At 40.7% G+C, this 72089-nt stretch overlaps 3 protein-coding genes and 1 long non-coding RNA gene across 7 annotated transcripts; 2 read left to right on the top strand and 2 right to left on the bottom strand.

Moving 5' to 3' along the window:
- Positions 1-4270: 4270 nt before the first annotated feature.
- On the top strand, positions 4271-8164 carry cyp7a1 (cytochrome P450, family 7, subfamily A, polypeptide 1). The gene is made up of 8 exons (XM_077535751.1): positions 4271-4486; positions 5039-5279; positions 6173-6382; positions 6452-6646; positions 6758-6957; positions 7244-7374; positions 7490-7668; positions 7761-8164. The coding sequence occupies exons 1-8, from the start codon at positions 4404-4406 to the stop codon at positions 8061-8063; spliced, it is 1542 nt and encodes a 513-aa protein (XP_077391877.1). The 5' UTR covers positions 4271-4403; the 3' UTR covers positions 8064-8164.
- A 6124-nt stretch (positions 8165-14288) lies between these two features.
- On the top strand, positions 14289-16771 carry tmem70 (transmembrane protein 70). The gene is made up of 3 exons (XM_077535753.1): positions 14289-14581; positions 15128-15224; positions 15434-16771. Exons 1-3 carry the CDS (start codon positions 14369-14371, stop codon positions 15868-15870), a joined length of 747 nt encoding a protein of 248 aa, XP_077391879.1. The 5' UTR covers positions 14289-14368; the 3' UTR covers positions 15871-16771.
- A 2064-nt stretch (positions 16772-18835) lies between these two features.
- Positions 18836-44589, bottom strand: LOC144029825 (junctophilin-1-like). Of its 4 annotated transcripts, none has more exons than XM_077535755.1 (7): positions 43987-44589; positions 30831-31590; positions 27917-28035; positions 24407-24685; positions 22302-22720; positions 21744-21840; positions 18836-19348 (listed from the first exon to the last, which is right to left on the bottom strand). In XM_077535755.1, the coding sequence occupies exons 1-6, from the start codon at positions 44363-44365 to the stop codon at positions 21760-21762; spliced, it is 2037 nt and encodes a 678-aa protein (XP_077391881.1). In that variant the 5' UTR covers positions 44366-44589; the 3' UTR covers positions 18836-19348; positions 21744-21759. The 4 variants fall into 4 exon arrangements, with proteins under 4 accessions (XP_077391881.1, XP_077391882.1, XP_077391880.1 ...); XM_077535756.1 differs by lacking the exon at positions 18836-19348 and adding an exon at positions 19355-21550; XM_077535754.1 differs by lacking the exon at positions 18836-19348 and adding an exon at positions 19355-21588.
- A 2204-nt stretch (positions 44590-46793) lies between these two features.
- On the bottom strand, positions 46794-48155 carry LOC144028705 (uncharacterized). Its single transcript, XR_013286481.1, has 2 exons — positions 47193-48155; positions 46794-46918 (listed from the first exon to the last, which is right to left on the bottom strand). It is a non-coding gene; the product is annotated as an uncharacterized LOC144028705 (long non-coding RNA).
- Between the last annotated feature and the right edge of the window lie 23934 nt (positions 48156-72089).

Raw genomic sequence — 72089 nt, forward strand, 5'->3', positions numbered from 1 at the left:
TATTTTATTATGTGATGAGAGTGTTTTAATGTTTTTATTTGCCGTATTGATGTATGGATAAAGCACCTTATAAGAACAACATTCCGATTTTGCAATGACAAAAAAAAGTCGGAATGATTCTAATTCTGGAGAGCAACCTTCAACCTTTGGTTTGGTGCATGACTAGATGACTACACCACCACGAGATGCAAAGAAAGAAGGAGAGAGGGACAGCAAACTTGTGGCCGTGCAGGACACAGAAAAATCCCCTTGCCTTTGAAAACAACATTTCAGTCTTGTCTTGTTTAAGAAAACACAATTGGAACGTTTATTTGTACTTCCTTGACACCTCCACATTTGCAGAGGTGCATGTGTCATGTGTCAACAATCCAGAGATCCATGAAAGCCAGATTTCATTTAGCCGGTAGTGACCTAAAAGGGGAGGGGCAGTCCAGGTTACAAGAGTGTGAACTCATGTGAACTACAGCAGATGACTGGAGTGAGGTCAGCATGGATGAATTAGCTGAGAGCATTTCTTGTTCACTAAAGCGTTATTCCGTGAAACATACTACAGGTTGAACAATTTGGAAGTCATTTTTCATTAACACCAGTGTTTAAGACAGCCAAATGTTTAAACTCATTTTACAGTGACAGATATTTAACAGCTTTCAAGTCTCACTGTGTTTTAGTGGCAGTGCAGATTGCTGTTTCTTTTTGTTTTGTTTTGATTGTTTGTTTAGTTTTAAAACAGTATATATCGTGGTCAAGCCATCCACTCCTCAATGCTGCAATGGCTTTGGTAACATAGGTACAAAGGTCACATGACTGTGAATGACAAGAGAATAATACAACTCGCCTTCAGTCTCTGCAGCCTTGACCTTGACAAGTCAACTAGCTGAATTCAGAAGGATAATGCATATCATTCTTTATCAGCGTTTACAGCGCTGCAGTTCAATTCTAATCAGGTTTTTCTAGTACTAAAATGAAGATGTGTACATTTCAAGTGATCTTTCATTAGAATGGCAGGTTTTTGCAGCAACATTTTAAATATTGATTTCTGTCCCAAAACACTCAATATTATTTTATTTTTGTACAGGTACTGCAATTGTGTAAAACTATACTGTCCTTAGCATACTCAGTGACAACAGTATGTCACCTGTATGCAGCATTGTAGAAACACATTTTTTCCTCTACTTTTTCCTTGCTAGAATAAACTTTTGCTATATTTTGCTACATTTTTTTTCGTTAGGTTTTTTTTTTTTTTTTTTTTTTACCTACACTTGTATTGCAAGAGCTTGGCTTGGTCACAAAGGCCAGAAGCCAAGATGTTTCCGGCAGATAAGTTAACTCAGATGCCAAGGTCAACAGTTCCAACTTTGACACTCCTTTACAATGTATTCGCACATTTAGACTACTTGTGATATCTTTCTATTTATAAGTTCACTTCTCACTCTCTGTCTTGCATGTGCAGTATGTCAACAAATGTGGAGCAGAGTGAAAGATAATTGAATAAAATTATTGAAATTCAGATTTTAAAAAAAAGTTGTTAGCTTATTTAGAATGTCGTCAAAAGCAAATATTTCAAAATGTTAATTTGGAATACTTATTAATGCATACAGTTTCAACTACAATACATTTTTGCCCTTTTTCACTGCTGAATGTTTGTTGTCACTATCAGGATTGTTTTCTGTAGTGGCTTAAAAAGATTGTACACGGTTAAAACTAGTAGATAGACCAAGTGTGGGAAAGGAGTAAAATTATTGATTTAAAAAAAAACAAAAAAAAACAACAAACACAGTTCGTGGAAAATCAAAATCCTAAATTCACCAACTCTCAAAAGCTAAAAATTCTTCAATTATTCTTCTTGTTGCAAATGTTAGCTCATTGTGAAATTCATGCCTGCAATCGATTCCAATAAGGGACCACAAAAGAATGGGAAACGTGAGGAATGCTAAACGACAACAACAAATACCTTTTTGGCACATTCCACAGCGGAATATGATTGTGTAAGGAGTACCATATATCCAAAAGGCTCAGTTGTTCACACACAAGGATGGGGCGGGGTTCACCGCTTGGTGAACGACTGCGTGATCAAATAGTGCAACAGTTCGAGAAAATTTTTCAACCTACAAATGCAAGGAATTTAGGGCCAGCTTCTCCGGGTTGGTGCAAAGAGGAAAAGTATGCTGTGGTCTGACGAGTCCACATTCCAAATAGTTTTTGGATATCATGGCTGTCATGTTCTCAGTGCCAAAGAGGAAAAGGAGGACCATCAAGATTGTTTTCAGTTATCAGTTCAAAAGCCAACATCTCGGATGTCGTTGCTTATTTTAGCAATACCAAGCCACATTCTGTACGTGTCACAACAGATCGACTAGACCCTGGACTGTTCATTCATTCTCTTCACCATCTATTCTACAGTATCTAAACCAGCAGTGACCTTTTATGTTAGCACCCATTATTGACAGAAAGATGATACTGCAACCAGACAGTCAGTTTGGATTGACTCCAAACACACCTGCGACCTTGGATGGTAGGATGCGTCACCACAGAGATGATATATTCCCTCGCTGATGCGTCCCACTCGGTTGCATACGTGTTTGGGACCCATAGGGGCTGGAAATCAAATCAACGTATAGTGTAACGAGTCCTGCCTATGGACCCACTCTTGTGTCAAAAGTCAGCAGTGCTTGGACACAAGGTAATAAGTTATAAACTACCATTACTAGTTAGACCATACTGTGAGGGTTAGTGTTTAAAGTGGAAATGGAAAATATTGTTTGTTAAAATGTTAGACATTTAGTTTAATGGGGTATATGCCACGGAAGAGGCGGGACGTGATTTTGCACATCAGTTTATTTCCGGTCCGGGTTGCGAACAAGCAACCGAGGGGCACAAAATCGGAAGCACAAGTATTTTTGACGCAGCCCACACGTCGCAAACCGAACTGGAAACAAACTGTTGTGCAAAAACAGTCCCGCCTCTTCCGTGGCATATATCCCATTCAATCTGCGAAAATCACTGAGCAGAGATCAAGTGGGCGTGTAAAAAACTGTGTAAACGTGTACAAAAAATAAATAAAATAAAATGGTTCCATCAATGAGACACTTGTGCGTACAGGCCTGTCAAAATGCCTTCTAAACAGTATTGTTGAACCTTGGATAATCCAAGTTGGATTCAACGGATTGGCAACCAACAGACTCCGGATTGAAAATAGTGTTCAATCCACTCAGAAGGCCCCTTTGTACAATATCTGTCAAAGTCTGTTAGTTCCAAAATTGGCCGTAATTGCCCAATTGGCTATAACGCCAGTAAACAAAGACAAGAGACTACTGATCCATGTGTTTCTGGGTTGTATTGCTGTTACAGATCACCGCTATACAGTAGAGCAAGTTCACAGACATCCTAGAGGCAGCCATGTTGGAAGGGACAATTGTCTCATCAGAGGTAACGGAAAAAATGTCCATGCTTTCCGCTTAGCTTAGCATCACCATAGGCACACAACTCAAAGGGAGCGGGCCGTATCTACCTATTCATATTGATGGATGATGTTGAACATGCTATTTTTATTATAGTATACAGTTTTGCCCTGATCTATGAAATCGTAACGGAGGTGAAAAAAGGAAATGCTCTAATATTACGGCTTGAGTGAGCCACACATCATTAGTCTAAGGCTACAAGGCGACCAGTGAGGTCAGTTTGTATTAACTTTAAAACTTTTCTAACCGTTTCAAGTTTATTCATATTTATTTACAATGAATTTGTATTGGGCTGGGCATTTTCAGGTCATAAAAAGTGCTTCAATTTCACAAACAATCGGTTCTAATGGACGAATCACACATGCCTCATCTGCCTCGTTACACATCCAGTTACACTGACAACAAAGCAGCGACCTTGAATCTATTTGCCAACCCTTATGTATTTCAGGTAGCACTGTCCATGGACTCTGGTCAAGGCCATCATACACACAAACACAATCAGTCCACTGCATTCCATGGAACTGGGTTTCCTAGAGAAGCTTCACATCATGGTGGATGTGGATGAATTGGTTCAAATCAATCGCAAGATCGAACAAAGTTACACATAGTGGGAATCTCATTTTAAGAGAGAGAAAAAACAAGGCTTTATTCAAAGTCAATGCAATAGTGACAAATCATCATCCAGCTCAATTGTCAGTGATGACATAATTCAACTTTTTTTTTTAAATTTGGTCCGCCTTTGGACCCACCCCAAGACACAATGCTCTTATAAAAACCTCCCACATGGCAATGTGTCATCATTCTCACTTGGGCTCATGCTGCTGATTGACATACACACACGCACATTTCCACACGTACGCTGGTTGATTACACAATTTTCTTCTTTGTCAAACACCTGAGCCTTTTATTCTCTTGGACCTTGCCCTCATTACTATTGTCGCCAATATGATCATAAGCATCGCTCTAATATGGGCAGTGTTGGTGGGCTTCTGCTGCATCCTTTGGCTGGCTGTGGGGATACGACGCAGGTAAGACCGCAATTTAAGGGCACCATTTTTGACAGCACAAACATTTGTATGCCACCTAAACAATGTTGAGAAAACGAATTCTTTCACGAGTAAAAATAAAATATTTTTATTTTTATATCTGTGCTTGATATATGGCTGCTTTAAAACAATACCGATGCACCATCGAGTACAATAAACTCATGGGCCAATTATTTCTTACAGAAGCATTCACGAGCTAGCAGTGCATTGCTTTAATCTTGTAATTATCACAAAAATTTTAATCATACAGTAAGTAAACAGTAAATATCACAATACTTCTTGATCTATGCAATTGTATGAAAAAAATTGATAGAGTAAGATTACCTGTAAATGCGTATTCATGTAAAAACGTCTAACCGGTGATGACAATCTAAGAAACACAGCAGGGAACATTCACAAATGGATATATGACAGAGCAAAAGTTTGTAGCCTATTTGTAATTGAACAGAAAAGATGCAAGTCTCGTGAAATAAACAGATTTTCAACTTGTGGTATTTGTGGGAAATAATGTCTTCGTCCCCGCAATGTCCGCAGGCAACCCGGGGAGCCTGCGGTTGAAAATGGTTGGATCCCCTTTCTTGGTTGCGCTCTTCAATTTGGGGCCAACCCTCTCCAGTTCCTCCACAGCCGTCAGAAGAAGCACGGCCACATTTTCACCTGCAAGATTGCGGGCCAGTACATTCACTTCCTGTGTGACCCCTTCTCTTACCATTCAGTCATCAGACAAGGTCGACACCTGGACTGGAGGAAATTCCATTTCGCGACCTCACAAAAGGTATGTTTAGAGAACTCTAGCAGGGTTATAGTTTTGGAATTTTTCATTTTAGTTAGTTTTTATTTCGTTTTGTGTGTTTTTTTTTTTTTTTTTTTTTTTTTTTAATGTAGTCAGTTTTAATTAGTTTTTTTTTTAGGTGTTTTGTCTTTCTTTTTTGTAATATTATTATTATTATTATTATTATTATTATTATTATTATTATTATTATTTAGTTTGAGTTATTTAATAAATGCTTAGTTTTAATTTAGTTATAATCAGTTTCAGTATTAGTTTTATTTTATTTATTTTTAGATGTGTATGACTTGTGTGCAATATTCAAAAACACCATGGGAGTGACATCATCTGAAGGTGCTTTTCTATTGGCTGCTGCTAGATGATGTCACTTCTGTGTGACACACTTTCAAACTTCCTTGTACCGGGGTTCGCTCCTCCGCCTGGGAGACCCATGTGGCTTGCATGATGTGAGCTTGTGTGTGAACAAGTGATTATATATTTAAAAAAAAAAAAAAAAAAACTTCCTTATTCCGGTTAATATCAAAATAAATCTACTTAAAATAACATTTAAAATCATCTCCAAAGGCTCCTGCATTAAATTAATTACCAAAGACCAAAACAAAGGACGTTTTTGCTATAATTAGAATTAGTTTTAGTTAGTTTTGTAAACATGAAATGTAGTTTCAGTTATATTTCTTTCTTTTTTTTCTTCGTTTTTATTTTATTTAGTTAACAAAATAGTTTTTTGAATTTTAGTTTTAGTTTTTGGTGAGTTGTAGTTAACTAAAATAACCTTGAACTCCAGGTTGTGTAACGTGTTTTTTTTAACAGCCTCGTTTAGATTTTTTTTTCCCATTTGCCTGTTATTGTACATCATTTATTGTAGACCTTTTCTTTAGGCATTTGGCCACGACAGCTTCGACCCTCGTCACGGTCACACCACAGAAAATCTCCACCAGACTTTTCTGAAGACTTTGCAAGGCGAAGCATTGCCCTCCCTGATTGACAGCATGATGGAGCATCTCCAGGATGTCATGTTGAAGTCCAACACACTCAGTCCCAGCAAGGATCACTGGGAAGTGGATGGCATTTTTGCTTTTTGCTACAAGGTAAACCAACAGAACAGCGTACTGCTTGTAGTCCAGACTTTCTGAAACTCTTCCAATTGTGCTGTCCAGGTGATGTTTGAGTCGGGCTATCTGACATTGTTCGGTAAAGACCTTGGTGAGGATAAGTGCCAGGCCCGACAGGCAGCTCAGAAAGCCTTGGTGCTCAACGCGTTGGAGAATTTCAAAGAGTTTGACAAGATCTTCCCAGCTTTGGTGGCTGGCCTGCCCATCCATGTCTTTAAGAGTGCCTACAGCGCCAGAGAGGTCAGTGGCAAACTGGACAAGACGAAACCATTCATTAACTCTAACACGTCAAACTTGACATTTGATTTCAATGTTGGTCTTTCTGTGTTTTTTTTTCTTGTAAATGTGTAGAATCTCGCAAAAACGATGCATGCTGAAAACTTGTCCAAGAGGGAGAATGTTTCGGATCTGATCTTGATGAGGATGATCCTCAATGATTCCTTATCCACCTTCAATGACGTCAGCAAGGCCAGGACTCACGTTGCACTGCTGTGGGCTTCACAGGCTAATACTTTGCCGGCAACCTTTTGGAGTCTTTTTTACATGATAAGGTATGATCATTTCATTTCATTTCTTTTTTTTGGCTGACAAAGCATTCTATATTGTATTTGATCTAATTTAGCCATCTATCTGGTAGTATGCAAACATCATAATCATGTCCCTAGTGTTGATTTTATTTAAAAAACAAACAAAAAAAATGCTATGAAAATACAACATAACCTGCATTAAAAAGAGTGACAATAAGAAAACCGACAGGAAAATACAGTACATCTCGTTGAAGAGAAATGATAATACGAGACATGTAAATGATCTGATTGCTCCTGTCTGTGATTGCAGAAGTCCAGACGCGATGAAAGCAGCTCGTGAGGAGGTGAGAAGAATACTGGAGGCTTCGGGTCAGACCGTAAACCCGAATGGCCCCATGCTGAATCTGAAACGGGACCATTTGGACAATATGCCTGTTTTGGGTGAGTTTTTTTGTCGTACAAAAGTCATAGTGCATTTTTACCCTTTTATTCAAGGAAACTGTTGCAAGTCCATTTGATGTTTTTATGTTTATAATGACGTATCTTTCAATCACAGACAGTATCATCAAGGAAGCCATGCGTCTATCCAGTGCTTCCATGAATGTGCGTGTTGCCAAAGAGGACTTTTTGCTTCACCTCGACAACCAGGAGGCATACCATATAAGGAAAGATGATGTCATTGCACTGTACCCGCCCATGCTGCACTACGATCCAGAGATCTATGAAGACCCCTATGTAAGAAGCATTCAAATTTCGTATAGGAACATGATCAGCATCAAGTACAGAAAATGTGTTCATTGTTCATTTTTGTCCTCTTGAACTTTCAGGAATATAAATTTGACCGATTTTTGGATGAATCTGGTCAGGAGAAAAGCACGTTCTTTCGCAACGGCAGGAGATTACGTTACTTCTACATGCCCTTTGGGTCGGGGGTCACCAAATGCCCTGGCAGATTTTTTGCCATCTATGAAATTAAGCAGTTCTTGGCTTTGGTTCTGTCTTACTTCGACATGGAACTTCTGGACCCTGCCATCAAAGTTCCACCTCTTGACCAGTCACGTGCCGGTTTAGGAATCCTTCAACCAACATATGATATTGATTTTAGATACAAATTGAAATCTAACTTTTAATTACATGTTTCAAAATGTACATAGTGTATATTTAAATGTTAATGTAAAAGTCCTGCTACATATGTAAATAGTTGTATATTAAAAGCATTTGTTGCTCTGGACCACTGTTACCTTTACGCCTCCACATTTTCTCCAGTTCTTCCTTCAGTCTTTGGTATTTCTGCAGCTTTTCATGTCCTTTTTGTTGCTGGATTGTTACATCTGTCACCACTGCTGTCGTTTGATGTTTATCCACCACCACTATATCAAGCTGCTTGTCAATCTGGATCTGGAAGTCCCACAAGTTGTTGTCAACTTGTCTGCCATCTTGAGTCTGTGTTTTCTAGTGCATATTTGGTACAGATGTTCCTGTACACTATTCAAGTGATGAAAAAAAAAGTCTCTATTTTTCACAACACAAAGTTGGAAACTGGTTAGAATTTCATTGCAGCCAAATTGTATAATGGCAATAAAATCCAGAATATATCTAAATAATAACTAACAGCATATCACACAAACCTGCTAAAAATGTGCCCTTGTACATTATGGGAAAAAGTGAACTTTGTGCCGTCGGGGAAACAGAACTGTGTACTGTGCTACCTGCTTCACTGCTTTCATCATAACTTGATGTGCGCCATACATCTTGCGGGTGTGACAAGTTGGCAACTAACTACTTGTACAACAACTAACCACACCTGACAAACGGGTTATCTCCTCTATCACTGCACATTCATTGTGACTTGTTTTATTGTCATTGTTATGCTGTACGTACAAAAAAAAAAACACACAAGGAGAAAACCCTTTAAGTTGAAAGACGCCCTTTTTTTTTCGACTCTTTGAGAAATACAGCTATTATTCATCCATCAATTCATTTTCATAACTGCTTACTCCTCACAAGGGTTGCGGGGGTGCTGGAGCCTATCTCAGCCAGCTTCTGGCAGTAGGCGGGGTGCACCCTGAACTGGTTGCCAGCCAATCATAGAAATACACCTATTAGTTTTGCTGAAAATATTAATGAACAAATAGTACCATAAACTTAACTTCATAAAGCACTTTAAAACAGCCATTGCTGCATACAAAGTGATGTGCATGGAGTAAAAAAAAATCAGTCATACAATAAAGACAGGGAAAACAAATAAATAATAAGACAAAAAATAATAATTCTGAATTATTTGATAGTTTGCATCAACGAAGTGGGCAGACAACAAATGTACAATATTGACGTGATGTGTTGTAGTATGATACTTACCACATGATCAAAATACGGTAAGCAGGCCGCTATTACACAGACCGCAAACTTACACTTGCAGTGTGCACACATCCCAAAAATACAATGACATGAAAACCAACATGCAATTACCACAACTATGTACAACATGCCGCAAAGTCGGCATCCACTTCTTCGGCATCGCTCAAGTCCATTATTCAAGTGGGATCTTTTATCCTACATGTGTTTTGCGGATATAACCCAGTTTGCATCCACCTGACGTGAGGCAATCACAACCAAGAAATAATTGCTTGGAACAATAAAGGTCAGACTTCTTGGTAAGATATGTTGCGGGCCAACTTTATGACTCATACAGTAATAGCAGCTGTCAGTCCGACTAATGTCAGCTTAAGTTGTTTGCGTATTGCTAGGCAGTGTTGTACCTGAACAAGTTGAATGAAAAAGTTCACGAACTCGTTTTTATTTTGAGCAAACTGTGTTGAGCGAACTCAACATGGTGTGTTTTTGCCTGACCGTTTTCGTGAATGTCATTCTGGTGATGCTGAACAGTTTTTGAATGATGGTTCAGTTTCGTTCAAAAGTGCCAAGTTTTGTTAGACTTTCAGGACATGTTTTTCCAAAGTAGTGACTTTTTACTTTTTTTTTTGGAAACATATTTGAAAACCTTGCACTATTTTTCTTCCACCTCATATTCATAGCCACTTCTATCACAGGAAATTTCATAAATAGCTGTAAATGTAAGTTTCGGGTTGCGACATGACAAAATTTGGATTTTGTAAATAACATTGCCTTGATCGTTTTATAAGCATGTGCAACTGTAATAACCCCATTTGCCAGCAGTAACCCTTAGGATGAACCGAAATACCCCCAACTATAATGACTCTGAAAAGGCTGATGTGCCTTGGGGATCAAAAGGCACACCAGTTCAGTTGATTTTGTTTTTTTTTATTAATTTAGGTTTTTAACTCATTATTTCAGCTGTTGGGTTATTTATTCCACAAACGTTTTTGTCTTACTGTCTAGACTCAAAAATTATTTTGATTCTCATTCATTTAACTTTCATGAACATGATATCAGATTTCAATAAAAAAAAAAAAAAAAGTGTCTAGTGCACTTTTATTTTAGTACTTTTTAAAAATATATTTCTGGCAGAGGCAACCACATTAATTCATGCATCTGTTGAAATTGAAGTGTTCAAAGTTCAAGACTGTTAAATATAAAAGTCTCCAAATTATGGTTTGAGTAGTTTTTTTTTTTACACATTACCTTGGCTTGTAGTATCCAGAAGCTGTTCCAACTGAAAGGAAGCAACAATACACTAAGAGGTGGGCACTTTCGTTAATACAACAGCCCATCACTGACGGCCCACCTTTTGCCAAGTGCTTCTGCATTATTGGCAAGCGTTTTATGATGCCAAGCCTCGTAAAAATGACGGGCCGTTGTATTAATGGAAGTTAGTGATGGGCATTACAGTTCTTTTAGCTGAACTGAATCACTAGAATCTGTTCATTTAAAAGAACAGTTCAAAAGATTAATTCACCGAATCGTTAATAATGATGATATTGATGATATGTTGATAAAAAAAAATGTTTATCTTAGCAACAATGTTCCCTCTAAAATGTGCGTGTGAGCATTTGCACACTTCTATTATCCTCTCAATGCACAGCACAACGTTTTAAAAAAAATTCAAACATGTAACCTACCAAAAGAACGATCGTTATATATCGTTATATATCGTTATATATCGTATATATATATATATATATATATATATATATATATATATATATATATATATATATATATATATATATATATATATATATATATTTGTATTTGTTTCCGTTTTGCAACAATTAGGCATGAGAATATAGCTTAAGTTTCAGTATTATTCACATTCCTGGCGAAAACACTGACAAAAAGAGCTTGTTGCAACATGGCCATGGCTGATCGCTTTTTATCTGCTGCCACCTGCTGGCCGTTTTTTGTAACTACCATTGCTTTAAGCCACCTCTTCATGTCAGAAGTTGCATAAAAGCTTTCTATATGCTCTCGCATAAAAACAAAACATTTTGGGGAGGGAAGGACAAAGTATTTAAAAAATGTTTTTGGTATTGAATGAGTTAAGTATTGGATTGATTGATTGATTGATTGATTGATTTATTGATTGACTGATTGATTGATTGATTGATTGATTGATTGATTGATTGATTGGAGGAGACTTGAGTTTATTATTACAATTTTTATTCTTTTGGAGCACCATGTTGTTTTTTTTAGGTATACCTTTATCAGGATAACAGATGAGGAATAATAATAATAATAATAATAATAATAATAATAATAATGATAGATTTTATTTGTAACACACTTTATATTTATAAAATAAATCTTAAAGTGCACAGCACAGGCAACAATAAAAGCAATAAAAGTACACAGTAAAAAACATTCAATAAAAAAAATCAGAGTAAAAAAAGTCAAGACTAAAATCATAAACTCAAAATAGAACTCATTCAGGAAAAGCATCAGGAAAACAGTCATTAAAGTAAATAATTTTACATTTGAATAGTTTATGAGTTTAGAGGTTAAAATAAATTGTAAACAAACACACTACTACACAATCAAGTTCAAATTTTGTTGCACGCATTTTCTAAATTACTTGGGAATTGAAAGTGGCAATGCACTAGTCAAACAACTACTGTCATAGGAATAGCAACAAGTGAGAGCTTCGAGTTTAAAATAACATTTATCCTAGAAAGTCATCTAAAAAGGAACAATCTTAATAGGCGGTGAAGGACTTTGTCCAATCAGGCAAACTTGGGTTGGTTAAGTTTAACCTGACCACATCTCAAGCTGATTTAAAGCACCAACTTGTACAATCTGGTTCATTTCTGAGAAGTTACACAACTTGTTTGGTTTGGCGTCTATCTGAGACGTTTGGAAGTTTTTGCTCTGATTTGAGTCTCGCAGGCAGACAGGCAGGTTGAAGATGAAATGGGAGAACAGTTAAGCAGAGAGAGAGAGAGAGAGAGAGAGAGTTAATCAAAACAAAAATTGTCCTCGTGGCCTTTCTTGATTCCGGTTTGGAGGATTTCACGTTCCAGAGATGGTTGATGGTCATCTGTGGAGGTGGAACAGTTCTTTTGGGGTTGACGAGATAAAAAGAGTATAATTAAATGTTTCAAAGAAGGATTTTGAATGCTTGATCTCTGGCCCACCTGTAATCCTTTTAAATAAACAATGAATGCTCCTTTTTTATTATTATTATTATGTCCATTATACACCCACCCACACTGACTTATTTTTAATGCACAAGTGATTCTCAAATTTAACCTCTGGGTGTAAATATGACTAAGTCCTTCTGTTTGACCACACGTCTCTTTATATTGAGGAAAAAATCAGAAGGAGGCGGAGGGAGAAGAGACAGAATTTGTTGAATTTATATGGGTTCGAACCTTGTTTCTGCAAACAGGACGTACCCCACAAATATTTCTCCTTTGTTGCTTTGGCGAAATCATATATTTTCAGATACACAAGGAAAGGAAATCGAGGGGCAGATTAGACCAACTGTCTCAGGAAATCGGAGAATTGAATCTACAATATTCAATGACCAAAGTATTTCGTTTTTGAGAGATCAAATAGTTATGACATTTTTAAACAAGTCTTGCACTCAAGTCACTTCCTGATGGAATTCAGAGAGATAAAATCATGTGCACAAAGATGGACAGCCATGCATTCTTTTAGAACAATTTTGTGATACCTTTACCTTAAATTTCTGCCATAAAGTTTATGTGGGTTCGTGGCTACCATTTCCATATTGTTCCATCATGTCTCACAGGTTAATTTCGATCAATAAAAGGTTCAGCTATCAGGAGTCACGTGCTTAACTGTCACCTAACAGCAGGGGTGTTTTTTGTAAAAAATAAAAAAATAAAATGGCAGTCATTGCTGTGACAGTCAATGTCCTCTGCCTGCCACTAATATTTGTCCAAGCAGTGTGAGACAGCAAACATGTTATTGAGAAAGAGCTGGATGAACTGAAAAAGCCTTTACAGATGAGCCTGAAGGTCAGAGATTTACAGTGCATTCTTAGGCAATTCATAATGCAACAATTCATAATGTCACTCTTGCTACACCCCTAAAGTTCTATATTGAAGAAAAAGCATATAGGTCTATTGTGTTATTTAAGCTATGTTTTTTTTTTTTTTTTTTTAAATAAATTGGAAGAAAAATAAGCACATGATACTGTAAGAATGTGGAAATAAAGAAGATACTTCTGGCAATTGGTACCTGTATGTAGGCCTAAGTTGTTGGCCATTTTCTAAAATATAAAAAGGTGAATGTCTCTGGTGGTGTTTAAGGTAACTTAATTAATAACCGATTTCTGCACTCAGTGATTTATTTGAACCAATATTTTTAGAACTCAACATCTTTTGATCAAAAGCAAATCAGTGAGGTCATTTCAAACTCTCCAGAGTCATTTAAATAGCGTAATAATATATAAATATAATACACATAATTAGCAGTGTAGACACACTGTTTGATTAATGATAGTCATTAATTAAAAAAAAAATGTCATTTGAATTTTTCAATAGTAAATTCTCCCAGGACAATGAAGAATGCAGAATGGTCTTTGACTGCCATCTGCTGGACATTCCTCCTCAACTGAATGAATGCGGGCAAACTTGCAAACTCAAGTAGGTCAAATAAATAAATAAATAAATAATACATTAATTAATTAATACATGTATATGCGCTGCATATGGTGTGTAAAAATAGTTTATTTTAATAATTACTATTGAAAAGCATATGTTAGATTAATTATTGCTGTAATTAATAAGAACCTAACCACTTTTTTAGTAAAATACATAAAACTGTATCACAATTGCACGATATAACACTCGACGTTGATTTGTCATCACGCTTGCATCCACTATCGGCCATCCAGTCATATATACAGATCAGTGGTCTGCACTTTAACCAGCCAAGCCAATCTTCTTAATATTACGTCATCGTCTATGTTGGAAAGGAGAAGAAGAAATTTGTCGTAGAAGAAGAAGTTAAGCGGAAGTACTTAGTTGTCGCTTCTGTTATTCAATTCATGTACGTTTTAGACATCATTTGCAAGGTAAACATGCTTTCTCTTCATAGCATGTTAAGGACGCGAGTTTGGTTTGTTTCTCACTCGATCAGTACAACGTGCATTGCTGCAACACGACGTGGAGCCCTGTGGAGCGTGTCTACTAATTTCGGCCGACCGAGGGCAAATCATCTCCATGCTGTCAGAAGGTTATCGCTTAACCTGAAACCTAAGGTACCGAGTTGGATTTAGCAAGGCTTCAATATAAACGTATAGCCGCTAGACGTGCCCCTAGAGTAAAGGGTGTAGAAGACGAATGAAGGATACAATACAGAAGAATGAAGATCTGATGACAGTCACGTTGACATACTGTATTTCAAAATGCTGTTATTCTGATCCTGTAGAGGTTCAACGAGACTCACATGAGCCATTGTTTGACAGATTTTTCCCCTTAAATTTGTGAGAGAGAAAAAATGGTGGCAGCGTGCAAACTCAACTCTGTCACAAGCAGCAATTGGATGCGTTTGTGGAGACATGATTTAGTGGAACCACAACTCCAAAGCACAAGAAACGTTTCGTTTTCATTGATAAGTTTTCAGAATATTGCTTTAGTCAGTTTAGGTCATTTCAATGACCATTGTGGGTTTTTGTTTCATTAAGAGGCGCACTACCAATTTTGGCAATGTGTAAGCCACCTCTTACTAAACAGGACATACAGTATGGAAAACAAATTTGTAGATGATGAGTAATATTTAGTAAATGTGTCTCCCCCCCGCCCAGGTACAGGCTCGCCCTCCATCGACTTGTCTCTCTACTGGGGCCCAATCTGAAGATGAGAACCTTATTTACACAGGCAGTTTGGGAACTGCAGTTCGTGGTGAGTTGCTTTATTCCCCTCATGTCATCCTGCAAGAAAGGATTGCTTGATATTCTTTTTGTTGTTAACAACCATGACAATTACTGTGGAAGCTCCGTGATCAGTTTTTGGTTTGGGTCAAGAATTTTCTTTCCTCTACATATCCCTAATTGATATGTATTAATATGTCCATCTATTTTTTCCCCCTTTGTCTTCTTGTCTGGTCTCAGGGGTGAAGTTATTCTCATATAGCACGAGTGGAGCCAGTCTCTTTCTCATGCCACAGATCCTCTTGAAAACTGGACTAGGAGTCCAGAGCCTTGCCCTGCAAGTGGCTTTCTGCGGCATTATCGGCATCTTCACCTTCTTTACCCCTGTGCTCCTCCACCTCCTTACCAAGGGTTACGTGATCCGTCTGTACCACAATCCAGACAAGGACACATACACCGCAATAACCTGCAGCGTCTTCCTTACTGAGTTAAGGACAGTTTTTCACCAGAAGGACGTTAGTGTACCAGCTGTCAGCAAGATGTTCACCACCTTCTACGCCAACAACACAGGGCTGCTGGTGAACCCGGACTTGTTCGCCCTCCCTCAGGATTACAACCACCTCATGGGCTATGACAAGCCCTTCACCTTCAGAACAGATTATATGGACAGGCCATGAGGTGGCGGGCAAGACACTGAACAGATTTCAGCAGAATCAGTCCAATTGGAGTTTTTGTTTATTTCCCAAATTACGGTATTCACAACATCTTAAAAAAATAAAGTTGTAAGAACTCTGGAACAAATGTCATATTTTTGCATTACATAGCATTTAAGTGAAAAGTAATCTGTTTTGATCTGAAAACATGTTACATGAATCCCTCTTCGCTATGATCTTAACAAGTCACCCGTTCAACTTGGTAACTCCAGCTTCAGTTTCTCACTTTATCTCACTTGAGAATGCAATTGCCTTCAATAGTTACTATTTAGAGGTATATTGCAGTCCACCCTGCCTGACGCATGGTTCTTTGTCTTGCAGGAAGGATTTTACTATGGAAGTTAGTGTTTTTTTGTTTTTACATCATGATAAAGCTGCGTATGTTGCTGAGGTCATATTACATCTTCAGGCTTTATCTCCATTTTACATAGAACCTGTGTGTTAATGATATTTGTGACTTGTATCTGTGATCTAGCAAAAAAAACAAAAAAAAACTCCGAAGATTATTATTATTATTATTTACATTAATTTGATGTACCCTTTTGGCAAACTGAAGGATACAGTTCTGTGTAGGTATAATGTAATACATTGATGAAAATGGGTAATTTTAAGGTCATGCGGTCTCATCTTGAACTCTTAAATGTGCTGTCAAAAATTAGTAAAATAAATCTCAATAATAAGTCTGACACATTGTCTTTCAATATTGGGTTATTACCATCGCAGACATTTTTTGGAAATGCATCTTGTGGAACAAATGCAGGAAACCAAAGTACTATTTAGTGGCCCACATGAAAATTTTACATCTTCACAGTATATCTTTATGTACATTGCCCCTGATTGGAATAAAGTTTGGAATGTGCCGGAAGGAGTCTGCATTGATTGCACCATGTGAGTGGCCAAGTGGCTTGTGCTACCTGAACTGGAACGCCAACAATGGATTTATACAAATGAGGGATGGATTTTTGCGCACACACGTTTAAACTATGTTAAATAATTCCTTATCAGAACATGCAAGTACGTTTACGTACTTGCAATAACTTCAAACCACCTCATGGAAGAATTGTTAACAGTTGTGGTTGTGGTTTTCGTCGCACAATCACCATTAGAGGGCAACATTTACAAAAGAATTTGACTTGTGTTGTCGTTCCCTGAAAAAACAAAAGTCGCCATGTCTAAAATTGTACTAATAATCAAACAATATTGACAATCTAGAGCAGTTGTTCTCAACCTTTTTTTTTTTTTTTTAAGTGACGTACCCCCTGTGAAATCATTGTCTGATTTGTTATTAACCTTTGGAACTCTATTTGTATTTAGGCGGTCTCTTGAACTATTTGGAAATAAAACGATACAACTAAAAAAAAAAGAATAAACAATTACTTTAATCATAAGTAATTTGTGCACGTACAGATTATTCTCAACATAAAGTGTCATGTTTTGGGATCATAGTAAAGGTCTGTTCTCAAAAAGAAATTAACTGAATTTTAAATAAAGATTTCAGGTGATTGACAGGTTATTCTTGGTGGCATTTGACAAGTTGGGTCAAACCATTCTGTTTGGAGAAATGCTGGGTTTTTGGGACACTGACGTTCAATTGTCTACTGAAGATAACATTCATTTTATGAACTTGTATTGTTATAACAAATATTTAAGTATACTTTTCAAACATATTTTAAAATGTCATGTATCCCCAGGGGTACTTGTACCCCCATTTGAGAACCACTGATCTCGAGCAGTGGTTCTTAAATGTTTTACAAGTACCACCTTTTCCTTTACAGCACCATTATTAACACTTTTTAAATATAGAAAAATAATAATTAAAAGAAAAACATTAAAATAATGATTCAATTTGTATTGCACATAAATAAATACAATATTGTATTTACACTGTACATAAAGGTTTAAAAAGAAACGTTTTTGGTTTAGTCAGTGTACTTCGGATTCGTCCCACATTCTAAAAATCACAACTTTCATTTTTTATTTTTTTGCCTGGAGTAAATTTAACACAACCATCAGCTTCTCTGCTTACATTATTGAAATCAAATACCCCCGGAAAAAAAAGAGAGTGCATGCGTGTGGATCTGTAACATAATACAGCCTAACATGAATAAAAAAAAAGGTGTGATATACTAATACTTTCACTAACAATACTTTAAACATTTCCCTTTCGTTAATACTTTGTACAATACAGACAGAATCCGAGCCATTTAAAATCAGAAAATAAAATTACAACTCGGCGATTGGCTGGCAACCAGTCCAGGGTGTCCCCCGCCTACTGCCCAAAGCCAGCTGAGATAGGCTCCAGCACCCCCCGTGACCCTTGTGAGGAATAAGCGGTCAAGAAAATGGATGGATGGAAAATTACGAATTCATAACCATGTCCCATTTGTGCTCTGTGTCTACAAAGATTCCACTCATTTGCCTTGTTGCCAGTTACTAACTGGCAGCTTTGTGGCAGGCCTCGACTGCCCCAGATACAGATGAAGCAGATCTGAACAGATCAATAGACGACAGGCTGATAGAAATAGAGCCCCCCCTCGAGGACCCGGCAGGGAGAGAATCCGAGCGCTTCACATTCCTGCTCGGGCCCTTTTCACCCACCAACGCGTCACTCTGTAAAACGGTAAGGCAGCTGTCCACATTCGTCAGCTCAAAGTGCAACTATGAGCATATCCAGTGCTCAACACACCCACGCATGCATGCAACAGAATCAGACACAAATCTAACACTAATTTGCTTCCCAAGTGCGCTTGTATTGATATTATTGTGAAATGAAATGTTTACACGTTAAAAAATATTTAGGCACTTACCAGACTGGCTTCATAAATGAGCTTGATGTGATTGTGAAGTGCCCTTTTACTTGTAATCAAGTGAATGACATAAAGGAAAAATTGCATTCAAACATCAACAAAACAAAAAAAGAAGGGCGATGGACGAGGCACAAACTTTATTGCAAATTTCAAGAGTTGCTGGGTGCAAATGGAGCTCAAACACAAGCCATTTAAAAAAAGACTGCAAAGTCCGCACGCTCTTTCGCATTCATCATCAACTTGTGCATGTGTGCTGTAGTTTTGAAACCTGAATCTAATGTTGAGTCTCAGGTGTTGTTATTTTCTTCCTTCCTATTTCCGACCGGTGACCACTTGCTTCAACTTTCAGCGTGCTCCAAGTGGAATCGCAAATCGCCCCCAGCCCAATCAGGTTGTGCCCATGCAGCACCAAAGGCAGCCGTTGAGTCCATCCGGAGACGGTGATGGTGGTGGCGGTTTCAGCTTTCTCTCTCCTCCTGCTTGCTTTCGCCTTGCGCCACTTTCTTCTTTCCTTCCTCACTCATCTATTTTCAGTCCTCCATTTTGCCCATGTCTGCCATTCTGATTGGAAACCATTTTAAAAGGCCCCTGGCTGATGGAGAGTTATCGTCTTGGGTGACAAATTTGGATAACATCTGAAAGATTGAAAAAGCTGGAGATCAACGGAGGAAGTCATCTGTTTTAACAATACTACTGGAATAATGGTGCATTTTAGATTTGTTTATTATTAAATAACAATTGTAATGGATATACAGGTAAATGCACTAGAAAACATTGTCGAAACCAAGATAAACCATATCAAAACTCTTCCCACTATTAACCTGACCACTACCCACCCCCAGTTCTGGAGTGATACCTTAATGGCCCGAGGAATTATTTTCAAAGCTCCTGGCATGTTTTGAATACCACAGTGATAAATTGCCACAGTGGAGAAACCCGCCCAAGCAGCAGAAGAATATAAGACTGTGAAAGTACATGTTCAAGCAAGTACAGAATTCGAGATCTCTTGAACTATATTAAAGTATAAACATAGTTTTACCGACTGGAATGGACGTATGCTGCTCTTCGTGTGCACAACAGAATGAGAATGTTCGATACTAAAATATTCAGAAAGATAACAAAATTTTCCTCTCTAAGTATTTCCATGTGATTTATTTAGTATGTTTTATTTGCAATCATTTTTAACACATGTTCAGCAAGGAGATGGCGTCTGAAGCATCTGTCTAACTTTGTCCTTGCAACACGACCGTTGGTGGTTTACACATTATGAAAAGTCTCAACTGCCTGCCTGCCTGTGAGTGTATATCTGGATTGGGGTATCAGTTACCTGATTGGACAATCACCAGACATGGCTGGTCAGTCTGCACCACTGTTCAAATGTTGGTGTCAAAAGAAAAAAATATCTAAGGTTAAATGTTCCTAAAGTCATACCAAAAAAGCCTAAAAAAAACAAAAAAAAAAAACCCATCCAACCAGCAGTCATCATGCACGACATCATGTCATCAGAGTTGTGTTCAAATTGTGTGTGACTTTAAAACAGTCATCATCTAAGTCTAGATTTCAACTGCAAGTAGAAGTGACACCATTCCAAGTTTGAGCTGTCGAGTGGCACAGTTGGGATGTGTCTCAAAGCAGCGCGAAGAGAAAAGAAACACATGCAACCGGATATCTTCAAATGTGGGTTACGAATCTGAGATGGTTCAGAAACTTGCCAATGTGACCAACCGATTCATCAATGAGCAGCCGTGATATAGAATAGTCCATGTAAGCTGGAGATCATCCAAATAAACTAATCAGTAGGGATTGATATTACCAACAACCTCCCAATACAATGCATATCACGACGCAGGGGTTACAATGATATCGCAATATGCGTGTACCAATATGTGGCATTTTAGGCAGTACGTATCCTGATATTTTATGATTTTACATCCTTTTTTAAAATGAAAACACTCATATGTATACCCAAATGATGTTTTTATTAAGTTGAATGGCAACAATGTTTTCTTCTTCTCATGTTAGCAGCGCTTCCGGTTTACCGCCATAGTGGTTTGGGAAGTTGTCACTTGGCGGGAAGATACTTCAAAGACAACTTCAATTCCACTGACACACCTTCCTATGAGGAAGCAGAATCCGGAGACTCTGAAGCGGACTCCTATCTCTGGTGTTACTGAGGTGGTTAAAAAGCTCCTCAGTGCCGTGGCATGGTTCCAGGGTCGGATGATATCCACCTGGAGTTCCTAAAGTCTCAGGATGTTGTGCGGCTGTCCTGGTTGCAACGTGGCATGGACGTTGGGAACGGTGCATCTTGATTTGCAGGCCAGGGTGGTGATCCCCATTTTTAAGAAGGGGGACCGGATGATGTGTTAGTGTGTTCCAATTTTGCAGCTGAGGTGCTGAGTTGAGTGGACAGTTGTGGCACAGCTATCCATTTACTGGTGGATCTATGTTCACATAAGCTATGGGTGGTGACCAAAAGAACAAGATCACAGATATAAGTGCCTACAAGTTCCCCCACCCACATTTGGCTGTCCCCTACATATTACACTTAAAAGTTTGCTATATTGTCTATATGTGCAATGGCAATACATTCAATTCAGATTCTAAGTAGCCAAAATGAGTTTTCTCCAAAGGGCTTCTTGGATCTCCTTTGAAGTTACAGTAGGATGAGAAGCCTGGCCATCCAGGAGGGGCTCAGACTCTGCATAGAGCCAGATTAGGTCATTTGGTTAGGATCCCGGGCACGTTCCGCTGGGTAGAGGATCCAGGAAAATCCAGGAAAACCTGAAGAGGACCAAGATGGTCTGGAATCCCCTCGAAAGAGCTGGATGAAGTGGCTAGGGAGAGGGAAATCTTGACTTCCCGGTTTAGGTTTCTGCCCATGCCACCCGGTGGATGGACATTAAAGTACAACAAATTTCATACGTCACAGAATCTCAGAACAATGTAATGGTAATACTAAAATTGAGCTCACTTGTCCAATTTTAGAAATGTCAGGATGAAAAAAATATGCATTTTGTTGTTACTTACCCAAGGTCAGATTTGGTCAAGTCAGGAAATGGACAAAAATAATGGCTAGACCCACATTTAATAGCATCACCAGAGCCACCAAGATCGAGTTGGGACCCTGCGGAAAAATTCAGAATTTGACTCCAGGGCAAGCTCGTGTAATATCTCGATTTAACTTTGATTTATCCAAGTAAGGTAATTGAGACCAGATTTTCATTTGCAATGCTAAACTGGATGCACATGGGTCATTTCAGTGCACTGTGAAAAATGGTGCAGGTCTCTCCCACAGCATTTTCTCACTTGTGCTGTGGTGACCCCGAATTGACAGGGACTAAGCCGAAAGTCAAACAACCATTGGTCCAAGTTTGAAATGCAGGATCGGTAGATATTGCACATCCAGTTCCCACGCACTTGTGGGTAGTTAAATCAAACTAAACATGAATGTGTTGTCTTTCTCTAATTATCAGAGCAATGGATTTGCTTTTGTAAAATCTTTCATGCCATTTTCACTAATACTTTTAAGTCGATCACTTCAAACTTCATTTTTTGCATCCAAATACATCTTATGTTAACACTTACCGACTCCTCCTCAACAATTTCAGGGCTAATTTCCACACTTGCTTTCTTGGTTTCTGCAAAACTCTTTGGTTTGTTTGATTCCAGTGCTTTTGCCTTGGAAGACTCTGGAGCTTTGGTGTTCTCTTTTGGTGGGACCGGAGAAGGACTGGGCATGGGCGAGGAGGCTTTTGGTGCTGGTGCCCAAACTTGCTTGGCGGGGGGCGGCAAGCGTGCGAGGCTTGATGGGTGAAAGTCGTCTTCAACTGGTTCTTCAGGTGGCTGCATCTTGACATCCTTGACGTAGTAACCGTGATATTGGGAGTGGATTTGTCCATTGTTAGGGTAACCACTGTTTGGCATGGCTGGTTTTGCGGATGTAGATTCTGCCTGCTGCCTCACTTCCTGTCCGAGAGAGAGTTTCGTTGCTGCCTTTGTAATGCCTGGTTCATAAAAAAATAAAAAATAGAAAGAAAAATAAAAAATAGACAAGTTATGTCTATATACCTTGCACCGGTTAGTCACCGACTACTAGGGGTGTCCCGATCCGATACTGATATCGGATCTGTGTCCGATATCAGCCAAAAAAACAGGATCGGATTTTTTCTGTCCATGTCCAAAAATATCCGATATTTGCCACACATATATAAACAGTCCATTCCACCTTCCACTCCTGATTTTCTATCCGGCAGCGTCTGCAACGAGCATCCAGCGCTCACGTGATCAAACAAACAAGCATGCATGTGAATTAGCTTTTAGCTAACCGAGGAAGAGAGAATGTCAACAGTGTGGGAGTATTTTTCATTGAAAAAAAGAAAAAGACAGCGGACAGCAACATTTGTCAAAAGCCGAAGTTCCCCGTGGTGGAAAATAAAGGGAGAAGTTTAATCTAACCAACCACATCAAGCATTTGAAAAAGTATCACAAACGAGAGCATGAGGATTTTGAGAAGAGAACCGAGGCGAATAATCAGACAGCCAACGCTGTCGGAATTTTCACACCGTAAGAAACTCCCACGGGACGGCAAAAAGGCTTCACGTAAGTATCACTGAAAAGATCGCTTAATTTATTGTGCTTGATGGCCAGCCTGTCAATCGTTAGTAATGTCGGCTTTAAATGTAATTGAGCACTCAAGCCTCGCTACGTTATTTCGAGCCGCCACTATTTCGTAGATTAAACTATACCGCAGATGCATGGTGACGTTCAAAGGTGTATAGCGGCTTATGTGGCAAATGCTAACGCTGTTAGCTTCACCACGGACATCTGGAGCTCAGAGCAACTTCATTTATCATAGAGGAGCATAGTATAGAAGCAAGCTGACGGGGCGGCATGCTGAAATGCTCATTCTTCTTAAAAAAAAGAATCTCCACATTATGCTTGGTCTGCAGAAAGGGAAGATGGAGGAATAGTGAAATTAACCAACTGTTTTTCTACTTGTATTATAGTTACATTTTCATTTTTATTTATTTTAAATTGGAGCTTGGAACACGTTGAGCAGTGAGAGAGTGGCCAATATTGTGTTGGTTATATTTTTTTTGTCCCGCCCGGTGTTCCCACCATAGTGACCATACACTGAGTGTGTGTGTGTGTGTATATATATATATATATATATATATATATATATATATATATATATATATTGAACTTCAAAGAGTACAATTTGTTTTTGTTTACTTTATTCGGGTTATTTCTCAAGGTCCTTTATTTTGTATTTATTTTATTAAAATGCACGACATACTTATTGTTGCAGTTAGGTAATCCAAATTTAGGAATAAACGGGTCATATTTTCTCATACTTAAAGTGCTGATTATTCCTTATTTAAATAATTATCACTTGATCAAGTTTCTTCAAACATTTCATACTAAAGCAAACGTATCATTCCTGCTGATATGGTATCGGACTGATATTGTTAATTTACAGTACTCTAAGCTAAAATATCAGTATTGGATCGGAAGTAGAAAGCGTTGCATCGGGACACCCCTACTGATATGGTATCGGACTGATATCGGTATCGGACAGTACTTGAGGCTGAAATATCGGTATCGGATCGAAAGTGGAAAAAGGTGTATCGGGACACCCCTACCGACTACAGCCGACAATCAAACAATAACAATCCAACACATCTTACCTTCAGTTAAAGTCTCAGCTGTTGGGGTTTTGTTTACTTTCCCAGGAGGCTTTGGTGGAGTGACAGTGGCAGATGGTTTACTGCTGAAGACCGTCTTTTTCACGGGAGTTGGTGAGGGAGTGGGGCTGGCGCCTGGGCTCTGAGATGGAGAATGTGTAGGCGTTGTGCCTTTCCGGTAGAAATGAGGGCTACTTGACGGCGTTTTCTCCATTTTACTCTCCTCGGGGACATCTTTCACCTCCACTGGTTCGTTGTATTTCTGCCGTATATAATCTGGGCCTGCAACACAGTTCCCAAAACTAAATCATAACACATGACAGCTTAATTTTTATTTTTTTTAATTTTTTTACACTTCTGTAGAGGAGCTAATATTCCTTGCACAATCTTTGACATTGAGACTGCCATTGCCACCTACTGTTGTGGATGTGCAATTTCACTTTATTGTCGTTGAATTGAACAGACTCCACAACACTGGCATTCCACACAAACCCTTCCAATGGTTCAGTTCTTCTTACCTGTCCAGTCGCACCCAGTTTGTTCAAATGAAATCATTAAAATATCATCTGTCGCCTGCTTTTTTTCTGGTGTGCCCTCAGGCTCTATCTCGGTCTTTATTACCTACATCCTACCTCTTGGCAATCTTCTCCGTCAGTTCAATTTATGCTTTCACTGTTAATGAATGAATGAATGACCGCCAGCTCTTCTTCTCCACCAAACCTTTTGCTGCTCTTCCTTCTCTATTGGCTGCTTCTCTATACTCCAACATTGGTTCTCATCCAATTTGCTATAACTCAACAGTGATAAAACTGAAATCCTCCTGATACTGTAGGTGCCAAGTCCACTCTAGCCAAAATTGACAGTTTTTCCATTACACTGAATAATTCATCTGTAGCCCTGGGTGTCATCCTCAACAGCACACATATCAACGGCTTCATCCAGTCAGCATACTTTCACTTTACGTAACATCATGTGGCTCAGGCCATTCCTCACTCCCCACGCTGCTGCTGTCGTTGTTTATAGCCACGTCACTGCAACTCTCTTCTGTATGTTCTCCCTCCGAAATCACTACAAAAACAACTTCTCCAGAACTCTGCTGCCGGTATTATAAAAACGATCACCTCCACCCACTGTTTCACTCTAGTCCAGCAACAACTTCACTGGCTCCCCGTGTATACACCATCCAATATAAAATTATTATAAAATTATTATTATTATAAAATCTGCACCTTCAAGGCCATAAAAAAAACAAAAGAACAAAAAAAACGTATCCCACCATATCCCTCCTGCTCCCTGAGTTATTCGTCCTCTCACCATCCCTTCTGCCTATGATCTATCCTATGTGTGGGACAGAACCTTCAGCCACTCCGCTTCCCTTCTTTCTAGACTCAAAACACACCTATTCTCGACTGCTTATTCACTTTAATGTCACCCATATGACATTTGAATTGATGTTCAATGTTCTATCCTTCAGGTGCCTTTACTCCAGGTAGGTTGCCATGTGTGTGTGTTTCTAATTAAAGGACTTGCTTTCTTCTGTGAGATACAGGTTAGCTGCCTATTTTTTAGGGGTGTGAATTGCCTAGTACCTGACGATTCGATTCGTATCACGATTCACAGGTCACGATTCGATTCGATACCGATTAATCCCGATACGAATTTATAAGTCGATTGTTGCGATTTTTTTTCATTCAAATTTAGAAAATACTAATCAGTAAGCTTGTAGAGTGTAAGATTTATATGAAAATGTATTATTTATTTATCTGAAATTTCAGTCTTATGGAGGTTGTAATCTGTTTCATGTTTGAACAGCATTAAAATAAAATATTAAGGCTTAATGTTCCGTTCATATAACATTCTTCCATGCTCAAGGTGTGATTCCTAACCCGAAGTCAGACGTTTTGTTGAATATTTTTCCATTAAAAATGGAAGTTTAAAAATCGATTCACACACACACACAAAAAAAAAGGCAATGATGATAAGACGTTGAATCGGTAAGACTACCGAATGAACAATTCTGAGCTCTTTAAAAAAATAAAATAAAAAATAAAATAAAAAATAAAAAAAATAAAAAAATCGATTCAGCCGATTATTGAATCGATTCGAGAATTGCGCGATGTAGTATCGCGATCTATCGCCGAATCGATTTTTTTTAACACCCCTACTATTTTTAATAGAATTTTTTAATAGAACTCGTTTATTTTTATTTTTTAAAGAATGAAATAAAAACTTTGAATTGAATTGAACGTTCAGAAAACATGGAATGTAAATAATGTATGATTATGAGGGAATGTAAAATAAGTAAGTAAATAAATAAATGAATAAATAAAATTCATTAAGAAATTAATATTTAGATTTGAAAATCTGAATTCTATCCATCCATACATTTTCTTAACCGCCTATTCCTCACAAGGGTGCTGGAGCCTATCCCAACCGGCTTCGGGCAGTAGGCGGGGTACACCCTGGACTGGTTGCCAGCCAATCGCAGGGCACACAGAGAGAAATAACCACCCACACTCACAAGCACACCAAGGGCCAATTCAGAGCACCCAATTAACCTGCCATGCATGTCTTTGGAATGTGGGAGGAGACTGGAGTACCCGGGAAATACCCACACAAGCACGGGAAGAACAAGCAATGTCCACCCAGGAAGGCCGGAGCCTGGACTCGATCTTGCTTCCTCAGCACTGGGAGGCGGACATGCTAACCAGTCAACCACCATGCAACCCATCTGAATTCTAAATGAAGATATTTAATCACTACATTTGCATTATATTTAAAAAAAAAATATAATAATAAATCTGTTATTTTTACATGGAAAAACCGGCAGTTGTGGTTACCAGGGAAACTCTGCAAAAATTACAGTGGGGAAATGTAAACAACTTTACAGAACAACTTGTTTATTTTAATTATATTGAATTTAGAATAAACAGTAACCACAGCTGAATTTCACTAGGATTCAATATCCAATAAACAGAATCTGCATGTAAATTTTACAGAACGAAATAGTATAATAATATGGCAGCATGTGCTTGGAAAATGGTAGTTGATTTGTATAGGGCTTTACTACCTTACAAGGTCCTCAAAGTGCTTTTCACAGCATCAGAAATAACTGGACTTAAGATTACCTTGCTCATGAATCTTTAACACCATCACACTGTGCTGGGATCGAACCAACAACCTCAGGCATGGAAGCCGACCACTCTAACACTAACCCATGACAACCCGTTGTTGTTAAGCTGTCAGTAAAGGACTGTTGACTTTACAAAAAAAAAAAAACTTTTTTTTTTTTCTTTTTTTTTTCCCCCCTTCAGTGTTGATTAAATGATATCAAAAAACTGCATTGTCTATTGGTATTAGTGTGGTTAAGGTGCACAAACACACCCCACTAAAACATACAACCCACCACAGAACTGTGGTGGTACCATTCTGTAAGGCAAAAACTCTGGAGAACTGCACCACTTTCAGTAACCATAAACAACCGTTAAATTGTTGTTCCAACGTCATAGTTACCTGGCTGATGGAAACTTGGTGAGAGTTCTCTGGCCACAGCTCTTGCAATATCTGAATCTTGGCTAGCTGAATGTGCAGCCTGATCTGCTGCCTCTGCTTTGGCTCGAGTGTGAGATGTCCTGCAAAAATCCATAGTTTTGTCATGGCAAGAAAAACGACAAGAGGATGGAGCTGTCATTTAGATACAATTTTGCAAATGCCATATATCATGACTGTGGGCAGCAACATTGCAACCTACTTGCTAGCCTTTGTTTGATCATGCAATACAGTATATCTACAGTACCACTCAAAAGTTTGTAGATACATCGTCTTTTATTGCAATACAGTAGTGCACTTCTGACAGGTGCTGTATGTACCATAAAAGTTGTAAAAAAACAAAAACAAATTCAGATAATCATGTCAACAGCAGTTTCCATTTATTTGAGTGTTCGTTTTGCTTTTGTCTTACACATGCACCAATTGACCCCACCATTGACATTTCACAATCTAATGTGATCCCATGTGCCTTCACAAATACAATAATGCTCATGGCTCATCAATCATTTCTTGATTATTTTAGTTTGATAACATATATTTAGCTGTCTGCATATATTTGGGGGCAGCTTTTGATACCAAAATGGCTTAATTACTTGTATACTGGCTCATGAGTCATGGTTACTACGCCCAACCAACCACCTATTTATAAGGTTTCTAAGGCCATATGAAGAAAATAAAATCAGTTTTTTTATGATTCTGGACTGTTTTGCAGTCAATGTAATACATCTCCTAGTTACAAAATCCCATAAATGCCCCTGCTTTGAAGTAAATATTCTGAAGCAAAAGATCCATGAGGGTGGGACGAGGCATGCAGTTCACATCCAAGCAGCATCTGTGGGAGGCTTACAGTACAACATATAAAACTATAAAAATTTCTGTGGAAATTTTGGATGTGACTGCTGACTCTTGCAAGGTGGAAAAGCCACATGCACTGAACAGTTTGCCAAATCCTGTTGAAATCAAGTCACTTCCTGTTGAAATCAGGTCAATCCCTTGGTGCTTGATTTGTGCCTCTTTCCCCCCCTTCTCCATTCTTTCCTATGGGACTTTTTTGGGGGGGAGCGGAATTGCATCGCCATGGTAACTCAGAATTCCAAGGAAAAAAAAATTCCCCGCCAAGTCAGATCGAGACACATCTTTTGATACATCATTTGTGCCCTTAGGTTTCACGGTTCGGGCTGCATTATTTCTGAAAAATTCCGGTAAATAGAGAAAAATAATAAATGCCGTTTTCTAGGATAGTAATATATGTTTGCTTTGCTTCACAAGCGGTAGCTCTGCAGCAGTCACATAATGATTTGGAACCGAGTTGTGTGGAATATTTTGGAACAGTGCATTTGTTACGTAACACTGATATCCTTGGGAGGTTTGTTCAAACTCATTCAAACTCTTAACATTTGACGAAGTGACAATTATGCTCTGCGATTGGTTGGCAACCAGTCCAGGGTGTCCCCCGCCTACTGCCCAGAGCCAGCTGAGATAGGCGCCAGCAGCCCCCGCGACCCTTGTGAGGAATAAGCGGTCAAGAAAATGGATGGATGGATGGACAATTATGCTGTTTTATTTGCATTGACTATTAACTCAACTCAACTGCAAAATCAGAGAAAATATCATTTACATAAAAATTTGGAAGGCAAGGTGTAGTCATTAGGCTTGAATGGCATGGAAACTGGGTCTCCACTGTTGTTAAGTCAAGTAAAGTTTATTTATATCACCCTTAATCACAAGAGTCTCAAAGGGCTTCATATGCCCACAGTTGACAAATACTAATGACACACCCTGATCTAACCACAGGAGGACAAAGAAAAAAAAAAAAAAAACGGGAAAAACAAGAAACCTTGGGCCGCAAATGTTGGAAATTCTCCTTCCAGGATGACCAGGCTGCAATGGATGCCAAGTGGGCAACAATTTGCACAATATGTGGAGCTAAACCATGTTAATTATAATAGTGTGACAGCCCATTCAATAAGTCGAAGCACTTTAAGAAGACTCCGTCAGGGAAGTGGGTCCTCGTCCAAACCAGGCCAGGTTGGTCTGTATTATATGGTTAGATGGCAATACAAAAATAAATTCCATACATATATTTATACATATTATACAGTATGGCCTCAATTGAGCGCTCCCATTGATGGCTTGTGTACCCCCAAACCTTCTTGTCTTACCATGACTACCCCTCACTCATGCATGTTGACGATTCTCCAAAAGTAGAACTTAATACAACTGATGATTATCAAACAAAAATCATTTTATTTTTTTTTCTTAATTTGAATATTAAATTCTTAGGGATTTGCTCACTTAAAGATAAAAATGTCACATTGAAAACAAATAAGTACATAAAAAGCTATAAATTAAAAACAGTATTGCTTTTAATTATTATATTACTCAGAATATAGAATAAACCTGCCTTAACTCTCATAACAGTTACCACAAAGAAAAAAAGAAAACTGGGGGTACTACTGCCACATATGAAATGTTCATGGGTACAGTAACTGACAAATGTAATGAGACAGCTTGGTGATGAAGTGCAATGTGCTGTAATCATTGATCCTTGGGGTATTTTGCTGAAAGTATGACACAGACTATGGTAACTTTAAAATTGTGTAAAAAATGCACAATATGTATCTTTTTGATGTTGTAAAGTCAGACTTTCACAACCTAAAAGGTGTTTCAAATTCAGGTAAAGCAAAAGGCATGGTGTTCTAAAATTCGGAATCTAAGATATAGATCCTGCCATTCAGTCTTCGTGTGCAACGCAATACAGCTACCAAGAACCTTTGCTTGATAAGTGAGAGTAATTGGTAGCTTGTTTGATTGATGTAATAACTTGCATAGTGATTCACATTTTTCACATGGGATTGTGACTAGGGGTTGTGATTACCTGGAAGTGGCAATCTCGACTTTGGTTTTGGCAATGGCAGCAGCTCTCACTGCTCCTTCAATGGCGCGGTCCACCTTCTGCTTGGTCTTGGTGTTCTTCAGTGGGATTAACTGCTTTCTGATACCTCGGGTCAATACGTTATTTTTATACTTCCCTTCTTCTTTGATGCCATTAGGAAAGATAGTACAGCCGTAGCCATGGCGCTTATTGTTTAACCATTCTCCTTCATACTTCATGCCATTGGAACGCTCCGAGACACCAAAGCCGTTGCGTTTGTCATTCTTCCACTCGCCCATGTAGGACTCAGTAGTGGTTGCATCTACATTGTCTTCGAGGGTCAAGTAGTCATCACCTGGGTCTCCGTCTCCAAAGCTGATGGTGGAATTGGCATCACTTGAACTGATACGACTCATGGTGGTTTCACTCCGTGCTGAGCTGCGCTTGCTGGAGATGGAAGAGCGCGAATCTGATTTGCGCAAACGTTGCAGGCTGCCAAAAAGAGAGCCACGGCGGAATAGACCCTTCTTTTTCTCAGTACCTTCTCCATCTGAGTGGAAGTTGAGCACAAAGCCCCCACGTGTGCCCGCAGGGCTATCAGAAAGACTGTCTCGTAAAACTGTGCCGTTGCTCTGCTCACTGCGCAGGGAAGCCAGTGAGGTTCGAAGTGGTGAGCGGATGACTGATGCCATACCATATGGGACACTCTGACGAACGCCATACCCATGCCGCATGCCGCCAGTCCACTGACCCTGGTACGTCCCTGCAGCAACAACAGAGACAGAAAAGCAGATTAAGATGTTAGAGAGACAGTGACATGTGAAATACTTGATAATTTGCATTAAGCATTTCAGTGAGGAAGGGCCCAGTGTTTTCAAAGAAAGAAATAAGACGTGATAAAAGATTTAACTCATTTGCTCCCAAAAACGTATAAAAATATTCTAGTTTAAATACTGCCATGCTCCCAAACTTATTTATATGTTTTTTGCTTTTGTTTTTTTAATGCTAGAGCATACAGAAGGCTTTGATGCAGCCTCTAACCTGAAGAGGTCGCTTCAAGCAATAGTAGTTATTACAAAAAACAGCCAGCAGGTGACAGCAGAGTATACGAGATCAACAAGGGCCACGTTACAAAAAGCTCTTTTCACCATTGTTTTCAACAGGTTTGTGAATAATGATGAACTTAGTTATATTCTAATGCTAATTGCTGCAAAACGGAATCAGAATATATATATATATATATATATATATATATATATATATATATATATATATATATATATATTTATTTATTTTTTCCCTGATTAAAGAAGATGATGATTTTATAGCAATAGAACGCAATAATCTGTGGGCCTTGCAAAATCAGTCAAGATCCAGTAAAACAGCCGGGAGCGAAGCGGGTTGCTTCAGTGAAAATGGCTGGATGAATTAAAAAATAATAATCTACATTGAGCCTGGGTATCATTTTACAAGTGAGGTACAGTGGAACCATGAAAACAACAGTAGGTAATATGCAACACTTGGGCCCAGTATTTTGTCTTCTTTAAAAGGTACAGTGTGTACTTTGTAGAATTTAGTACCACCGAGTGGTGAACTAATAGAATGCAACTATTTTGAAGTACTCGCACTATGGTGCTTCAGAGAGACCACATTTGCAAGCTTACCACCATTTATTACCAATTAGTATTTGGAGTGAACGAGCAACCTGACAAGCAGGAGCTAGCATGAGCACCAAGCAAGAATGGCTAGCAAGAACGGTGAATGGGAGAAGCTAGCAAAGCTAGCAAGAGCAAAGCAGAGGTAGATAAGCTGTAACCCCGAATCTTGGGATTCAGAGATGACGATAGCAGTGGAAGATAAGCTGTGGTCAACCCATTTCACACTTGTAAACAATGGCTGCACGGAGTACAATGGAAGAATTGCTTTGGAAAAAAAAAAAAAAAGTAGAAGAAGCAGCAGCTCAGTAAATTCGAGATGAGCAACAAAATCACAATCTGTAGGGAGGGAGGGAGAAGCCCGCCTCACGGCAGCAAGTGAACCAGTGAGCAGCCTATCAACGAGGAGCTAGTGATAGCGACGAGCCTAAGTGGCTACTTACCAGCTAACAAGAACTCACTCAGCCAAGTGCAATGGACAAGTTCTAGCGAGGGGTGGAACATGGAAGCACTACAAATCCTTTTCACCGTCTAAAACAGTACCACAAACTTCAGTATGTTTGAAGCTGCGCACTGCAGGAGCCCCAGTCCTAAACCGTACATTCTTAAAGAGGAAGTCAAGTAAAAAAAAAAAAAAAAAGTCTTCACAATAATATATTGCACGCCCCACTAGTCTAAACACAGTTTACTGGTTAATGTTACCTTTGTGGAATGATTTGCAGCAATTTGTATCCTTCTCAGGGGGCGGCCATTTTGCCACTTAGACTAAAAATTACATCACAGAGCCTAAGGGCTCAAATAATGACCAATCACAGCTCCCCTATTTTTTGAGTTTGGTCATGTGACTTTCCCAAGCTCAGCACCACACTGTCCCTTATAGACCCTTCCAGTGTGACGTCACGTTGAAGTGCGCCTATTGCGGTGGAGGGCAGGACGTCAATGCGAATGTATTAGAAAACAATCAGTGTGACCTAGAAAATAGGCAATAGGTTTGAACAGTTGATAATGTTATGGTGAACTTGTGCATGGCAGACGGATGCTCTAATGGCTCAAAGAGAGATGGGATCATTCTTTTGGCTGCCGGCAGCGATTCTAAACCAGGCTGAAGACAGTGAGGAGTGAAAGACGAGCACGGTGGCTAGCGTGACTGCAAGCGAAACTACGACACAACTGCTTTGCACCCACAAAAAGTACGAGGAAATGCTCAGATAATTTTATATCTGAGGTAGTTTTTCTCTTTTTCATATACAGCTGGTCATAGCATTGACCTCTGATTGTAAATTCGAGGCAGACGTGATGAATGTGCCATATTATCTTGAGTCTAACAATCATTCATACTTTTTTTTGCATAAGTATTCAAGTAATTTTGAACAAAGTTAACGATTTAATATGATTATCACAATTAACACTAACTCGGCTTGATTTCTGCTGAGGAATGTTTTGTAAACGTGCAGTCTGTTTGTTAGCAGCTAGCAAGCTAAGATAGCTCGAAGACTTCGATATACAGCAAGACGAGAATATCCGGACACAAACGATTTAATGAATGACAATTTACACCATGAAAGTAGTGATCAACGTACTGTTTCAACCAAAAACAACATACCTTAGGCTTCCACTTCCACTTCCACTTTTCCCTTCAACAAACTCCTTTTTTTTTTTTGTAGCTAGCGGCTCCAAACAGCTGGTTTCAATTATTCGCAATAATGTAGTGTCCTACTCGGGATGTTTTTGTGACACTTGACATATTTCCCACTTTTTAACGAAAACGCTCGCCGAAAATCAAGCTCTCTACGTTGCTCTACGTTGGATGTTTGCCCTCCAGGAGGCGCAGCAGGAGCTAAGCGGTGACGTCAGCTGGAAGGATCTATAAGTGCGCACAGCAGGTATGTTTTTTTTTTTTTTTTTTTTTTTTTAAATTACTGTTGTCTTAATATATTATTATTACTAATTTAGTTTCTGGATTTTATTTCAAGTTATATTTAAAGTAGAGTTTTGCTAGTTGAATAAATCCATTTTGAAATCATTAACTATGTTGATAAGTTGGAATTTCAATATCAACCAAAAATAATTTTTATTTTTTTTACCATCGCCCAGCCCAAGCACTACTGCCTCACAGAAAGAACAGGTGTAGAGTTTTCTCCAAGTGTTCCAGTTTCCTACAACTAAACATGTGTAAGGTTCATTGACCAAGATCTGGATTCGTTCCCCATGCTCGACATGGTTGCTGCTCATTGCTCCTCAGATAGACTAACTGCATAGAATACATTTAAGTGTGTATTGTCCTCGTGGAAAGTAAAGTACCTCAGCTACTAAAAATGCTTGAATCATTGTGGATTTTTCTGAGACATAAAATCAGGTTACGTAATCCTTGAAAGACAAAATATATTTCCTGCAGTGCAATGAGCAAAAAATGAGTTTGTTTGTTTTTTCCAACTCACAAGCAGATGAAATTCTAACCATCTCAAGAATATTCTTTGATGATAAAATAGCTTCATGGTCTGGTTATGAGAGGTTTGGCCTCAGGCGTGGGCCCTGGCTCCGATGAGTTAGCTGGAGAATGTGAGAGTGAGCTATTTTAAAAGATGGAAGTAACTCGAGACACTTGGAAGTCTGTTGGCTTGCCAAAGATATCTCAGAGCAACTATCTTGCTATATGGAAGAAGCCTTACCAACTGACTTGACGAAGGAGCTAAAAAGAAAACAAACAAAAAATGCGATAAAGGTGTCTACTCAGCGTAGAATCTTACAATTCTGCAAATGATGAAAATTCAACAAACCATTCAATGTATTGTACTCAAGGAAGCAGGGTTCTACATTAACAGTGGTCAGAGGCCATTGCGTGACTTAGTTTTCAGAAGTGGGCATCGTCATTGACTGTAATTGATGATTGATGGAAGTGCCCAACTTGTGGCGTGTGCTTCAGCACTTTAAGCGAATGCTTGATAATGCAAAGCCTCACAAAAATACACGGATTGAGAAGGATCGTGTGTACTCACAATCGACAGAAGTAATCCTGCTTCACTCGGTGCTCAGTCTGTGAATTTTTTCAAGGCTTTGCATTATCAAGTATTCGCCTAAAGTGCTGAAGCACACACCAAAATGTGGGCACTTCCACCAATCATCAATTCCAGTCAATGACGATGCCCACTTCTGTTATATTTGTGAAAGCCATAATTCCCATCACTAGTTCAGGGTGATTTGGAGCCAATCCACTCACTCTGAGCTGGTCACCAGCCAGTTGCCAGGCCAACGGAAATTTCATGTTGCTTGAACAAAAAAAAAAACAAAAAAAAAAAGAAAAGAAAAAAAGATAGATATGCCCCATGCTAGGTGTACCAACTTTGAAGCAATATACAGTAGGTAAGATAAGCAGACTCACATTATGAGCAGAGAAGACTCAAGCTGTATCCAATTACTGAGATGATCTCTTCGGTGGATGACTTCATGATTCTGTTATGATGTTTAGTGCTGTTACCAGTTTGATTTTAGTAGGTTTGTACTAATGTACTTCCTGTCATTTCTACATTTTGCTGACATAACACTTGACCACAGTCAAATCAAGCATATTAAGGGGCACTTTTAGTTCAAAATTAGCAAAGACCTTCAATCTTGACACATTAATTACTGGGACAAAAATTTCCTGTGGAGGACTGTTGCTTTTCATTTGCACATATGGAAAACAGGTTGAATACAAATCGAGAAACTGAACTAGATGTAATGTGGGTGTCAATAGAAAAAAAAAAACACACCAGAAATAGGAAATCCAGATCCAGAAAGTAAATATCATGCCAGAGTTTGGTACAGTGCTTCTACACACAAGAAGCATCATGCAGCTGGGGTACGTTCGTAAATTCACTCTTGACGCTGTTAGAATGGTGTGTTCAGAAAGGCAGAGTGCGCTCAGAACGTCTTTCCGAATGTATTTCTGAAATATAAAGCAGATTTTTTGAATGTGTATATTTTCTACTGTAGTCAGCAGTGCTGACGGGCCACACATAATTAATCTTGTGCCAGAGGCTGCGGGCCGGTGGAAATTTAATCATGGGCCGCATTTGGCCCCCGGGCAGGACTTCGGACATTCCCTGCTCTATAGTGTGTACTGCATATATAATTAGAAATTAAAACATTTGACACTTTGGTATATTAATATCTGTGACAAAACTAAATGAGAGAAATAATAATGACCCGGAGGGTGTGTTCCTTTCAACAGGATGATCACAACATTCAGCCTTCTTAGTAAGGTCCATTCAGAGGTTCTAAAATTCTCTTCTCCTGCGGCTGGAACTTTGAGGTGTCAAACTGTTCTGGGCTTAGCTGTTTAAATGGCATTGTTGATTAGTCCAGACCAGGGGTGTATAAGTTCGGTCCTCGAGAGCCCCTCTCCAGCCTGTTTTCTATGTTTCTCTCCACCAACACAACCGATTCATGATCGGGATCGTTAACAGGCTTCTGCAAAGCTTGCTGATGAGCTGATCATTAGATTAGAAGTGGCACAAAACCCATGCTCAGTTTGTTGTCCTATATTTATGGGCAAAAATTGCTTTTCACACACATTTACTGTAATTATGACTTTTGCCCGCATTTGTATAAGTCTAGAGTCAGCAACCTTTACTGTCAAAAGAGCAATTATAGGTCACATAAATCACAAAAAATCTGTCTGGAACTGCAAAACCTTTGAAGATACAGTGTATAGTGTTCAGTCTGTTGTACTCAGGACCCAAGAGCTAATTAGAGCGCTTCCTCCTCTTCCCTTTTTTTTTTTTTTTTTTTTGTGATGTTTCATACTTCATTTGTCATAATTTTTTTTTTTTTTTTAGACTTTTATGCCTTTCTGTCAAATATTTGAAATTTTTGACAATTTCATGGACATAAATCTGATTTACACTGCCAATGTTAAACGAAACTCCATTGTATACAGAGCACGAAGAAACACAGTAAATACAGCAGCACAGTTTAATATTACATGGTATATTTCTGACCTGATTTTGTGGCATGCACATTTATGTACCTCGATATTTGTGAGTTCTGTTCGGAGTGGCTGGACGGCAAGTTGTGTTGTGTTGGCCAACACGCTACAGTAGTACCAGTAGCTACAACAGGCCCAGCTTGTCTTGACTGAAAGTCGCAAAAAAACACAGTGAATTAAATTAGGGCTATAACGATAAAGTATGGGAACCTAAACTCGCAATACTCAAAGACACAGCGACATCTTAATTCTCATATGGCTACTCATTTGGTCTTTTTAATTAGTTTTTAAGATCATGGGAACTGCATGTTGGTTTTTGGACTTTTTTACATGCAGAGATTTCGCCAAATTCTCTGAATGTTTCAGATGATACAGTATTATGGACCAGAGAATAGAGATGATGAAATCGCTGAATTCCCTGTCAGTGTTGCCACGTTCAATCAACCACATGTGCAAATAGACTTTCCAATGTAAATATATGAGGAAAGCATGAAAATAAAAACTGCAATTACAGCTCAGTTGGAATTTTTTATGCACTGCATACATTTGCTGTGCAAAAATGAAATGAAAAATGAAAGAATATGAGAGAGGTGCGCACGGGACCCCACGCCCAGCTCAATGATATCAGCAGGATAATGACATGCTTCAAAGTGAGAAAGACGCACAAAGCAATCTCGCCAGCGTGTACCGTTAGTCAGTGGGCTGGTTCTCGTTCTCAACATTTTTTTTTTTTGGGGTGGGGCGTCTGTGACTCGAGTCGATTGTCTCCCTCACGCTAATCACCAGTCACTCGTTGATCCACACCCAGAGCAATTTTTACAACTCTTCAATGATTTGAGGTCTTTGCTACATTAAAGGTTATGTATCATGGTATTTTAAATTAAGCCATTAACTATAGGCATATAATGATTAAATATTACCTCTGACACCATGGCAATGTAATTTTTTTTAATGAAATATTAGGTATTTTGCTGGCTATTTTTCTAATGCGGAAGTAAAACCCCCGGTTCAGTAAAACCCCGCTTCTCCGCGCGTGTGGTTGCCACACCCCTCTCGTCCTAACAGCCAATTCACACTGACTGAGGAGCGGTTTCTGTACGGCATTCGTACGGACTACAATTCACACCGAATGCTTTGCGTGAGCTGCACGTGTCCGGATATCTGCACCCGTGAGACCACAAGATCAGAGGGGTTCACACTGGAGAGTTGAGTTCACGAGATAAGAGTGGTAAACAATAGCCACGCTTGCCTGTCGTCACATCGATATGCTTTTTGGACATTATTTCTGGGACTTTTACCATGGCTCTTCTACCATGTGTAAATACGGTTTGTGTTTAAATCGTGTTATTTTGTCATGTTTAATTTATTCTGAGCTCGTTTTTTGTCTTTTAAATGTCAGACTCTTGTCAAGCTATGTAGTTAGCTAGCCCCCCCCCCCCCCCCCCAAAAAAAAAAAAAAGAGTTCGCAAACAGTTTTATTTTGAAATATACTGGATCTACCTTGATGCCGACACCTGGCTTCCTGTCCGGCTTGTGTAATTTCTTCAGCTTCATGAAAATGTTCATGCGGAATCCAGAAAAAATAGAAACCTTGCAGAAACCTTCCGCATCTAATACGTACCGCACTGCAACTGGTGTGAATTGACACGCAGACTCAAATGCTTTCTAGTCCTTGCGTCGACCGTACGGATGCCGGTCCGCATCTGTTACGCATTCAGTGTGAATTGGGCGTAAACTGGCTGTTGCGCACATTGCCCACAAAACTCTGGAACGCTACGTTCAAGCACTCCTCTAAGTGGCCATGCGAGACCGGCCAGCATTTGCAATACAACCGAGTCTTCCTTAAATTTGGAAATTGGATGGATGTTCAATTCTTCATAAAACATTTCTAACAAAACGGCTCCTCAAGAAATCGTAGTGGAGGAAGAGCGGAGGAGAGAAACACAAACCCAGGACCTTCTGCTTGGAGGGTGAGTGCGCTAACCACTGCCCCATTCATCCAGCTACATTCAACAGCCCATAAATTTTACTTGTAGTTTACACAAGTATAAGCCACGAAATTTAATTTAATTGTCATTGCACTTTGCTATTGCAAATGTGAAGGATAATTGGGAGGGGCTGGTGCATGGAGAGCAGAATGACGAGTTGATGAGTTTTACTCCACTACCCTTTTAAAAACATATGCTAGCAAGTGAAAGCATGCTACCTTATGTTTTGAGTATATTTAACCGTGTCTGAGCGCAATAGTGCGGTGTGCCTTGTGTATGTGTTTTTAACACAGAAATGGCACCCGTAACTGAGACTGCGCCTTTTAATACGATGTGCCTTTTGGCCGTGAAAATACAGTACTTTCGCATCATTTAAAAGTATGAATTTGAGAAAAATATCCTTCTTGCTGAGCTAGGAAATGTTCTTATTAAAATCCCTCTTGAGGAGAGAGAGAAAGAGAGGGAGGGAGAGAGAGAGAGAGAGAGAGAGAGAGAGAGAGAGAGAGGTTGATTGATTGATTTTGATCATGCGTGAAAATGACTTTCGAGATAAACAACTAACAGACAAAAGTTAACTAACAAAACTAACATGAAACTAAAAGTTAAAAGAAGACTAGATTACACAACTGAACAGGAGTATGAAGAATTAAAACAACAATAAGAAGAACTAAAACAAATGACACGCCAATATGTCAAAGAGTCGCAGTGTAGCACCAGCTACTGGCAGTGAGGACTCACTCGATGCAATTTTTTATTTTTGCCTCACATATTGGTAGCTGGTATCGGCATTCCTCCTTTGAAAGAAGGCTGGTGTTAGCCTAATCCCAATAAGTGATATTGGCACACGCACGTCCCTATAAAATAGTAAACGCATCTCTGTCCTAGGTGTGCTAAGCAGACAGTAAATCAACCAATTAATGTGAATCAGGTCACAAGCATAAATAGTAATCTCATGAATGTGTCCACATCACTTCATGATATGTGCATGAACATTACAAATGTCATATGCCCAATTATGATGGGGACACTAACAATGAAATCGATTTGTTTCTTATCCATTCTATTTCTTTTCCCATGCCTGTCTTTGGAATAATGCATTGTCGTTAAATCTGAATTCCAAGTAAAATGTGAGCAGCAGCTACACAGAGATCTTTAACAGTGCTAAATATGAAGGGAGTGCAAAAGAGGCACATGCCACTCCTTTAGGAAGACAGGTTTCATGTAACCACAAGTTGGTAAAAAAAAGCCCTCCTTAAACAATCTTGTGAGGGCAGTTTATTTCATTGCCATAAAGCTGAACTACTTACCGGTTTTTACTTTTACAATACCAATGGTCTTCTTTTTTTTTCTTTACATTCAGTGGCTTTCATACAGCATGGTTTCTCAAATTGACTATATGTAAAGGGGCCGCCCTGATATACTTATCTATAACGGTTAATTGTTGAATTCCCTCCAGGCAAATGGGGCCTGGAAAATAGTCTAAACGTAGCCTCTGAAATAAATACCGTACGTCAAGTTATTGAATGGAGATCAGCCAACTAAGCAGCTCAAAACATATGGTGACAACCATCAGCTATGTTTTCCACACTCTGCGTTCAGTCAGCACTACAGTACAGTGCCTATAAATAAAACTGACAACCTCAGTAGAGTAGCAAGTTAGGATTCAAATGCTATTTTACCATTGTTAACATGCAAGCTGATCGCAACTACAGAGTATATGCAACAAAATTAAGCCCCTTGCTCACTCGCTCTATTATATAGCTAGCTGTTTTAGAGTTCGGGGCTTGTTGCTGATGGAGCATGATGACTATTTCATGTGTACTGATAGATAGAACGTGGCTTACTTTGAGTTGTCGTATCTTATTTATATTCTGAATAAAGTTGTATTGAAACTGACACCTTATCACAACACTTATTGGAATCATATCTTTGAAATTGTATGTATACATAAATCCATATTCTTGTAACTTAAACAGATGCTATGTTATATACTGAATGGGTGTGAAATTTCTTCCCGTCATGTTCTGGGATTTATTTGGTTTGGGGTTTGGCACGTTTTCCTTGTGTCCTGTGTCTCTTGTCAGGTTAATGTGTTCCCCTGTGCCTGTCATCCTGGCCCCTCGTGTCATCCAACCAGCTCCCTCAGCCACGTGCGTCTTGTCCAGGTGTCTCTTGTTGTCTCGTTAGTATGTGTATTTAGTTCCCTGCCTTCTTTCAGTCGTTGTTGGTTCATTGTCGTCACACCCTTGCCATGTCCTGACCAAGTTCTTGCCTCGTCATGTTTTAGTTGTTCCTTTGATTCATGTTTTGGATTTTGGAGTAGTACCTCGTTGGAGATATGACAGTCCTACTTTTAAGTGATGTGTCCTGCATCCTGCTCAGGATGCTGGTTTGTCCTTCTTTTTAAGAAAAATGAGCCGATGTAGAGGTGATGTGACCCAACATCAACTGGTCTGTGATTGGCCAAGAGCAGCTTCAGTTAAAAATCTCATATTACATTGGTTCAATAAATATAAACAAAGCTCCACGTTTGGTTATCTGACTACGTCATATCCTCGCCGTCTTCTTTGACAGCAGCGCTAGCAAAAATGCCAAATGGCCGGACATCTTTTAATATTAAATGGACGAAGGAGCACAACTTCCTGGCAAAAGCAGTCGTGATTCATTTCACGGTTTCTGCACGCTTGGCCGGTGTGATGTGGACGTGAGCAGTTAGGGCAAAGCAGTCATAGAACGTCACGCGGGGACGGAAAAGCATAAAAGCAAGAGGCCAATAGCACCAGGTGCGTGTCATCATTGAAGACATTTTTTCGTTGCTTGCTTTTCAAAATAAGTTATGTGGCATGTTGCACTTTTACAGAAGCATGACACTGCTTAGTGGTTTAAAAACATGGTACTGTCAACTAACACATCACTAACTAACTATCACACAGAAGCAGTCCCCAAAACGGCTGTTTATTTCCAAGACAAAAAAAATCTGTTTCTCCAAAAACCCATCATCTGATTTCAATTTGTTGTGTGTTGTACTCAGTTTGAACTTAGTTGCCATTCCAACCAGACAATCTTGTCAGAGTACTACTTCAGTAAATTCTAAAAAAAACAACAACAAAAAAACAGATTAATAACTCAACTCAACTTTATACTTTATTTATAAAGCACTTTAAAACAATTAAAATGTTGTTGACTTCTTCTAAAAGTGGATGTAATAAGCAGCACCAAGATCAGTCAGAATTAATAAACTGGAACCTCATTTGACAGACTTTGTTCATTCCAAGGCTGTGTTCACAAAACAAAGCAATCATTCCATAAAAATGAATGAAAACAGAAACCGTTCCAAATTCCAGCCCCAGAAATATGTCACCTTCACACACAGAGGTGCCCCAGCACGGGTCAACTTGCCCAACCCTCACAGCGAGCTGCTGCACGACCCGCTGCACCGCAGCTTTGGCAGCAGGGCAGCTGCTGTAATTGCTCGCGAGCTAGGGCATGTCTGGAAATGTATTCAGAAACAAGATTATTTGTGAATGTGAACCAAGGTTGCACTTGGGGGGTGGCATGGGCGCCCCTGTGACCATGTCAAGTTGTCCTTGAGCAAGGTACTTAACCCCCAGTTGCTTTGCTTGTGATGCTGCATTATCAGTAGGTGAATGACTACGTGTTAAACTGTTTTGACTTGAGTACCAGGTAGAAAAGAGCGAGACAAGTGAAAGCCAATTTACTGGTGTGACAGGTTCAGCCTTGAATCCTTTTTCAGCATGCTCCTCAGTCTCTTTAGATCAGTAAGCAAAGGTGTCAAAGTAACTCAGGCCCCGGAGGAAGATCCAGCCCGCCACATCATTTTATGTGGCCCGTAAAAGCAAATCTTGTGCATGAACTTCAATGAATCTACCAAATTGTCATACTGTATGCATTAATAAGTACATTTAAAAAAAATCTCCTGATAGTTTGTTACAACGCCGGAAATGCCCTTTTTACAGTAACTTGAACAACTATTACATTAACATCTGTTTTTAAAACACGTTATCCATCAATTATTTGTATATAATGACAATTAAACATTTATATCACAGTCATAACCATCCTGAGTGAAACCCTAACTACAATGTGGCCTGCAACAAAAATGAGTTTGACACTTCTGTTCTAAACATATTTGTAGGCCATGCTTAAACTTACCAGGTGAATTCACAGGTGTATCACTTTTTAAAATTGTATAAATAATTTCAATTTTCAAACGTGATTTAAAATGCAACTGTTTTCTGCACATTTTGAGACAATATATGAGTGTTTGTAATAAGTGAAGGGAAGATGGTGGGAGTGGATGTGATTACATTACTTAAAATTGCAGACTAATGTACAGGAGTGTTTAGGTACCATGTGCCAACAACTTGTAAGACATTTGACTGTCCATCTCTCTGAATGATATGCCCATTTGTCTAAGCTATGCTTATAAATAATTCTGTTTTTCATAATTAAGACAAAAATAATACCACATAATACTGTCCAGGAGGAACTCACTTGTTAGATCATCATCTAATATACGACAGACTTACCCCCATCAGAGTAAGTCTCGACGCCATAGCCGTCCTGCAGCCCGTTACTCCAGGTGCCCTCGTACCTGGCTGGTGTGTTCAGACTCTGTCGTACTCCGTAGCGACCCTTGAACCCGTGCGTCCACTCTCCCCGATATATCCACCTGCCCTTAGTTTCTACGCCGAGTCCGTGCCGCTTCCCTTGCGCCCAGTACCCATGGTACACGTTCCCGCTGGGCCAAGTGTACACTCCGACCACTTCGAAGCCGTTGGACCACGAGCCAGAATATTCGCCCTGGCCCTTGGGTCCGGTGCACACACCGTGGCCGTGAGCTTTGCCGTCCTCCCAGCCTCCGCAGTAGGTGCCACCATCGTCAAAGTCGAAACGACCGCCCGTCATTCAGAAAAGGAGTATAAAGTAGAACTTTGTTACTTGAGAAACTTTGGCGATTTTAAAAGCGCGTTACTGTGGACTGGCAAGACCCGGAGAGAATGCGAACTCTCAGCGGGGGTAGGAGGGGAAGGCTGGTGGGGGGCGGCTGGGACCATCGGGAGTGACGGGACATGGAGTACGACAGGCGGCACAGTCACTCCACAGCTGAGAGCCGTGATGGTTCTCGCTACTTGGAGACTGCCACACTCACTGACTGAACGCGATACTTTCTTGGGGTTTAGGACATGCTGCTTCCTTTCGGGATTTTCAAAATAAGACAACAGACTCGAATATTCGTAGCTCTTCCTGAGGTTTCAGAAAATGGAGGGACGAGGGAGCCATAAAATCTTTAGAAGGACGGAGCAATAAATGAGCAGCTGTTTTGTGGTGTATTTCATAAAGCAGGTTTGGAGAGAAACCTGGGTAAAGAAACCCTGAAAAGTGGGAAACTCGTTTCAGAAAGGTAGGTAACTGAAACCAAAGGATAAGAGGGAACTCTAGCCTGCTTCATAAAAAGAGGTCATTTAAGCTCTCGGTCAGTAACCGTAGTAACATGGTCCGTCAACCTAACCTGGTCAGTAGCAGGTTTGTCACAATGAACCTCAAGTTTTTCCCTGTACCCGCCCCCTTTCAGCCACACACGGCAATTCATTTCCTCATTCATTCAGTCTGCTACGGCGACTTTTTGCATAAATACGCCTGTAGTCTATAGCGTAAAGTCCACTTTTGTCACCAACATGGCATGTCATTTTGACAATGAACCTATTGATGAAGGTGCCGCAATATTGCGCTGGAAATTAAATATTCGTTGCAAGAATGTTATCCGACCGCGTATAGCTGGCATTTCCGCGCAGTTAGGGAGACCAGGGCTAGTTGTATCACGGGTAAGTTGTCACATTGCAATTTTCTTCTCCACCAGAGGGTGCAACGAAAAAGTGGAATACTAGTTTTCTTCATATAAATGGTCAGGGGTTGTGTACTGTCTGAGAAGAAAATAGCACATCGTGAGCTGAGTTGAATGCCAGTTATCTGTTTTGCACAACCCAAAGTAAAAATTTTCACCTTCATATATTTTGAAAGGCATCATACATACACACATTCTAGCAGCAAATTATGTGGACTCGTTCGAGGAGAGATTCAGGCATCTTGTCATGCCTGAATCAATGCTCTGTTTTAAGTTAACTTTGAACTAGAGCAGGTTTTAGTCAACATGGTAGTTTGGGGCAACTTGTCTCAGTCATTTTGGGGTTTGTTGTCACATATGCAAAGAACGGGCCAATGAAAAATGCACTTCTGGCAACTCTGTTTATGTATGCCAGAATTGTTCTTCAGATGATGAGTCTGAAGAGCGCGGAATTTAGTTTGCTAGGTTTTGTTTCATTGTTTAAAAATGTATTTTTCAATTGTTATAACAGTATGCTCACATGTCAGGACTGGTTTAACATAATGAACCATCCAACCATTAACCGATGTGGTGGTTGCCCACTGCCCTGCACCAATGCTTTTATTTTTGTAGGCTGCATTTCCTGTGGCCTTGCTTGTAGGTAACTTTACCTTTTCAGGTTGGGCAGGGCGGTGCCCTGGAGTGCACCTGCAGCTGATCAGCAATCAACACCTGGCTATAAAACCCCTGCTGATCTGCAAGCAGGTGCCAGATGATTTCAACTACTGAAGTGGTATTCTGGCTTGTATAGGTCGCTTGCACATCGTAATGCATCATGGGAGTTTTTCCTTCGGGCGCCATATTGGGTGTCCTCCGGTTCACAAGGTACACTCGCGAGTTACACGGTAGAGCTAGAGTGTTTTTTTCCCAAAGTCCCCTCCTTACCTGAACTGCTCGGGAGAGCATTTACTAGATCAGCAGTGGACTTCCAGTGTTCCTGCTCAGCCGCTGTCACCTACCACTTGCTCATGTACTTCAAAGATGCGGAATAAAGTAGTTTTTTGTGCTGCAGCAGATTGTAAAATCAAATATCACCCTAAGTGTGCCAATCTAGACTGCCAAAAGGACAGTGGTTTTGTGACAAGTGTGAAACAAGGATTATTGGGAAAACTGTAACACAGTACTGGTACTTGTCTTACATTAAACAAATTTAAAAGAGAGCAACTTTTTCCTCTGTACATAGCATAATGAAAGTCATTGCGTACCCCATCAACATTACATCATACCATCATCTCAGGATGGTAGGCACCTGTGCTAAAATAAACTACATTAATTAACAGTTCAATTTTTAACCCTGAAATTACTACATCTAATCATTATTCACTTCATTTTTTGTGCTTTTAGAAATAATAGAGATTTATGCCATTACTTTAAGAGGGACCATATTGCACATTGAGTCAAATCCTGTCATTTGTATCATGTATAGCTTTGTAAACAAACCCAACAATAGAATTTGTATAAACGCTGCCTTTATTAGCGCCAAACAAACAGTCGCATGTTGTCCTCCTCCAATGCTTTGATGCTCGCCTTCGTTTCCATCATGTCATTGGCAATCAAGTCGGTGTGGCATGAGATCCCTAAAGAAAAAAATAAATAAAAAAAAATCACAAAAAAAAACGGTACCAGTAATAGGTTTAATATAGTAAAGTAGTATAGTTTTTTTGTCAGTGTAAAAGAAATGTACACATTTTGTTGCATTTTTTAATGTATGAACATTGCTACAGGCAAATACTTATTTCTATAAACACTTCCAAATGTCTCTAAAATATAAGGTGCGTGTACACACACAAACAAACACATACATTCACTCATGCATACAATATATCATGTAATGAATTCTGAGTGGCATACCAGAGTCAATGATGTCAGCAGTACTTGAGGGTACAGGTTACTGGAGCCATCTGGCTGCATAACTGCAACAATCTCTGCCACTTCGAGTCGTCTTTTCTTTGCTTGTCTCTCCTGTGCACGTTCATATCTTGGCACCGACTGGGCTGAGACATAGATGTTGTAACTTGGGACCCAACTTTAATGTTGGAGCCCAGTCGGGATGATTGGACAGAAAAACGGGCGCAGGGCGACCTGTTAAAATAAACAAATATATAAACAAATAAAATATGGAAAGACTGGTTATTTTACCGCAGTAGGGTGGCCGTGAATAAGTTCTTTAGCATGATGTGTAGGCTACCGGGTTCTGTTTTCTTGCATCACCCCCGGGGGTCTGTTTTCTTGCATCAGCCCCTTCTGTCTCTTTTTTTTCCAAGTTTACATTTTGCCACCAAAAAACATGTTATCGGCATTAAAAGCCCAAGACTAATCAATCCAATTTCAGCAGTAAACACTTTGCACTGGCACTACTTGGGTGAAAATGTTCGATGTTAGCTTTCGGCTAACGTCCGCTAGCCAGCTTGTACTACCGAACTTGCTTGCTCATGAATCCAAAACATAAGCAACTTGCCCATATATGGGCGGTCGAAACGTTATTAATCCTCATGCATTAAATAAAGGTAAACAAGCTTACCGCTCACAAAGTGATCGCTGCACACACGAGCCCAAAGTAACGACTTCCCTCCGGAGTCCGCACTCCTCTGTCTCCAGGCCCTGGTTCCTAATTATTTTCGGAATTCGGAAAAAAGACCGACCATTTTCCCCCTTGGCTTTGTTCGAACAGCCAACGATGCAGCAACAATGTACCATTTTAAACGCAGAAAACAAACGTGATAGATACGTGTTAGACCGAATCGCTACGTAAATGGAGGCCACCCAGCATGGCGACTACAAGAAATCCGAGGCGGAAGTGACGACATGTGCAAGCGACCTATTGTGATAGTTTATTCCACATTGACCGCTTTGCCACAGCTAACCTTTTTGTCTCGCCTCACTGCCCAACCTCGCTCGACACCTCCTCGCTCGACGGACTGCTTATCTCCCTCCATCTCTGGCTCCGTTGGACCCCTTCTTCCACGCTCCATCCGCTTCTCTGCTATAGTTGGACCTCCACTTGCCCACGCTCTGATCATCCTGCTCACAACCTCAAATAAACACTCCTCAAACCACTTCCAGACACCTCTCTGTTTCACTTTTGGGTCCTCTGTCTTCATTTCCATGTGTGAATCGTAACAACTGAAATGCTTTAATTTTTTAAATTCAATTTAATCTTAAATTTCCAGTTTCAGGGAAGCAAAACAGATATTTGAGCCTGAGAGCTTTGACCTACATGCCAGCAGTTCCTAAGGATTTTTAATTTATTTATTAATATTTTATGTTAAAGTTTGGTCAATGACTATAGTAAATTTTCAAGATTAATGATAAACAATTTATCTGGCTGTAAAAACAAAACAGACTAACAAGGATAATTTTGTCCTTGTTTCATTAGTTGCAAAATCCAATGTGACATCTTACCCCATAGAGTGTGACAACTTACCCATTGGCGGGGCAACATGTCACATGTTCACTCCCCTCTATTTGATGGTTTATAACTGCATTGACACAAAGTACGAAAAATACATGAATACAAAAAATATACCTAAGGGTTTGGTCTTTCATCTGGTATACATTGTGTTTCTATATGATGTATTGATTCCAAGAACTATATAAATGTATAAAAAGTGATACAACTAGCCCCGGCCTTCCTCTTTGGGGAGCCGTTGCTGTGTTGCACGTTTTTTTTTTTTTTTTTTTTTTTAAATAATAATAATAATAATAATTTATGCCTTGAACCTCAGCTATCCTGCTGACCTCTGCTACACTTTCGAGACCATCCAAAAGATTTTAATGGAACTTGATGGTGGTAAACTGTCTCGACGGGCACTCGTACTGAAAAACAGACTCTTTGAGCAGAGAAGCTGCACTGGTAACAAATAACTTTTTTGTTTTTTTTGTTTTGACTATACAAATTTGATAATTGTTGTCAATTGTCATGATACAATTTTTGTTCTGCAACTGTGAAACCGTTGGTCATTGTTGAAGATTGTGTACCATTGTTAGTAACTGTAATACAGTTTTTCATTGTTAGACATAATGATGTCAACACAATTTTCTATTCTGTTTTGGCACTGCAACAATACTTTTTCATTGTTGTGTACAGGTGATATTTTCTGTCTTTTTTTGAGACTACAACTGCATGTGAAGCACTTAAATTCATGAATATATTTTTGAGTAAATCCATTGTGATGCAGGTGTCTGTTTTTGTAATGTTGCACAATATGTAGATGCCATTGTCAGTAAAGTTTAAAAATAATATTTTGGCTTTCAACTGACTGTTTATTTTTTTTTAATTCTTGGATTTTTGTTTTACATTGATTTTGTATTTGCACACACTCGTTAAGGTTATGGACCTAATTTGAGTAACAAATACATCATACATTTGTGCTACATTAACATTAGGAAATGAGTTGGACTAATAATTGAAAACAAAAAGGTGATTAAATCACTTTGATCACACATAATATTGATGTTGCAGTAAATAAAATAAAAATGTGTTGAGTCAACATTTTAAACAATCGTAACATTAGGAAATCAGTTTGGACTAATAATAAAAACATGTTTCCTTTAGGCGATTAAATCACTTTAATCACACATAATATAAACATAAACGTTGCAGTAAATAAAAAATGTGTTGAATCAACGTGATTATTTTAAACAATCTTTATGTGATTAAAATACTTGGATCTGACAAGCAATAAGCAAGTGAGGAGGAAGAGAGAAAATCATGTTAGCTGAACATAAAACGGTTGTGTGGAACCAATGTACACATTAAAATTAAGTAAATTCAAAGGGTTTATTTTTTCAGTGCAAAGACTCAAGTAAACATACAGAAATGAACCAAATCGTTTCCTTTATGCATTACCTTACCTTACCTGTTGTTGTCTAGATGTGATAATGCAATTTGTAACACAAGATGGCAATAATAAGCTATCTGACAGTTAAAATGTTTGGAACGAAATAGGCACATGGAAAATCTTGTAGTATGATAACCGAAACACCAGATGGCAGTAAAAACCCACGCGAAGAACAACAATCCTTTTGAAAGTTAAAAATCATCGGTGATGTAATCACATATGAACAAACAAAAATAACAAACGTGAGAAAATAGTACAAGGAGAAGTGTAGTCTGGTGTCCACACCCTGTCTGAGGTTTTTAACTTCATAAATTGCCCTTAAGCGCTTATTCCTGCGGAGTGCAGTTGGGTTCTTTTATTGAATAAGGTGTGCTATGCAACTGCACCTGCTCCTTGACATATACTCCTGCTCCATATGTAAGTTGCCTTGAGATAACGTCTGCTATATACACAATATTGGCGTTTTGATCATGTGGGTTTGGCTGGTATGCACTAAGTAGTTAAATTTGGTGGGAAATCACTACAGTTCATTGTTCTGCTTAAAAAGAAAACCTTACTAAATAACAATACATTGATTTTATGATCAACAACATTTTTGTGATTGCTCAATTAATGTGGAACATGTTCAGACTGAGCCATTTAAACTGTAGAAAATTAATGGTTGTAAACTTTAAATGTCACAAACGGAAATCAATTGTGGAAGCGTAGTTCAATCAGCCACGCTCTCCCTGCGTTTGTGTTGGTTTTCTCCGGGAAACCAAACAAAATCGGTCTCATGTTGAAAAACAATACTTATCACAATTCAGTTAATACAATATACATTTTAAAATGAATTTCCCAAAGCTTCACAAATGATCAATTTGTGCCCTTTTGTGACACGGCACATTTCCCTTTTTGATGTCCACAAGTGGTGCTCAAAGCCTGGCACTGAGCACGTCATATGGCATTTGCCAAAGAATCATTTTCTTCACATATGTGACAGATTCTGGAGAACTTTGATGGTGGCTGCAGTCACACCAACATGTTGTGAACAAGATTGTAATGACTTTGACTTGTACCTTGCTTGAAATTTATGGTGCTTGTTTTTTTTCTGCCACTGTATAGAACTTGCTTGAAACTTGAAGGTTATGACTTGTGACTTAATTGTGACGTGATTACAGTGGAAAAGAAACAGTGTCATCCTAATAATAATGTTTTGGCAATTTGATATTTTTTTTTTTATAGAAAAGATTGGCTTACTGTAGGTGATGGGAAAGTTGATAATGGTGATATTCCTGTGAACACAAATTAGAACTGATACATGAGACTGAACATGGGATTTGAAATTACATACGCCCCCGTCTCTTTATTAAAAAGGTTGAGAAACTCAAGAGGCACGCTGTAATAGTTTTTGTCGGATTCATTCTCGAGTGTCCTATTACAGCCCAGCTGGAAGAGAGGAGACATTTTCTCAAATGAGTTTTGATTGTCTTTCACCCAAGAATCACGGGGAGATGAAGGAAAATAATAAGATCAGTTAGCTACGATTGGATTTGCAAATACGGCGTGCGTGCCTGCCACTTGACTTTTTTGCTAGACAAAAACAGTCCTACAAGATCAAAAACATCGTTATTTCTAATCTTGTTACTTTTACTTTACTTGGACTGCACTCCCTATAAATCAGGAGCGCCATTTCATATTGCACTCCAGTTCACCACACCTGCTTTCGTAAAAACAAAAACACATATCTCTAATCATTCCTAATCACACCATTTATGTGAAAATGATGCTCATTTTATGTCACTTAAGTAGCCGTGTGGCGCCTCTCTCACAAATAACGTCTTGTTATAGTGGAAATGTTCACATTCACTAAACTACCCTAAAATAACTAATTATGTGGTTGGAAAATGATGCCAGCACTTAAATGAAAAGGGAAAAAAAAAGCATCCCCAAAAGGACAAAACCAGCATTACCAAGCAGTTATGGTAAGCCAACAATCCCAATTTCCATATTTTGCTTTGGAGCCAGACTGAAATTGGTCCTTCTTTCAAATCCCTCGAATAGAGTCGTTGCAGACGTCATGGCAGCTAGCCAGTTAACAGAAATGTTGAATCTTAAGGGAGTGTGTTGTGGTGGGCGAAATAATAATAATGCAATATTTAATAGAGTGTCCCGAAGGTAATTGGACACAATGTGGAATTATTGCATGGAGTTCACGTGATTGGTCCAACAGGCAGGCGAGGCTCCTTGCATGGTTGTCATCGGAGACATAACAGTGGGAAACTTCTCAAGGTGATTCAGAGAAAGGTCTTCATTATTGCCAGTTATGAGAATCTGATCCACTGGTAATGGCTTGGATGCTCAATGTATGCGCTGAAGTAGTGATACATTTCTACTAGTATACAGTATGTTTTTGTTTTGTTTTTTGTTTTAAATGAGAATGTCCATATATCACTGAGGTGAAGAAATAACTAATATGAAAGTCGGAATTGATATTTTCACAGATGGTGAAGCTGCAACTATTAGGGCCAAGTATATTTTTATTATTATTATTATTATTATTTTTAGAGGGCGTGGGCAATATTCAGAGTAAAAAAAACTGACAAATTTGCGACTTTCTAAAGAGTTAAATTTGCAAGAAAAAAAAAAAAAACTCTTACGAGAAATACACATAGCGTAAATAGAGTAAATGGGACACTGTTTAGAAAATGAAAAGGCAGGCTGGATGTTATGGTTTGGGTTTTGTGTCATCTGTTTGTTTTGTTTTTGTTTCTGGTTTTGAGTAGGTTATGTTTGAGTTTATCATGTCCCTTTAAGTTCCAGCCCTGATCTGTTTTGTTGTCCACCTGTGTTGCCTGCCCTTCCTCGTGTATCTACCAATCAGCTTCCTCTGCCACTTGTGTCTTTCCCAGCTGTGTCTAGTCATTGTCAATTAGTGTATGTATTTAGTCACCTGTTTTTGGGTCATTGTTGTTTTTTTTCTCACCCGGTCATGCTGCCGTTTTTGTCCTTGTTCTTTCCCTGTTTCCTGTGCGTCATAGTTGTTTGCAATTAGTAAGTTTATTCCCTGCTTTGGTTTGTACTTTGTATCGTGTGTTGTACTTTGTTTACATTTAAATTAAAATCAGTATTAACTCTTTGACTGCCAAAGACGTTTCATGATTAGTAAAATTCCAATGAATGGAATGCGATCTTTCATTTCGTAGCCACATTGTATATGTAGTAAAGGCAAACAATATTCCTTTTGCCTTGAAAGATTAGTTAAAATGCTCAAAAGCGGCTGGCACTGTGGATTTTTTTGTTTTGTTTTTATAACGCCTGGCAGTCAAAGAGTAATTAGTGATGGCAAAATGAAGCCCCGTAAAGCAGTGAAGCCCTGCAGTGAAATGCTTCACACACACGTCGGGGCTTCAAGATGATTCATTTCCTCGACTACGCCATCATGTGGACAGAAAATGTATAACATGCTTGGTGCATGCAATAAAATGGTGGGGTGTAAATCATGCTCTAAATACAAAAGAATATATATTTGAAGAGTGTTTAAACATGAATTGTTCTGTGTTACTTTGTCTATGTTTGTGCTTATGCAACAAGTGAAAATGTGAAAAAAATGAGGTAAAATAAAGTGCTTATTCATTTTTTTTTAAAAACAATATTTTTTCCAAAGTTTTTGGACTCAGGCGGTTTCTTTTTGTGCATAGAATTTCACCTGCTTTTGAAAAAACTCTTTCACATGGTACTGATGAAGCAGGGGTGCATAGATATGAGACAGCAAGTTTGTATAAACTTGGAAGCGCATATTTCTGTGATTCCCAGTACTGAAGGGGATTTTCAACTCTGGGGATATTTTCTTCTCTTTCTTGCTGATTCCTTGAACTCCATCGCAAAAAAAGAAGCTCGTCGTCGTCGGTCAAATCGAATGCAAAATGCAAAGAAGTACCGCAGTAAGGGACCCGAAAACACAAAAAGTGAAGGGGAAGCCATAGCGTTTCTTTGCCGCTTTTATTTCGAACTACACTCAAACCTAGCGAATCATTTCCTGAATCAGTCACGTGGTACACCCGCTTCGCGGGGCTTCAAACGTCATCACGTACGTCATCGACACACGCATTGAATCGCCGTTCATGAACCACTCATCTACATTACTCGGCACACGCTTCAGGGATTCGACCCGAGAAGCACATCACTAAGAGTAATGATTTTTTTGTCTTACACGACAGTTGCGCTGTCACATTACACGACAAACTCGCTCCGTGTCGTGGACGGGGCGTGTAGTCACACTACACGTCTGAACGCGACAAGACACCAGCCGATCATCGCGTGTTGTCTTGCCAAGAGAGACGCGTCGGCCACTGTTTGTCGGGGAGGTGGGACCCCCCCAAAAAAAAAAAAAAAAAAAAAAAGGCAAGAACACGGAGTGTTTGCGTGAATGGGGCAAGTGTGATGTGAGCACATTGCTTGCACTCCCTGCTCCGTAATAGTGTTTAAAATATGATTTAGTAGCCAACACTGTATTTTAATTTATTTAGGCCTACATGAGCCGGGGTAATATAGCCGATTTTGTTAATAAATTTGCTGGATGACATTTTGTTTTATTTTATCAAACACTGAAATATATTGTTTGAGTATTTTTTACTGCTTCATTTATTTATATTTGACTTGTTTTAGTACGGTGCATTGGACAGTAGGCCACTCACTCCGAGGGGGGAAAATTTCAAGTGAGAGCAGGTGACAGTTAAGGCGGCGAGGCCTGGCCCGACTATATGAAAATGTGATCGATCCTCACTAAATATGTGACCATCTCATATGCCCAAATTTCTGAAATTATTAGAACAACAGTCACAATATGTTTTGGTCCTCTCTTCACGTCGCCGTTGCACGGATGCGTGCGCGCTCCATGCAGCTGCAGCGGGGCGCTTTTTTTTTTTTTTTCCCCTCGAGATGCACCTGTCTGGCCCCATCCCATGAAATATCCAGGGGATAAATAAATAAATGCATAAACAAATGTATACATAAATAAAAAGAGCTATAAAGTGCTGTTCAGTGTGTGATTGACGTTTCGCTCCCTCTCGCTATTGGTCAATGCTGTGGAACCAAACGGACGACGTCGTAGGTATGTCACATTATGCGTCAAGACGAGCAAAAATTCTACTTTCGTCGTGATGTCATGAACCGTCCCGGACAACAGGCGACCAGTCGTTGAACGTGTCACACTACACGGGCGAGGCTACGTCAAGTCAACCCAAAATCGTTTACGACATGCCCCGTTTGTCCGCGACACGTCGGTCGGGCTGAAATCGGGCTGTTTTCTTGTCGTCTGACCAAGGCATTAAGAGCACCCCTACCACGCCTTGTTTGCCTCCCTGCACTTGGGTCCTCCACCACACCTGACACTGGAGATGGATTCATTCTTAATTTAAACTTTACTCATCATGCACGGCAGCTAGTAGGGATTGTCACGCCGCCACCGGCGTGACGGCCCATGCTTTTATTTTGTGTCCATGTTTCCCGTTTTATTTTGAAAATTCTAACTCTCCTCTCACCCCAGGTCACTTGCCCTTCCTGCCGCTCCCTAATTACCGGTCCCCGCCCATGATTACCACCACCTGCCACCAATCAAGACACACAATAAAAGCCACCTGCATTATCCCCTCTGTGCCGAAGTGTCACAGTTCAGTGCATGGAAGCGTCCCACAGTCCTCATGACCTCGTTCACGTTGCCTTGTCTTTTTGCCTTGTTTTTGTGCCTTTTCCTCCCCAGCGGAGCGCCTTTAGTTACCCCTTGTACCTTGAGCCCTTTTTCCTCCCTAGCGGAGTGCCTTTTGTTGTCCCCAGTACCTTTTGCCTGTTTTTTTCCTCCCTAGTGGAGTGCTTTTTGTTCTCCACTTTTTTGACTCCCCGTTCTCCTCAGTTTGAGAGGAGACAGCTGTTGGCCGGAAATAAACCTGTTGCCTTGGTGGCCTACCTCAATCCTGCGTCTGAGTCCTACCTCTCCTTGTCTTGTCAGGGATGGGTGGATCAATACCAAAATATCGACATTTCGATCTAGCGTGTTCAGTTTTAAGTATCGATCCCCAAGCTAAAGTATCAATATTTGCAATTAATTTACGTTTTCTTTATCTGGATTTTTTTGTATATTTTTGTGCATATGAGCTAGTTTTTCCTTCTGCACGCATGTAAGCAGTGCACAGGCGTCTGCCCCCGCCCATTCTTACGTCCCAAACCCGTGTTAAGCGTGCTTTTCCTTCACCCTTCTCACCAACACAAACATTTGGAAGTATGATGGTGGCATCGTTGGCATCAATGATGATAGTGAGTGTGTTTGACTGTAAAATCACAACTATGTTGTATTAAGTTTTTTTTGTTTTGTTTTGTTTTATTTTATTTTATTTTTTTAGTTCTTTAAATTTTTTAAATATCAGGGTGAAGGCCCACATCTTATGGGCATCGCATGCCACTGTCACAAGGTGACAGATGTGTATGTTAAAAAATAATAAAAATAAACACTTCCGGTATCTATCGGATCGGAATTGCGATATTTGGTCCCAGTATTACTTGGTATCGGATCGAATCCAAAACCACTGCTATCGCCCATCCCTAGCAGCTAGAGCGCCAACACTTCCTGATCCCCTATCAGCTGACTAGCACTAACCAAACTAGCAATGACTTTCGGTAAATGCAAGTGAATGACGGAGAGCAGCAGATTCGACACATCAATTTAGATACTTGTACAAAAATAATAAAAATGTATAGATGTGTAAATAATTATTCTGGAAACAAATGTACAAGTAAATATACATTTTTACAAATTAACTTAAATGCTTGATCCTCAGGGTGGGGACCTACACAAAGTGAGGCATCTTTGCCGTTGACCGTACCCAATGATTAAAAGAGCGAATGCATAATGTCATCATATGGTTAATCTTTGGGGTGTGGTATTTCTAGGGTTGAAACTATTAATGTAAATGATTATAAATAACATGTTTGCATGGGTTAGCTACGATTCACAATTATCGTAATCCGTAATTCCAAGTCAGAGTTTGTGTACTGGTACACACATATTCTAGGGGAGATCATTCAAAATGAAAGACAAGCAAGAGATGACAAGCCTATCATCTGAATAAATAAATAAATAAATAACGCATAAATAAATAAATACATAACGCATAAATAAATAAATAAATAACGCATAAATAAATAAATAAATAAAAAGCCCATAATGTTCACAGTGTGACTCAAGTCAATCACATTTTGGGGCCATTATAACAGAAACAGTGAAATCAGTTTTACCAGCTGTAGCTGATTGGATAAACAACAGGTGGAAAGGAGAGTAAATTAGATGGAATTAGGAGCGAGGTTAAGTAATGTTTTTGTTGGCAGTGGCCACAATGATTAGGGCATGGGATACCAGCAACAACACATCAGCACGACTGCTTCGACCGGCTTCTTTCTGGAAGGAAGAACAGAAGAACAGCGAGAGCAGGAGAGGGTGTCATGAGGACATGATGTTAACAATTTTTTGAATTTCCAAATAAAAAAACAACAACATATATATCCATCCATCCATTTTCTTGACCGCTTATTCCTCACAAGGGTCGCGGGGGGTGCTGGCGCCTATCTCAGCTGGCTCTGGGCAGTAGGTGGGGGACACCCTGGACTGGTTGCCAGCCAATCGCAGGGCACACAGAGAGGAACAACCATCCACACTCACAAGCACACCTAGGGACAATTCATAGCGCCCAATTAACCTGCCATGCATGTCTTTGGAATGTGGGAGGAGACCGGAGTACCCGGAGAAGACCCACGCGGGCATGGGGAGAACATGCAAACTCCACCCAGGAAGGTCGGCGCCTGGACTTGAACCCGAGTCCTCAGAACTGGGAGGCGGACGTGCTAAACTTAAATAATACTTATGAAAGTGCATGAACATGTTTCTTTGTTTTTGTTTCTCTGGTTTTACAAAACATAAATTGTTCTAGTATAACACATTACACCTGCAGGCTGGTTACAAACTGCAACTATAACATTTACATGTAGGCTGGTTGCAACTGTAACTATAACATTTTCTATTTTCTCAAGTAGTTGCACTACAGCCATGAAGTATGATGAGACACTGTGGGGCGGCTCAGCAGTTTTGGAATAATAGCGCTTTTATTGCAGCACAATATTTAAGCCCCCCCACCCCCCAATTGAAATCTAAACAAAGTGCAAATATAGCAACTGTAATTGAATAAAATGGAAATAAAAATAGGCCAGGTAGTGTTTACCCTGCGAATTGTCACACAACTGCTTAAGTGGTTTAAAGCACATTTACTTAGCAAATACAATGAAAGCACATACCTTCAAAAGTCGGTGGCAAATTGCATGAGTCAAGAAAGTCCATTATTTTCTCCTGTGTGGTTGATCTTCATGTTGTGGGGTGGGGTGGTGATCGCCAATGATATGGTAGCAGACAGTTTGTGTCGTCCTGCTTTGTACATCGCAAGAAAGTGTATTGTTAAAAAATGTTTTCCCTTTACGATCATTTGGGCTTTGGTTATTTTTCCTGCAGTCGGCAACCCTCCTGCGAGCGTTATTTTGCTGCGAATATCGCTGACTGGTTGATCAGAAGAGTGAGAAAATGCCGTGATTGCTCGTAGACATTACGAGCCGGTATGAAAAACACAAATGTGCGTGTTTACGCTACTGTGTGACAGCAACACACACGCCGTCTCGTTGAGAGCTTGGCGGTAGCTTAGCGGCCGGTTAGCATCACAAACTCACGTGAATTACCAGTCACGGTAAAATAAACACAGCGTATTGTTTATCTTGGCCAAACAATCCGCGTTTGTGGAGGTTCCCTGCTTCTTCCATTGGTTACGTCGTGACGTGGTAGGTCGTGTCTATTGTTTTGGCTAGACTCGCCGTTAGCGCTCGCCGCTCGCACATGTTGGTACACGTGACCCGGCTTTGCGTCTTCCGCTGAGAAACCGTGATATGAGATGTGACGTCACTCCCAAACGCTAGAGGAACATTTTCTCCTCGAAATTATCTTTGAAATGGACAACAAAATTCTGCATTCTACATACATTACGAGGTAATTAAAAAAATAATAACGTACAGCCACTTAGGAAAGTAACTTTAATCAGATTACTGGTTTGGAAAAATGAACGTGTTAGATTGCTCGTTATTGAAAGAAAGTAATCAGATTACAATAACGTATACTCAGTAACGCGTTAATGACAACACAGCCCATGTGTGTTGGAGGATCTGTCCACAGCTTGACATGTTTCAGATTTGTCATCCTGGAGGAGCACAACTCAATTCAACTCAATCAACTATGAAGTGTTTGCAGGCAATTTATTTTCTTCAGTACAACTAGTGCTGATGCTTCTTAAGTAACAAATCTACTTTGCAAGAACACTCTCACAATACACTTGGTGATTGTGGGCTTGAAGATGAACATTTTTTTCCCCCAAGAGAGGCAGATGAGGCGGAAAAAGACGAAAACATGGTCATTGACAAGTGATCTGACAACAAATATGAGCTGAGCCACAAGACAAAATTTGTTGCTGGAGCTCAAAGCAATCATCATCTTGGTCGTTATCAATGCGTGCCTGACACTACGAACTGCCCAGGTTTCAAAAACTGCTGAAACGAAGATTTCAGGCAGAAGTTGCCATAAGCCTCATAGTTCTGCATTCACAAAAGAGTCGGCCGTCGCTGAACGCCACATTAGCACCAACAACACCCAAGAGAGTTTGAGTTGCCGTCACAGATGAGAGGTCAGATGTGGGTTGCACATTAAATGTGACCATAACAAATTCTGAAAAATCAATGCAACCACCACAACTTTGTGAGAAATATGACACCCATACTCACCGAGGAGTGTGTGCTTGTTTGTGCATGTGTGCAAACCTGCCTGTGGGTGATAATGGCTTCAACAAGTCAACATTTTTTTTTATTAAACCCTCACTATAATAAGTAATTAACTTCACGCAGAGAACATGTTTGCTCTGTCAATGTCATGAGTTATATTAGCATATCGCACATCAGACATGGAGCAAGGAGGTAAGAGAATAAGATGTGTATTGGTTGCTTTACTTTGAAAATACTTTACAGCAATTTTGGACATAAGTCAAAGTTTTGGAGGCACACAGTCGATGTGCAAAACATTGGGGAATACAATGTTCATGTTTGTGACTATATGTCTGTCGATGGATATTCACTGATTTTATTCTATCGACTTTACTACTGAAGAAAAAGACGTTTGTTTGTTTTTTTGTTTTGTTTTAAATGTTTTATTTTGGAGTGTTTGTCACTGACCTTTATACCAAACTTTTCCTTACACAAAGTACTCCTCAAAAAATATGTAGCACTTTACCATAACCACTTTTCCACCGTGTTCCAGATTTTCTGTGAATAGAGTATTGTATTGTGTCTGTATTTGCTCCAAAGACAAAACGGTGGTGACAAATGGTGGAACAAACATTCACAGTACAGTTTGTAATTGCCACATTGTGGATAATCATGATACTTTATTGTCTTATGTGTGTACCAGGCCTAATTTGGGATATTCCATAAGTAAATGACAGGCCAGTGGGCCCTTTAGAGAATAAAAAAGAACATTTGCCCCTTATGCCCAACTCTCTATGACGCTAACAGGATAAGTGGTATAGGAAATGCTACTTTTAATGACTTTACCCAGTTGACAAGTGGACTGGAAAGAGTGGCACTACTGCACTTACTCAGATTACTAATTATTGGTTAGAGGAGATGGATAATAAGAAGTTGGTTGGCACAATATTTTTAGATTTGAGTGCAGCTTTTGATGTTTTGGATCATAAAATTTGATGAAATAAGTGTTGCGAGTGCAAATCATTAACTGGACCCCAAAGCAGACGAAGACCGAGCAGGTGAGTAGCAACAATGATTTAATAACAAAAAGGAGCACGATGAGAACGTGAGGGAATAATGCTATACAATGTACAACCAAAATGGAACAAATGGAGCACCAAAGGCGATATCAATTAACTAGCAAAAAAGTACAACAAAAATCCAAACCAACTGAACGGCTGGGCGGAGTCCCAGCTGAAGGACGTCGTCGGATAAAAATACAAAAATACTACTAAGAATCTAACAAAAGGCAAAAATGCATAAACAGTAGTTGTCTCGGGAGTAGCAGTCAGAACTACAAAAATACTACTAAGAATCTAACAAAAGGCAAAAATGCATAAACAGTAGTTGTATCGGGAGTAGCAGTCATAACTCGGAAGAATACGTAGTAACAAGGACAAGAATAATCCGACGGCATCCTTTTTTTTTTTTTTTTCTTTAAAAGAGCTCAGAATTGTTCATTCGGTAGTCTTACCGATTCAACGTCTTATCATCATTGCTCTTTTATTTATTTATTTAATTAATTAATTTATTTATTTTTGTGTGTGTATGTGTGCGTGCGTTTGCGTGCGTTTGCGTGCGTGCGTGCGTGTGTGTGCAAATACGTATAAATTTATACTCATTAATTCACCTAAAACCTTATAAATATCCCATTACCCTTCGCCTTAACCAGGTACTTCAGAGTCTTGCCAGAGTTGTGAAGTTCAAATGGTCAGGAGACCAGAGAAAAGGTCAGAAAAAATAAAGAGAAAAGAAAGATAAATCAAAGTGAAATCCAGCACCGACCAAACACTTCCTGCCTTCCCCATGGTTACAAAATCAAAGTCTTACGCCAACCCCGGAAGCCTCTAAATTCCAACAAATTAACGAGATCTCAAGAGACCAGAGGAAAAACTAAAGAGAGGAAGGAGGGAAGGATCGATGAGGCAGAGTGAGATCCATAGAAGCCAGTACATCCAATCCATCAAAGTGAAATCCAGCACCAACCAAACCCCTCCTGCGTGGTTACAAAACCAGAGTCTTATGCCAACCCCAGAAACCTCAAACTTCCAATAAATTGAGATCTCAAGTGACCAGAGGAAAAACTAAAGAGAGGAAGGAGGGAAGGATAGATAAAGCAAAGTGAGATCCACAGACACCAGCACCCACTGATTCAAGGGGCTGTGGGAGGGAGAGGTAAATTATGTTTGAGTTTCAGTAGATGCTGGTGCGATGGATCTGGCATGCATAAGGACCGCCACCAAAAAAAGAAGCCGTCAACCGCGGTCCAGCAAAGCGAGCACCGCCCCCCCCCCGGAATCCCCAGGCCGCGGCAGCACCAAGGCCACCCCCACGCCACCCGAGCGGACACCGACCCAGACGCCCGGAACACCCCCGCCCCAGCCCCGGCCCACACCCCCGAGCCCAAGGCCGCAGAACGAGGCCCGGCGGGTCCCCACAGCGCCCCACCGGTCCCCAGCCCCCATCCCCCCACGACCCCCCCGCACCCCACCCAAACCCGCCACCCGCCACGACCCAGGCCCCGCCACCCCCGACCCCCAAACCCCCGAACACACCCCGACCCCCAGCACCCAACCCCCCACCCACCCATACCTCCCGCTACCGAGCAGACAACGGGGGGGGGGCAGAACCACCCCCGCCCGACCACGGGGGACGGCGTCGAGAAAATTAACTAATTAGCATGCAGTAACACCAAGTGTTGATGCTTAGTGCCCACTAGAAATAACTCTTAAGGAGTTAGTGAGTATAGTGTCGTATAGTGTGGTGTGCTCGAGCCCACTAGCAGCAACTAGGTTCCTGACTATATAAAAATAAAAACAATCAGATACAAAATACCAAATACAGAAGCAGCGAAAACAGAAGTTGTAACGATGTGGTGGCTCTCGTTAACAGGCAGAATCTAGGCAGGATTAAGTTGCCAAATTAAGATTAAAATATTCTATGTACATAGACCATATTTGTTTAAATCTTGATACTTGATTTTTATTTAAGGCAGAGATTTTTTCCATTGAGATATAATTTATTAGTAAGTTTAACCAGTGGTCGATATTCAGAGATTGTTTATTTTTCCAATTGACAAGGATTATTTTTTTAGCAATAGTAAGGGCTATAAATATAGATTGGGATTGTTTACATGGTAGCTCAGTTATTGTTAAGTCACCTAGTAAACACAATCTTGGAGATAAAGGAAGCCGACAGTTTAATATATCAGCGAGCTTTTCCAAGATTTTAGTCCAGAAATACAGCACTGGAGTACATGACCATAAAGCATGAAGATAAGTATCGGCAGTGTTTTGTGAGCACTGGAGACAAATGTCGGAGTCAGAGAGTCCCATTTTTTTCATCATATATTGTGTAATATATGTTCTATGACGACGGCATCCTTCAGCTCCTGCTGCACCAAAATACTGAGCTAATTGTGATGCCTGCCAGGTGTGCAGCTGGGGACTCCGCCCACCCAGAAGAATGCCAGCAGCTGTGGGAGAAGGGAACATGTGACCCAGCAGCCTGACATAATAAACAAATATGACAATAAGTGAAATTGTTATGGATTTGAGTTATTGGCGATAAAGCGGATAGGAAGTTATCTCAATAATAGATACTATAAGGTTTATTTTAAATGGGAGTTATTCTGAACTTGAACAGATGCATTGAGTGCCCCAGGGAATTTGCTTGGGACCCCTTTTGTTTTCTGTTTTCACTAATGATTTTTCATTGGTGTTGAAGCATACCACCATGGCAATATATGCAGATGAGATTACATTATATGCTGCTGAACAAACAACAGGTCAACTCAATATTTGAAATGAAGAATTGGTTTCACTCACACACTGGATAAAAGGTAATAAATGATTTATTAATACTGGAAAAACAAAATGTATGGTTTTTGGTTCCAAATATTGTTTCATAATGAAACCTGACAAGGCGGGGTCAAGTAGGACTCAGACGCAGGCGTAAGGTAGGCCACCAAGGCAGCAGGTTTATTTCCGGCCAACAGTGGTCTCCTCTCAAACTGAGAGGAGAACAGGGAGGGGAAAAAGTGGAGAACAAAAAGCGCTCCACTAGGGAGGAAAAAACAGGCAAAAGGTACTGGGGACAACAGAAAGCGCTCCGCTAGGGAGGAAAAAGGGCACAAGGCAAAAGGGGTAACTAAAGGCGCTCCAAAAGGGAGGAAAAGGCACAAAAACAAGGCAACAACGCTAGGCAACATGAACGAGGACATAAGGACTGTGGACGCTTCCATGCACTGACGGTGACACTTCGGCAACGGAGGGGAGAATGCAGGTGGCTTTTATTGTGTGGGTTGATTGGTGGCAGGTGGTGATAATCATGGGCGGGGACCGGTAATGAGTGAGCGGCAGGAAGGGCAAGTGACCTGGGGTGAGAGGAGAGTTAGGATTTCAGAGTAAAACGGGAAACAGAGACACAAAAATAAAAGCATGAGCCGCCACGCCTGGTGGCGGCGTGACAGTACCCCCCCCTCAACGGCCGGCTCTTGACGGCCCAGGAATGTCAGGGTGATCTTCATAAAATTCATCAATTAACGAGGGATCCACGATGAACCGGGAGGGGACCCATTGCCTTTCCTCCGGGCCGTATCCCTCCCAGTCCACCAGGTATTGTCTTCCGCGGCCCCGATTACGAACATCCAAAAGTTTTCTAACCTTGTAAACGGGGCCGCCTTCAATCATCTCCGGGGGGGGTGGGTCGGGTTCGGAGGGCACCAGTGTGCTTTCATGAACAGGCTTGACTTGGCTGACGTGGAATGTAGGATGAACTCTGAGGGATCGTGGCAGACGGAGTCGAACGGCGGTAGGTCCTATGGACTTGGTTACTGGAAAAGGCCCCACAAATCGCGGGGCCAACTTTGGACATGGTACCTTGAGCCTGAGGTGTTTGGCTGATAGCCAAACTCGCTGGCCTGGACGGTATTCTGGAGCCGGTCTCCTCTTCCGGTCGGCGGCCCTCTTTACCCGGTCTCCCTGGCGTTGAAGCGCCGTCCGGGCCGCCGACCAGACCTTGTGGCACCGACGGATCATGGCTTTGACCGAGGGGACCGTTACCTCCTCTTCCAGTTCGGCGAAGAATGGGGGATCGTAGCCATGGACACACTTGAACGGGGTGAGACCTGTGGCAGATGTGGGCAAAGAGTTGTGCGCGAGCTCGACCCATACTAGATACTTGCTCCAGGTTGTCGGGTTCTGGGAGACGAGGCATCGGAGACCGGTTTCGAGCTGCTGGTTCAGCCGTTCTGCCTGCCCATTGGCCTCAGGATGGTACCCAGAAGTCAGGTTGGCTTTGGCACCTAGGGCTTTGCAAAATTGAGTCCAAAATCGGGAGACGAACTGTGGTCCACGGTCGGAAACGATGTGTAAGGGGAAACCATAAAACCTGAATATGTGGTGGATCATGATGTCGGCTGTGGTCTTGGCGGATGGGAGCTTGGTTAATGGGATGAAACGAACCATCTTAGAGAATCTGTCGACGACTGTGAGGATTGTGGTTTTACCATGGGATGGTGGTAGTCCGGTCACAAAATCCACTGAAATTTCCGCCCATGGTCTGGATGGAATTGGTAGTGGCTGGAGTAGACCCATCCGGGACTGGTTTGACATCTTGTTGCGGGCACAGGTAGGACAAGCAGCTACGTAGTCCTTGATTGTGGTCTCCATTGCCGGCCACCAGAATCTCCGGGCGACAGCATACACGGTCCTGCGAACTCCAGGGTGGCAAAATAATCGTGAAGTATGGGCCCAGTGTATTACCTGGGCCCTCAGTTCCTCAGGCACAAAGAGTCGGCGTGGTGGGCATGACGTGGGGGGAGTGACGTTCCGTAGTGCCTCTTTGACGTCGTCCTCAATTTGCCACCTCATGGCCCCGACTATGCAGTCCCGGGGCAGAATGGTCTCAGGCTCGGCTTCCAGTGGTTCGGACTCGTGAATTCTTGATAAAGCGTCAGCCTTGATGTTCTTACTGCCGGGTCTGTAGGTCAGAGAGAAAACGAAGCGGTTAAAAAACAAAGACCATCTGGCCTGTCGAGGGTTGAGTCTTTTGGCCTGGCGTAAGTATTCCAGATTTCGGTGGTCGGTCCAAATCACGAAGGGGAGTTCGGCGCCTTCCAGCCAGTGTCTCCATTCTTCGAGAGCCACCTTCACAGCTAGGAGCTCCCGATCACCGACCGAGTAGTTGCGTTCCGCTTTTGATAATTTTCGTGAGAGGAAAGCGCAGGGATGTGTCTTGCCGTCCTCTTGACAACGCTGGGACAGGACTGCCCCAATACCAATACTCGAGGCGTCCACCTCCACCACGAACTGGCGCTTGGGGTCAGGGACTCTGAGGATAGGGGCATTAGTGAAGCGAGCTTTTAAGCCCTTGAATGCCCCTTCAGCTTCCGTGTTCCACCTAAATCGAACTTGCGGGGAGGTCAAGGCGTGCAGGGGGGCAGCAATGGTGCTGAAGTTTCTGATAAATCGCCGGTAGAAGTTGGCGAATCCGAGGAATTGTTGTACCTTCTTTCGTGAGTCCGGCGTGGGCCAATCCCGCACGGCGCTGACCTTGTCCGCTTCCATCTCCACTTTTCCGGGTGACACGACGAATCCCAAGAAGGAGATGGAGTTGACGTGGAACAGGCTCTTTTCTGCCTTCACGTAAAGCTGGTGATCCAGCAGGCGTTGCAAGACTCGGTCCACGTGGCTTCGATGGCTTGCTTGGTCAGGAGAGTAGATTAGGATATCATCCAGGTAGACATACACAAAGTGGTCGATGAAATCTTTGAGTACTTCGTTAATCATGGCCTGGAAGACTGCGGGAGCGTTCGTGAGGCCGAAAGGCATGACCAGGTACTCGTAATGTCCCCGGGGAGTGTTAAAACCAGTCTTCCATTCATCTCCCTCGCGGATCCGGATGAGGTGATAGGCGTTGCGGAGATCGAGCTTCGTGAAGATTCTAGCTTGTTGCAGCTGGTCAAACACAGAGGACATCAATGGCAAGGGGTACCGGTTCTTAACAGTGATGTCATTCAGGGGACTGTAATCAATGCATGGGCGTAGGGATCCATCCTTTTTACTCACGAAGAAAAAACCTGCGCCTGCAGGTGAGGAAGACGGTCGGATGAGGCCGGCCTTCAAGGAGTCGTCAATATAATTGTTCATGGCTTGGCGTTCGGGTCCTGAGACCGAGTACAGTCTCCCCTTGGGGATGGTTGATCCGGGGATCAGGTCAATCGGGCAGTCATACGGTCGATGGGGAGGAAGAATCATGGCCTTGGTTTTGCTGAAAACCTCCCGCAGGTGGTGGTAGCAGGAGGGAACGGTGTGCAGGTTCGGGTATTCCTCTTGAGCGGACGAGGCGAGGGACACCTGGTGAACCTGGGCTGTGGTGTTCCGGGGTGCGGGTTGTTCCAATCTGTGAGTCATGCAGTCCTTTCCCCACTCCAGAATGACTCCAGAGTTCCAGTCGATTCTGGGATTATGTAGACGCAGCCAAGGGTGACCCAGAACCAAAGTGGGGGAAGCAGAATGGAACACATGGAAGCGAAGGGTCTCGAGGTGCTGTCCGATGTGCACTTCCAGAGGTTCAGTGATGTGGGTGATTCTGAAAAGTTCCTTGCCGTTCAGCGCTCGAGCCTGGATGGTTGACAGAAGTGGCTCGGTGGAGACTCGTAGTTGCCTCACGAGCTCCCAGTCCATGAGGCTCTCGTCAGAACCGGAATCGATGAGGGCTGACAGATTTGTGGTGACATTGTGGTGGTTTATCTGCATTTGCGTGAGCCTGTGGTTCTTGGCGGGTCGGGGTGACGGAGGACTCACCGGTGACCCGCTCTTCGTGGTGCAGGATCCCACTAGGTGGCCAAGACCACCACAATAGAAGCATCGGCCCTCTCGGCGGCGGCGCTGTCGCTCCTCGGGCGTTAGCCGGGCCCTTCCCAGTTGCATGGGTTCCTCTCTGGCGAAGTCCACCTCTCCTGGTTCAGGTCGGGAAGGAAGGATGGGTTGCGGCCTTCCGGGCCCCGGTGGTCGTGACCAGGGGGTGGGTTCCTCCCTCCTTCGGAGTCCGCCGATCTTAGCCAGTTCCCGGCGACGATGATCGGTGCGGATGGTGAGGGAAATCAAGGCGTCCAAGTCCGCGGGGAGATCTACGGGAACCAGAAGCTCTTGAATGGCAGGTGAGAGTCCTTTCAGAAAATGGTCGTGAAGTGCGATGGCGTTCCAGCCACTGCTCGTTGCCAACGTTCGAAAGCGAACTGCATAGTCGCTGACAGATTCGTTGCCTTGCTGAAGTCGGCTCAGTGCTCGTGCCTTCTCTCGGTCATTGTTTTCTGGATCAAAGACTTGGCGCAAAGCGATTCGAAAGTCCTGTACGCTTTGGCAGACCGAGGAACCCCTGGCCCATTCCGCGGTCGCCCAGGTTTTGGCCCGTCCCGTCAGGTGAGACAACATGAAGGCCACTCGGGATCGGGCTGTGGGAAATGCCTGTGGTAACTGTTCAAAATGAATGTCACATTCTGTGAGGAAAGTCTGACAGCGTCCGGGTTCACCGGAGTATCGTTCTGGGGAGGCCAGTCTCAATCCTACCCCGGTGAATGGCGTGGTCGGTACAGAGAACTCAGGGTGAGGAATCTGTCCAGTGGGAGCTGGCGCTCGACGCCGTGAAAGGCCTACCAGCTCGTGGACCTGGCTGGTCAATTCCTCCATCCGGGACAGCATGGTCTGTTGGGTCCGGTCCTGGTTGTTGAGCCGGGCCTCCTGGCTCTGCAGTGCGGCCTCGACCATGCCTGCTGGGTCCATGCTGGCCGAAGTGTACTGACAAGGCGGGGTCAAGTAGGACTCAGACGCAGGCGTAAGGTAGGCCACCAAGGCAGCAGGTTTATTTCCGGCCAACAGTGGTCTCCTCTCAAACTGAGAGGAGAACAGGGAGGGGAAAAAGTGGAGAACAAAAAGCGCTCCACTAGGGAGGAAAAAACAGGCAAAAGGTACTGGGGACAACAGAAAGCGCTCCGCTAGGGAGGAAAAAGGGCACAAGGCAAAAGGGGTAACTAAAGGCGCTCCAAAAGGGAGGAAAAGGCACAAAAACAAGGCAACAACGCTAGGCAACATGAACGAGGACATAAGGACTGTGGACGCTTCCATGCACTGACGGTGACACTTCGGCAACGGAGGGGAGAATGCAGGTGGCTTTTATTGTGTGGGTTGATTGGTGGCAGGTGGTGATAATCATGGGCGGGGACCGGTAATGAGTGAGCGGCAGGAAGGGCAAGTGACCTGGGGTGAGAGGAGAGTTAGGATTTCAGAGTAAAACGGGAAACAGAGACACAAAAATAAAAGCATGAGCCGCCACGCCTGGTGGCGGCGTGACAAAACCTATTTAATTCAGGAAAACGGCATAATTGAACAAGTGGAGGAAGCAAAAGATGTATGTAGTAGTTGATACTAATTTATCATGGACCAGTCAAGCTGACTCTGTACTTCAGAAAATGGGAAGAAGTATGGGCATAGTTATTGTAAAATATTTATTCCTCAGTGGTTGGCCAAGCAGCTAGTTCAATCTTTGGTACTTTCATATTTGGATTATGCATCAGTGGTGGTCAAAAACGGGTGAAAGTATTTTAAATAAGTTACAGGTTGCTCAAAATAGAGCAGCAAGAGTTGTGTTGGGTTGCCCTTATCGAGTAAATGTGATAAGAATTTAACTTGACTTGGTTAACAGTTAAATGCAGATTGGAGTATTTCTTAAAGGGATCGTTCGGCTTTTTTAACATGAATCTCAATTTGATCCTCACCTCCCGTGTGTGCGATCAGCACTGACTTACCCCTGACAGCGTTCGGTGACACCAGTTCTGGTCCGGCGTTGGACGAGAGGAAAATAGTCCAGCAAGCTGGCTGGGGTCTCGGAAATAGGGGTGGGAACCTCTGGGTACCTCACGATACGATACGATACGCGATACGAGGCTCACGATAACGATTATCTCGCGATATGACGATACTGCGATTATCGATATATAGGTCAGGAAACAAGTCCACGATAATCACGATAAATCTACTCAAGACATAAACTGATGTTTTTTCAATGACAAAATAGTTTATTTTCATACCATCACTGAAAAAAACATATTAAAACTGGTCTTCTTCAGAGTGAGTAATTTAGTGCATTTTTTTTTAAACAAATACAAATGTCTTCTCAACAGAGAACTTTCTGTGAACAAATTTGTGTCTTTCTTAAACACTACTGTCATACAACATGCCAGTCAGTTACATAGTCAATTGTTTCATTTTATAAATTTTGAATTAAATTTAAATGAAATTTTAGATATTAAATCAATATTAACATTGCTCAGAAATTGTGTGCTTCAAAAAGCAGAAAGATATGTTTTAAAACTAACATTGACGATATAATGCACATTTTTCATAGAAACTTATGCAAAACTGGGTCACTCGCTGGACAGATAAATGTCTTACACAGGTAAAAGTAAGCTCATGCTTTTCTTTAAAATAAAAAAAAAAAGAAAAAGAAAAGTAAAAGAGCAGCACGTATGATTTGAGGTCCCAATCACTGATGGAATGCGTGGAAATGGTAAAAAAAAAAAGATAGATGTCCATCCGTTGTTGACTCGCTGGTAAGACCTACTCGTGACGACTCAAATGCATTAGTTTAGCCCCGATCTCCTCTTATAAAGTTGGAATTCTTTTTCTCAGTGAAATGACCGGTTATTTTACCTGGTTGTCTTCAGTCGTGGTCTGGCTATTTGTATGTGTTCTTTTCTCCCTTCGTGTGTTAGTTTGCCATTAGTCATTTCTTGTTGCACTAGTGTAGTTTGGAAGTTCGGGAGAGTGTCCCGACATTCGGGGAGCTTTAGCTGAGCTCCATTTCATTTTGTAACTATCACAGCGTTGCATTTTTCGTGTCGTATTGCCCCTGCTTAAACTCAACGAACAAGACATTTCCCTCGTGCCCCTGACGCCTAACGAAATCACGTAGCGAAAACCATCATTCACAACTACGCTTTACGGCTGGAAATCGATTGCAAATATACACAGAGATGCTGTGCGTGATCAACTGTGCCCTTGGAGAATTAAATTAGCAGACAGAGAGAGAATTAGCTCTTACCTTTAGCAAGTCTAGTCCTCGATGATGCCGCTCTAAGTCATATTCGTCATGTTTCCAGTGTAGCTATTGTGAGACAGTTCTTGCATCTACCCAAGTCCGTCTCTTCTCTATTCCATTTGATAAAATCCGAAATGTATCCATTCCACATTATCACTATATCCACATCTGACTTGTATGCAGCCAGAGAGTCAGAGTATTGTGATGGAAATGTATCACGCTTTTGAAAACAAATAGTTTTTAGAAGAAAAACGCTTTATTTCCGAGACCCCAGCCAGCTTGCCGGACTATTTTCCTCTCGTCCAACGCCGAACCAGAACTGGTGTCACAGAACGCTGTCAGGGGTAAGTCAGTGCTGATCGCACACACGGGAGGTGAGGATCAAATTGAGATTCATGTTAAAAAAGCCAAACGATCCCTTTAATAACATTTATTAGAAATATTATTTTAACAAAAACGCCAGAAATTAAGTGTTAATTTTTTTCTTCTTTGTTGTAAATCCTCTTGGACATTGACATCTTTTTCTATGTGAAAACTCAATAAACAGAAAGTTAAAAAAAATAATAATAATTATAGCAATATTCCCCCCCCCCCCCCCCCAGATTATCATGGTTATGGCTTATGGCACACGTCAGGTTAATGAAGCAAGTTATGTATTGTCTTCATGTAGAACAAATCAAAAGCAGCGAACTTTATTTTATTGCACTTTGGCTGCATGCTAATTCATTATCTGGATTTTTGTTATTACAAAATAACGAGAAGTTTTAAAAAGAAGTTGAAACTTCTTTTGTTTACACATTAATTAATTAATATGAGACTATATAAATGCGGATTATGTGAGCATTGTAACAATGCGCTAGTGTCTGATTTGTAAATTCTTTTATATTTGGGATAATTGTAAAAGAATTAAAGCATATTCATTTTATTACAATTATGCAATGTTATTTTACTG

Source organism: Festucalex cinctus, chromosome 1 (assembly GCF_051991245.1).
Source record: "Festucalex cinctus isolate MCC-2025b chromosome 1, RoL_Fcin_1.0, whole genome shotgun sequence".
NCBI lineage: Eukaryota > Metazoa > Chordata > Actinopteri > Syngnathiformes > Syngnathidae > Festucalex > Festucalex cinctus.

Bases quoted from the DNA above. Each gene is read 5' to 3' on its own strand.
- cyp7a1 (XM_077535751.1), top strand. From the start codon at position 4,404: ATGATCATAAGCATCGCTCTAATATGGGCAGTGTTGGTGGGCTTCTGC. The intron at 4,487-5,038 runs GTAAGACCGCAA...CAATGTCCGCAG, and splicing joins GCTGTGGGGATACGACGCAG to GCAACCCGGGGAGCCTGCGG. The intron at 7,669-7,760 runs GTAAGAAGCATT...TTGAACTTTCAG, and splicing joins AGATCTATGAAGACCCCTAT to GAATATAAATTTGACCGATT.
- tmem70 (XM_077535753.1), top strand. From the start codon at position 14,369: ATGTACGTTTTAGACATCATTTGCAAGGTAAACATGCTTTCTCTTCAT. The intron at 14,582-15,127 runs GTACCGAGTTGG...CCCCCCGCCCAG, and splicing joins CGCTTAACCTGAAACCTAAG to GTACAGGCTCGCCCTCCATC. The intron at 15,225-15,433 runs GTGAGTTGCTTT...GTCTGGTCTCAG, and splicing joins TTTGGGAACTGCAGTTCGTG to GGGTGAAGTTATTCTCATAT.
- LOC144029825 (XM_077535755.1), bottom strand. From the start codon at position 44,365: ATGACGGGCGGTCGTTTCGACTTTGACGATGGTGGCACCTACTGCGGA. The intron at 31,591-43,986 runs GTAAGTCTGTCG...TTGTTGCTGCAG, and splicing joins CGAGACTTACTCTGATGGGG to GGACGTACCAGGGTCAGTGG. The intron at 22,721-24,406 runs GTAAGATGTGTT...TTTATGAACCAG, and splicing joins AGCTGAGACTTTAACTGAAG to GCATTACAAAGGCAGCAACG.